General features: G+C 33.2%; 1 protein-coding gene, 1 long non-coding RNA gene and 1 pseudogene across 3 annotated transcripts; 1 reads left to right on the forward strand and 2 right to left on the reverse strand.

The window, feature by feature from the left end:
• Window positions 1-1195: 1195 nt before the first annotated feature.
• Window positions 1196-3024, reverse strand: LOC120080131 (uncharacterized). The gene is made up of 3 exons (XR_005482430.2): window positions 2828-3024; window positions 2525-2610; window positions 1196-2426 (listed from the first exon to the last, which is right to left on the reverse strand). It is a non-coding gene; the product is annotated as an uncharacterized LOC120080131 (long non-coding RNA).
• Window positions 3025-20028: 17004 nt separating this feature from the next.
• LOC120079455 (protein NETWORKED 4A-like) lies at window positions 20029-22886 on the forward strand. Of its 2 annotated transcripts, none has more exons than XM_039033645.2 (3): window positions 20029-20298; window positions 20875-20991; window positions 21218-22886. In XM_039033645.2, exons 2-3 carry the CDS (start codon window positions 20901-20903, stop codon window positions 22693-22695), a joined length of 1569 nt encoding a protein of 522 aa, XP_038889573.2. In that variant the 5' UTR covers window positions 20029-20298; window positions 20875-20900; the 3' UTR covers window positions 22696-22886. The 2 variants fall into 2 exon arrangements, with proteins under 2 accessions (XP_038889573.2, XP_038889574.2); XM_039033646.2 differs by having other exon boundaries at window positions 20099-20298; window positions 20821-20991.
• Window positions 22887-36643: 13757 nt separating this feature from the next.
• Window positions 36644-37216, reverse strand: LOC150035330 (secreted RxLR effector protein 161 pseudogene; annotated as a pseudogene).
• Window positions 37217-66869: the final 29653 nt, after the last annotated feature.

Consider the following 66869-nt stretch of genomic DNA (forward strand, 5'->3'; position numbering starts at 1 on the left):
ATAATTACCCGGCGTTTTCTTCGTAACCATGCGTTAGTGGGAAGTTCAATTTGATTTTCGTAACTGAAGAATAAAATAAAAATTATTTTCATTTGGAAATATACACACATATTAGCTTACGGAGTGTTTTGCAATCGATCGCATAGTAATTCGGAGCCTATACGATAGTGCATCATGTACTAAACGATCGCATACACCTGTGTGCGCTTTTCTAAACGATCGACCATAGTTTACTAAATGATCGCTTTAGCACTCGAGTTTTACTAAACGATCATATAGACAATCGCTTAGCTTTTCCTACACGATCGTGTACCTCGCCTAAACGATCAAGCATCCTGACTATACGATAGTTGTTGCATTCTCCCACTTGCTTGATCGATGTACACGATCTCTTTTCCTCCTCACCTCTACCAAATCCGAACAGAGTCCACCCTCTGGATTCTCACTCTGAGAATACTAAGGGCTCCAAGTGGTGGTGTCGTCCCTATTTCCTACTATTTGTGTGAAGCCGTTCGTGGTAGACGATCGAGATGTTGTTGGACGATTGCTTACTGGTCTAGCGAGAGCGAGAGGAGTTTGTTCGTGGAGAGAACGAGGTTTCAAGTGAAGAGAGTCTTCAACTGGTAAGTTCTTCGTTCTCTTGTAATTTATCTTGAAAGAATGCCATTAATTTAGTTGTTTAATGCATATTTGTATATGTGAATGTAAATGTGGAAATCCTATCACAATGAATTGGAAAAATCCGCTTCCACTCATAGGTACTCTTATATAAGAGTTCCTTCAAGCTCATGATTAAGATCGAGTTACCTAGGTCATCTAAGCAAAATAGTCAGTCTTAAATAATAAACAACGTTATAAAGTAAGAGTGACTTATTTCTTGGTCCGATCTTACGTAAATTTATTGCGTAGAACGCCCCCACTCCTCATGTCAATACATAAACAAATCAGGATCAATTCGTTTGTAGCACAATACAATAAATTGTAATAACTATATAGTGGGTTGCATCCGATAGTGTTTCCAGAATAAGGCACCCAATCTTATTCGTATACTATAGACCGTTTTGGCTATTTACTTGAACTTCATCCATCTTTATGTCTCCATATAAAGTTCAAGTATTCATATAATAGTTATAGATCTTAGTTTATTGGATTTAGTCTTTATAAGTGCAATTTACAAATTCAATAACAACTTTATTGAATAAATATTGAATAACATCTTTATTGATAACAAAAAATGTTTAACTTTACTAATTGCGAGTTTTAGGACATACAACCCAACACATATCAATGGTTCAGATGAGGTAGAGGATACATCAAGGGAAAAAGTTGAAAATGTTGAAGCTCAACCTAATTTGAGTCAATATTCTTTAGCTAGGGACAGACAGAGGAAAGTGATCATACCTCTAGCTAGATATACAGACACTAACTATATGAGTCTAGTGTTGAATGCCACTGTGGCCTATATTAATCAAGAACCATCCACCTTTGAAGAGGCAGTGAGTGGTTCTGATTCTAGACAGTGGATAGAAGTTATGAATGAAGAAATACACTTTAATGTGAATGACACATGGTCCCTAGCATCCCTACCAAAAGGATGCAAACACATTGCATCTAAGTGGATTTATAAATTGAAAGAAGGAATCACTAAAGACCAAAAGCCTAGATACAAAGTAAGGTTGGTTGTAAAAGGCTTCATTCAAAGACAAGGCATAGACTATTCTGAGATTTTTCTTTCCTGTGGTGAAATAAACTTCAGTAAGACTTCTTGTATCCTTAGTTACTCAACATGACCTTGACTTGGATGAGACCATTTATATGAAACAATTGAAAGGGTTTGAAGCTAAGAAGAAGGAAGACTTTTATTGTCTTTTAAAGAAGTCAATCTATAAGCTAAAATAATCTCCTAGATGCTGGTATAGGAGGTTCAATGATTACATAACAAGCTTGGGCTTTAAGAGGAGTTCTTATGACATGTATGCCTATTCAACTCAACATTCTACAGGGATAAAGTCTAGCTACTGCTGTATGTTGATGATATGCTCCTTGTAGGGAACTCTAAAGCTGATCTAGCTCATGTTAAATTTATTTTAAGTAAAGAATTTGACATGAACGACTAGGGTGAGCCAATATTGACATTACTAGATTTATAGTTAATTGGCTATGTAGACTCTGATTTTGTAGGAGACATAGACAATATGAGGTCTCTAACTGGTTATGCATTTCTATTTAAACCAAAACTAATAAGTTGGAGGGTTACTCTACAATCTACAGTGGCCCTATCAACTATAGAGGCTGAATACATAGCCTTAACAGAAGCAATCAAAGGGGCATTGTGGCTTAAAGGCTTGACAAAGGACTTTGGTATCATACAAATAGTAGTTAAAATCTACTGTGATAACCAAAATGCCATCCATCTTTCTTAGAACCTACAATACCACAGCAGAACAAAGGATATAGATGTCAAATACCACTTTGTAAGAGATAAAATAGAAGCAAGAGAAGTTGATCTTCTGAAGGTGTATACCTTGGTTAATGCTACTAACATGCTCACTAAACCAATGTCGAAGCTCAACCTCCAAAGGTGTTTTGAGCTAATAATCTACGATCTACCTGAAAAGGGGTTATCAGAAATCAGAAGGTCTTGAGGAATAGAAAAGTTGGATTCTAAGGTGGAGATTTGTAACTAATATGAATCCAATGATTATTTCTTTTAAATTTCTATTATACATCTTTGTGACTAACAACTTCCTAATATATAAAGGAGTTTTTAGAGTTCTTTAACAAAGAGAAAAAAAAAAGAGAGAGAGAGAGTTAGAGAGAAATTTACTCATATTTGTTTTTCAAGAAATCTATCCTTATGTGGATGTAGGCTAGTTCTTTGGCCGACCACATTAACTTTTGTGTTTTCCTTCTTATCTTTCATCTTATTTCACTACATGCTACAATATTGCCATTAGAGGAGCTTTAAATCTAGAGAAAATTCGTCTGAAGAAAACTAAGAGAGAGAGAAGATTTTTCCTTTTCTGTTTGAATGCCAAAGTCGATAGAGTTTTAAGTGAAAGAAAACCTTACACGTGTCTCTTCATCAGCTCAATAACGTGGTGCTTTCTCCTCCAAGTTTTCTACCAAATTTCTGTCTTGAACCAATTTTCTTTCGTGGGCTATTTCTTTCATTGGGGTTCCTTGTCTTTTTGGGTCTATGAAAGAAAATTAGTGTCATCAGCCCAACAATATCGTATTTGATCCTTGTTACTAAGTTTTCTATATTGTATTGATGCAAACTTTTCAAGAGTTTTTTTAGACAAACTTTGATATAGAACGTTGTTTTTCAAAAGTTGGGGTTATGAAAGTGTGCCTGGTTGAAATTGTGCTTCATGTTGTTTGGAGTTACAAGAGCATAAGACAGCATTGAGTTCAAATCTCGTTTTGGGCTATGACGTGGCCAAAGGAGGTGATTAATTTTGATGACCTTAATTTTGATTCTTTAACCATTTACCTGATGATGATATGGAACATTTCATCGTGTTATGGTATGGTTTTTATGGAATCGAAGAAATAAGTTAATTTTGCAAAAGGAGGATGAAGTACAACAATGGGGGAATTTTTGTTATAGTGGTAGTATTCAGACATGTGTGTTGGATTATTCTAAGAATTTTCGAGAATTACAAGAGTATTTTGGCATAATCCCACCCCTCGCCTTAACATTTATGCACTTGAAAATGCCCTCCTATTGGTCTTATCAAAATGAATATGGATGCGATTTTTAAGGAAAATTGGTACCGATGGCCTCTATTTAGGTGACATCTCGAAATTTGACTTCACTTTTCAATTTGCTCGATTATTGGCCTTGTGCTAATGTCATCACCTTGTGAATTTACCCATTTAACCATTCTTCCTTCTTCTTTCTCTCATGTGCAGATTTTTTTCTTTTTTCTTTTTTCATTTTTCTGCCTATCTTTTTCTTATTTTTTCTTTTTTGTTTTGTCCGGTGATTCTTCAATTTATGACGCTTTTTGTCTTTTAGCGATTTCCCTTTTTTTTCTTTTTTGGCGATTTTATGTTTATGTCTTTTTTTTCTTTTCTTTTTTTTTTTTTTTCATTTTTCCGATAAGATTTCCTTCCACCCTCTTTTGTTCAGTTGCCCTCCTTTTTCGGTGATTTCTTCTATTTATGTCGATGTCTGCTTCTTCTTCTTGAATAAAAGATGTAAGTTGGAGCGGGAATCAGAGCAAGAGGAAGAAACGAGAGTGGGACCAAGAAACGAGAGGAAGAAACGAGAGTGAGAATTCGAATGAAGGAAAAATTCAAAGGAAAAAACTACAAAATTGACAAGGAAGAAGCTAGATGAAGAAACGAAAGGAAGAAGCAAGAGGAAGAAGTGAGAGAAAGAAGTAAAAGGAATAATTCAAAAGAAAGAAAATATCAAGAAAAAAAAATAGAGAGCAATGTGAATTGGGGAATGAGGTGAAGGAACGAAAAGAATGAGAGGAAAGAGTGAGGAATCTGAGTTGTGTCTTGCCTCGTGTGCGTTTTAGGGTTAAAACGGTAGTTTCACACACTGTTGATGTAAGCAGAACACCAAGTTTCGATCCTATGTGAAAGTGAGATCAAATTTCAAGTGGGCCCTTAAATAGGGGTCATCTGTACAATTTTTCCCTTAAAAAAATGACAAATAAAATTCAATTTCAGTAGTGTTTTGAAATGATAAAAGAAAGATTCTGCTTACTCTTACTAGTTTTTGGGAACACTTGACTGATCTTGATGTGCGAGGCAATAGCAGTTTGAGAGGGTTTGTTCGTGGCAGCTGAAGCAAGTTTTCTTATTCTTGAGATGGAAACTAACTTCGTGTTCTATTACAAAAGAAGAAGGAAATTAATGAAATCTTAGAGGAGCTGATGGTCATTAGTGAAGTGAAGATGCAAGCTCACTGTTTACAGATTTGTGTTTTTTGCCAGTTTCAATTTCGAGTTAATCAATTAGCTCTTGAAGCTACTCAGTTGGCATTGCAGATAAAATCGTCATTGATTCAATTGGAAGAAGTTCCAGAAAAGTTTTGGAAAACCTATGCATGCGAACGACTAATGTCAGATGGGCTTATATCGTCCAATCAGATAGTGGCTCTTAAGGAATCAACTTTTTGTGTTTCTTTACTTTTTTTCTTTTCGATTATTTTATTGTTCTTCTTAAAATATATATATATATATATTTAACAAAAATAATAAACTAATTATTTGTGAATTAAAAAAATAAAAATATAACTAAGAATATTCATTATATGATATTTATGACATTTTAAGGATAGATGACTTTTTAAATGATAACCGAGAATATTTATAGGTGAGTCAGATTCAATCACAAGTTAAAGAATTTATAAACCAAATTCTAACCATTTTTATATCCATATAAGCATAATTCAACTAATATAAAATATGTACTATCAACCAAAAGGTCAAAGTGTAATGCATGAGTTTTTTATCCAAATGAGAGAGACCTTAAGGATATGAAAGTATGATTAAGAAGTCTTAAAAGAATTGATAGCTACTGCTTAAACAAAAAAGGTGCGCATTCTTTTTTTATGACTCAATCATCGAAATTCCAAATTAAGTATGTTTAGCTTAGATCAATCATTTGTCGAGTGACCTTTTGCGTTGGAAATAATTTTCTGTCTAAGAAGTAGTTTAAGACAAGTAATAATGACACTGACATATCGTGAAAAGCAGAGGAATGTTGAGAATCCAAATTCTTTATTTAGCTAAATTAATTGTATATAGATAAACTTCGACAATGCCGCATCAACATTTATCTATATACAAGTAACGGGACCGACTGGATTTTGTGAGATTACTTTTCGAAGGTAGTAAACATATTAGTGAAGGAAATCGGATTCCCAGGGAAGTGTGTGATCGCATTGCATATTGAAAAACGATTTTATAGAACATAAAAATAGTGAACCAAATTTCCCAAAATAGGATAAACATTCAAATAAGCCTAAGCATGCTCCTAGTTAGAAGAAAAATCACCCTTAAAGATTCCTCTATCTTTATGTTTTCCACTCCTTTGCAACCAAATAAACTTGAATCTCTCAACGCAGAAAGACACCATCACAAGAGCTTCCCCATTATGCTCCAGGAATCTAAGGAGCTAGATGTGTGGGCTCTAACACCTTGGAAGAGAGAATGAGAGGTAGAGGAATGTTCTTGAGATAAGTGAGAAAATAGAGAAAAAAAAGTTTTTCCCACTTTCCGTCATTTGTTACTTGATTAATTAACTATTAATTAATCAATTAACATGTAAATTATAACTATAGATTAAATCATATTTAGTATATAGTTAATTAAATATCACATATTTATACTAGCCTCCAATCTCTATCATTTGTTAATTAATTAATTAACCATTAATTAATTAATTAACATATAAATTAAACAACTCTATAATAAATCATACTTAATATAAGGTTAATTAATTAACATATAAATATCACATATTGATAGGTTTTTAAGAGAGATATCTTTTCTACGTTAGTCCCTCAAAATTGTGTTATTTTTTTGTTTTTATTGTTCATTTTGTGGGTAAAACAATCCCAGGAGTATTATGGAGTCATTTCAAGAAATTTGGGCTAAAAAGAATCAAGAAGAACCAAGAAATCATCAAAATTAAAGAGAATAAAAATAATTACAAAAATGCCATTAGATCTAGCGTCACGAGCCTCCCAAAAGTGTTGAGCAACGCTTGAAGATAGAATGCACCTATTTGCTGCAACACAGGGTAGCGTTGCAACGCTCCCAACAATGTTGTAATGCTCCGGAGATTGACGGAATTGTCCGCGCGCACCTTGTGCAACCGAGCATTAGTGCAGCGTCAAGACTCTCGCTCAACGCTTCTTGGCTTTGGTACAGATTAGCGTTGCAACTCTAGCCTTAGCGTTGCGAAGCTACACCTGCAACTATAAAACATTTTCTTTCATTTTAGGCAAAAAAGAGGCAGAATTTTCATGGAATCTGGATTTTCTCTCTTCATCAGTTCATCTCCTTGGTAATTTTTTTTCCAATTAGTTAGATTTTCATTTCTTTCTTTTATTGTAAACAATGTAATGGATTTCTTGATAGATTTGTCAATGGATTTGTGAAGTAATTTCTTCAATCTTGTTTCTAGTTTCAAGGATTCTTGCAATCTTCTTGAGTTTTCTGCTTTTCTTTACAATATGCATTCTAAATTTATGGATCTTTGAATCGGTTTTAAGTTCTAAAAGCATATTTAGGGATCTTTATCTTAAGCATATATAGCCAAGATTCTTAGTTTTGCTACAATCTTGCTTGGGTATGTTGCTTCAATGTATTCATGTATAAGAATGTCTAACTAAGGTCTACCAAGTGGCAATAGTTAATTTTGTATTTAATGGCTATTCCTAGAATATATTAATTGCTAGATTTGAAGATAATTTCAGTTAATTGAATATCTTGACGATTAATCGACACAATTAAATTCTCGAACTTAATGCATATGTTTTATATTCTATATGGACGCTATCAAACCCAATAGGATTAGAGGCATATAGGTTGATTAGAGTTATGCCTTTCCAACTTTAATCAATGTTTAGAATGCTTTTGTTCATTAGATTTTTGCTAGTTGTCCACCTTTGTAGAGACTAGCTTAGTCAGTTAAGCAAATAGTTGTGTCCATAATTAGTAGAAATCAATGATAGAATTTGCAAAGAATGTATAACTTGAACTAGAAATGAGATTGAACAATACTTGTTTGCATTTATCTTTTATTCTTTTATTTTTAGGTATATTTTTCTTTGTCTTTTTACCAACAACAACACCACCCCCCCCCCCCCCCCCCCCCCCACACACACACACACTAATTTTATCGCTTTCATAGTTGAATTTAGCTTAAGAAAAGATTAGAAATAAGTCTTCCTTGTGGATCGACCCCGTACTTGCTACTTATGCTGCTTGTTAGTATAAGATGTAGGTTTCGGTGATTTATAAATATTTTTGTTTCGATTAGAGTCGAATTAACAACATCGATTCGTGCATAAGCCCATATTTATATGCATTCATTTCTTTATGAATCCAATTCATGTAAATCTAATATTTGAATCTCATCTCTCAAATACTGTAATTCTATATGAATCCAATTCATATGGATTTAATATTTGAATCTCATTCAAATACATCTCTCTTATGTAGTTTGGATTTAGATCATATCTATAATTAACCATATTCTATAATGTATCAGAATATACTATATATTAATCATAGTAATATAAAATTTCTTTAAGTAATTTGAACAATTCAAATCATTGCTCATTACTATCCTTAGCGAGCTAACAGGGGGACCTTATGAACCGCTCCAATGATATGAGATTGATTAATTAAATTAATCAATATTCATTAACTATCGGTTATTGTGCTAAAGACTGATAGTTTCACTCTTCGCATTGCAGATATATTCCAATGTCTATGGATACTATTCAACAGTGAGTCAACCATTCACAAATTGCTCATAACTACAACTAGGTCAAAATATTATTTTACCTCTATAGTAATATCTAACTTCTTAAGTACCACTGATTCCTTTAATTAGCAAATAGTTTATAGTCCAACTATAAACTAACACCTCTCGAACAAGTGAAAGGTTGAAACCTTATTGTTCAAGACCTAGAATTAGCTATTAAGGGAGCAATTTATCTACTATCTCTACGATCGGGAAGTAGTGAATTCTTTCCTGTGTAGGTATGTTTCCAGCTTCCTACTCGAAAAAATCTCCAAAATGGTAGATTTATTGAATCGACTAACTTGACCACTCTCACCCATATAGATCAAAGGATTGCCTCATAGACAAGAGTTCACAAATCACTCAGGATTAAAATTAAATCACCTATGATCATCATTGTGAAATGTTGGTTTCTTCATGTAATGGGGTTATAAAGAGAAACCAATCATTTCGCAGTTCGATCTTGTTAGGGGTGGACAGCAAAACTGCTTAAACCGAATCGAACCGAACTGATTTATCAACAAAACTGAAAAATTTGATTTGATGCGGTTCGTTGGAATGTTAAAATCGAATTTAAACGGTTTGGTTCGGTTCCAAGTTTGAAAACCGGTTCCTAAACTAGACCAAATCGTTTTAATATATATATATATATATATATATATATATATATATATAAATTTTCATTTAGGGTTCGTGTCGCGCCACTCGTTTCAATTTCATCTCTGATTCTGTTAGAGTCTTTGTCTTCACTTCAGCTTCAACCTTCAGCCGCTCGTTCGACCTCAGGTTTCATCTTCCCTCAGTCCTCAACTGACCTCAGTTTTCACTCGACGTTCACGCAAAAACCATCAATCTCTTCGTCTTTATCTCTTCAGTCTTCACCTTCCTTCAGTAGTCAGTTCTCCCTTCGTCCCTCGACGTCGACGACGACGGTTCCGATTCCATCTCCCTCCGTTCAGGTTTCACATTTCAGCTTCCATCTCTGATCTCTTCACCTTCCATCAGATCAGTTCTCCTTCTCCCTGACGTCGACGATCTCGACAGAAGATTCCAAATTATATTCCACCCATTTTTTTCAGCATCAGGCATTCAGGTAAATTATATTCCACCCATTTTGTTCCAATTCCACCCATTTTTCTTTGAATAAAAAAAATGAATATGTGGTTATGGTAGAGGCAGACTGCCGAGGGAGGGAATGGTTCAATTTAATGGAATATTTGAATTTTGAGTTTAAGTAAATGATTTTCATAGAATTTTAATCTCATTTTCTTTGATGGTAATGAGTTTTCTCTCTATTTTCCCCTTTATAGGTACCAGCACAATGAGCTTGAGTTTAAGCAAGAGCAACGATTCCAATGATGATGTTGTTGTGATGCCATCACCACCAACACGAAAAGATGAAAGTGAGGAGATAGTTTCAAAGCATGCAAATGGAAGAAAGAGGAAAAATTCATCTATGGTATGAGATCAATTTACTAAATGCTCTAAATATAGTGATGATAATCCACATGCTAAATGTAACCATTGTGGTATGGTGTATGCATGTCATCCTAGAAGGAATGGAAATTCAACTATGAGAATGCATATTGAATACTACTGTAAAAAAAATCCTTATCAGATTAAGAAGTGTAAGTTTGATGTAACACAAAGTAAGTTGGTCGTTAAAAAGAATTAGAGTGTTAGAGATAGTTTACAATCACATTCATCCATTAGTTATAAGATGTTTACTATTGAGAGTGCTCAGAAACTACTTGCTGAGATGATTGTAATAGATGAGTTGCCATTTAAATTCGTGGAGAACCAAGGATTTAAGAGGTTTGTGAATGGGACTTTGATGTTAGTAGAACCTAATTTTGTTCTTCCTTCTCGAAAAACAATTGCTAAGGATATTTTAGGAAAATATGATAGCACGAAAGAGATGTTGAAAAATATTTTTGTGAAAGAAGGATATAGAGTGTCAATCACAATCGATACGTGGTCATCAATCCAAAATATGAACTATTTGGTTTTGACTGCACACTTTATTGATAAAGATTGAAAATTACATAAGAGAATTCTTAATTTCACCCAAATTGAGAATCATAGAGGGGAGACGATAGGAAGAGAGTTTGAGAAATGACTAAAACAGTGGGGTATTCCAATTAGATGGAATTCTACTTATTTGATGCTTGAGGCAGCTGTAAAATTTGAAAAGGCATTTGAGAGATTAGAAGACTAGGACACAGTCTACATGAATGAGGATGAAAAACCAACCACCAGGGATTGAGAAATTGCGAGAATATTTCCCAAATTCTTGTCAGTATTCTATGAAGTAACTGTTAGGCTTTCAGGGTCTTTGTATGTTACTTCCAATACAGTCTTCCATGAGATTAGTATTGTTCAAAATTGCATAAAAAAATATTCAAGTGCAACTAGTCCTAATGATGTGCTTTTGCAAGAAATGGCAACGAAAATGTAAGAAAAGTTTGATAAGTATTGGGGAAAAAAAGATAGAACAAATTTATTCTTGTATGTTGCCTTCGTTTTGGACCCTCGTTATAAGATGAAATTTCTTTTGTATTGCCTAAATCAATTATTTGATGTTGATGTGGCAAAAGCCATAGGAAGTAAGATAGAGGGTGTTTTGAGAGCATTGTTCAATGAATACAATTTGTCACTATCAGTTGCTAATAAGGGTCAATCTTCATGTACCACTAAAAGTTTTCCATTTAGAACTTCAAGTGCAAGTGCTTCAGAGATTTTCCGTTTTGATTTTGAAGATTTGGATGAAGATGATTCGCAAAGTGTGGATTCATAAGTTGATATTTACTTAATGAAGCCTCATGTTAAACGTGACGATAACTTTGATATCTTAGATTGGTGGAAGGGAGATTCTTTTAGATATAAGATTCTTAGCAAAATTGCACGAGATCTTTTAGCAGTTCCGGTATCCAAAGTTGCTTCTGAGTTCGCATTCAGCACTAGTGAGAGAGTAATTGATCCTTTTCGTACCTCATTATCACCAACCACTATTGAGGCACTTGTATGTGTACAAAACTGGTTACGTTCTGAACAAATTAGCATTGGTTTACGACAATACTTAGAGGAAATTGAAGATGAAGAGGAAGGTTCGTATATTCTAAACATATATATTCATATATTTATTATAGTAACTACTAACAAGTTTATAATTTGTTTGTTAATCTTCATAACGGGATTGAATGGAGCGACAAATGAAAAAAACAAGGAGAAGAAGAATAATGATTGACAAGCGAACAAATTTGTTTGTATTGATTGGACTTTTGGAATTCAGCACTAATGTTTGGCCTGTTATTTGCTTTTATGTGACTTAAACTTTAAAAGTACTTGTTTGAAATTTGTGTATTGTGTGCTTTGGAGAACTTTTTAGTTTTTAACTTTTTATTGTAGTCATTTGGATATGTTCTTATTGTGGATTGATATTTAAATTATGTTTAGAAAAATTTGTAAAATAAAAGAAGATAATATATAAATTTCAAAAAAAGGAAGAATAAAAATAAAAGGCAAGAGAAAGTGGAAGGAAGAAGGAAAATAAAAGGTAGAAGAAACAAAAAAAAAATGTTTAAAAATAGGAAAAAAAAGAAGAAGAAGAAATCGATTCACAGAACGGAGTTCGGTTCGGTTCGGTTTGAACCGCACAAACGATGCGATTCGGTTCTATATATAAATGAATTTGATTTGGTTCGGTTTGACCTTCAAATCGAACCGAACAGAACCAATTTCACCCCTAGGTCTTGTATAAATTTTTCATATAGGATACCCTCACTCACGTAACTCCACATGAACAATATGGCTCATATTGTCTGTAATATCTACAACTTATGTAACAATTACAAAGTGAGACCTATCCGCAATGTTACTAGGATAAGACACTCAACCTTATCTATTTACTATAGATCTTTTAGGTTATAACTTGGACAAGAACTATTTGGATATCTACCACATACTCTTCAAGTGACATCACATAACCTTAGATCTTGATTTATTGGATTGAATTAATGCATTTTTAATGTTAATAGAATACCTCTTATGTTATTAAATATATAATTTGTTTTTACAAACTATAAGATATATGAGATTTATGACACAAAATCCAACAATTAGTCATAATTTGAAGGGGGTCAAGGTGTTGGAGGAGAAAATAGAAGTGGAAGGCTTGACCAAAGTTTTTACATATGGAAGGAGAAAAATCCTTCGGTGGTGGTCGATTCTAATTTTTTGGAGGTAGTTAAATGTTGACCTGTCATGATTAATTTTTTTCGAAGTTGATCTTTTTGTGAGAGAGGTTTTCAGCAGTTTGCTAAGTCTGCAAATATTTGTAATTTTTGTAAGTCCCTATAGAAGAAAATAAAACGATTCACAATCTTGCTTATTTGGCATCCTCTTCTAAGTCTTCTTTAGTCTAGAAAGACATCTTTCCGGCTTCTATTCTTTCTCTTATCTATAATATATAAAAAAGTACGAATGAGGAAAAAACTATTTTTAGACAATTTTATCCATGTATGGTTTTCTAATACCTAAATTAACCGTTCAATATTATCTTTCTTCCATCCTCACTCTCTCCCTAAGATCCATGTCTCTTTCTCTCTCCACCACTCCAAGATTTTACTCACTCCAATTATTTCTCTCATTAACTATCTCCTCTCTCTTTGCCCCCACCAAATTCCACTCTTTTCTCTCTAGAATGTGGGCTCCAAAATAACTCCCCAACCTTAATTATTTTCTCTCCAATTACTTTTCTCATTAATAACTTTTCTACCACCCATTCACATTAACATTTCCCTTCTCTCTCTCATTAACTCTCCCTCCTCTCTCAACCCATAAAATTCAACAAGAGCGTAACTCAACTAGCATAGTACTTACACTATTGATTTCGAGATCTGAGGTTCAATTCTCTCACCCCACACTTTGTATCTTTCAAAAAAAAAAAAAAAAAAAAATTCCTCTCTCTAAATCCATTAGTATGAATATCTCATGAAATTCTTCCCTTCATACCCACATCTCCTCCTTTGCATTCTTAGGTGTGTATAAGTCACAACTAAAAACTAGGAGACAAAAAAATAAAAAAAATAAAAAATAATAATAGTCTAACAAAAGTAGTTTTGAAAACCTTCCATTTCAAAAGTGGTTAAAACAATCATCATTATTGGATTAAAGAGATGATCAAGAAGAATGATGGTGAAAGGCACGTGGAGCTAAAATAATTTCTTCAAATTGAAGGTTTGTTTTCTTCTTGCAAAATCGAGGTGTGTTTTGTTTGGATAAAACATTGATAAAATATAATTTTTATGTTTTATTATTATCATTTCATTTCTTTTATTATTTTCTTGGCATTTTATCTCTCTCTCAATGCTTCCTTCAAGATTTCACGTTTCTCTATCTTGAAATATTACATCTCAGTTCTTCTAAGTAAACAAAGTTTCAATCGGAAAATAATTATCATAAAAATTATAAAAATACAGTTCAATTAAGGTTTTTTTTCGTCTTATTCTTATAGATCTTCTTCATTGTTTTTATACATTTCTCTATTTTTTTTTTTTTTTTTTTTTTCTAAACTTCTCAGTTATTGTAGTAAATCCCTAACCATTTCAATTTTAAAAATAACATTTAGTAATCAAGTAAATCTACTTTTTAAAAAGTTATATAACATACAAACCATAACTTTGCTTTGATATGAAATATATATTGAAAAAGTTTAAACTTAAAAACAATCATTTTTTTTAGAAAAACAAAAATAAATCAGACTTAAATCTCTCTCATTCCAATTTTTATCAACAATTTAATTAAATCTAATAATTAACTCACTAACAAATCATTTCTTAATCCCCACATTCAAAACTATTTAATGTTCACACATATTAAAAATGTATAATTATCTTCTAAAATTATGTAATAATAATTATAATTAATCACATAATTTTAAAATATATTTAAAAGTTTAATTTCTAAAAGAAAAAATCACGTACAACAAATGTTAAAAAGGAAAAAAAGATACTAATTAAATAAAAATTGGATGAGAACTTCACACTCACGTACCCACGTTAACATAAACATATTTTTTTAAAAAAATAAGCATTTTAAAATTATAATTGCATCTTCAAACTATTAAAAGAATGCATTATCTTAACAACAAATATAATATATTTTCTTTTTTTTAAAAAAAAATAAAACCAATACCACTTAAATTTTAAAAACCCTTCTCATACTTATCGATTAAAAAGTATTAATGACCACCTTTTGTGTTCTTAAATACAATTGATCACGGATAAATGAAGAAAAAAGAAATAAAATGGTTGAATATGATTTTTTTTTTTTTTACATTTATTAGATAATCTTTATTGTTTAAAGTAGATACATAACAATATTAAAACCTTTTTTTTTTTTTTTTTTTAACTAAAAACATACATATTAGAAAAAGTTCTTTATACACTAACGTTAATTAAAAATTATTTATGAGCATTATTTCAAGGGCTTAATACATTTATACTCACTGATGAATAAATGAAAAATAAAATGGTATGGTGTGAACAATTTTTTATTTTATTTATTTTAAAGAAATTGATGATACTTCATGAAATGTAATATAGGTTTTGATATAAAAGTTAAGATATGGATACGATACGGTACGACAATACGTCAATTTCTAAAAAATTAAGATATGAATACGTTGAAGACATGTTATTATATGTGTGTATATATGTTAATCCCCAATTAATAGTTATAATACTTAATTTAAGTTAGATTAAAATATATTCAAGAATAGAGTGAAAACTTGAAAAAAATCCAATAACGTTGAGTGGTGGTTTCACGACTAGAGTTGATGGTAGGGAAGAAGTAGAAGGTGAAGATTGGAGAATGAAGTTGAGGATGAAGAGGGTGTAAATCATGATTTCGATAGTGAGAGAGAGGAGAAGAATGAAAATTTAATCCGTTTTGGGTTTTTTCTTTTAACTTTTTATGTTTTTATCATTTTTAATTTATTTTATTTTGGATTGCTCGATTTAAGTGGATTTTTATGTTTGTGAGTAATTTTAAGATGGTTAAAATCACTTTTGTCATTTTCAAAATCATCGTGAAACATGTTTAATTCTTCAAAACTAATTCTGATGATATGAAAATTACATTTAAAAGTGTAAAATTGAAAACTAAATTAATTTTTAGTAATTAAAAGTGTGTTTTCGAATGATTTTAAAAATGAAAAGAAGTGATTTTGATGATTTTAAAATCATTCTGAAACACGCACTTAAATAAAATAGGTTGTGGGTTGAGTTTTTTAAGTGGTTGGGCTTAAATTTGAAAAAAAAAAATGACCCAATGTATCCTCTTCGTGTATCTGGAAGTAGATATGCGTATCAGAAAATTAAAAAAAATAAGATATTTCATATCATGTTTATCTGGACGTATGCATATCTGATACCGATTTTCTACACAATTAAAAGTATATGTATTTTCTAATATAAAAGTTTCGTAACTCTTAACTTCCCATAACTATTAAAAAATATTTCTTTTTCATGTATGGGATCACAAATACGTATGTTTTCATGATTTTAAGGTATTTCTTAGTGGTATTATTACTTTTAAATTTTTTTTATAATTGTTGTTTTTTAAAAAATAGCAAAGACTGATAACTAAAAAGGATAATGTAGCTTTCTTTATTGCAAATATGTCAATAAAAAATCAGGTGCAATGCACGTGTGGAAAACTAGTTATTGTAAAATAGTGAATGGGTTTTGGTGCTTGTTGTGGTCTTGTTTCTCAGTAAAAAAAAATTATATATAAAAAGTATTGAAATTCGATCATGTTTAAAAACAATGGTGTCCAACCGAAAACTTTCTACTAGTATTTAATACTTCTTATTACAGTATATATTTATATTAAAATTTATATACTATTCATTGATTATTATTATGATCATTATCGTCATCTATCATCATCATTTTGAAACACTATATCATTTAATAAAATATCAAAAAAAAAACTTGAGTGTTAGTTAGAGGACACCTATCTTTGTGCCACACACAAATTATTCAATTAAAAATTGTTATATGGTAAAATACTTTTTTTTAAAAAATATTTTCTTATAGTAGATAATAAATGAGGAATATATGACATAGTTTATACCTAATTATTGTCTATAAAATATTTGTTTAACATTGGATCCACGGAATACATAAAGGTTATCAATTTTCCTTTTCCTTAAACTAAAGATTGTCAAAAGTTAATTGTAAAATTGAGGAAACTTTAATATTGAAAATTCGTTGGCGCGGAGAACAAAGTAGACGGTCCATTTTTTTTAAAAAAAAAAAAGAAAAAAAGAAAAAAGAAAAAGAAAAAGACGGTCCAATCCAAATCAGTAGAGTGGGCCCAGTTCTCCAGAATAGGTAAATAATTGAGAATTAGTGGGCCAAATCCCTCTTTTTTTCAAAACTTCCCCCATCTTCCCGCCTACTTTTATTCATGTTTACTATTTCTCTCCTTTTCAAACTTTAATAAATTCTCTGTTTATATTACAACTTGTTTGGTCTATAATTTTTTAAGTTTGCATTTATAACCACTCTTTTCTTTTTTATTACAATGTAAAATAAAACAAGTCAGAGGGAATTATGTCAAAACAAAAGGCTAAATTCATCCATGAAGGAAGATCTTCAAGTCAAATATTTGAATGACAAAGCCTTCGAGCATGGATAGCTAATTCATGAACAACAAAGTTGCCACAACGATTAATCAAAAGAACTCGTGAATCGAATGGAATCAACGAATGCCTGAATCTCATTTGCTTATCTATATCTCCCAATCAAGAGGTTCCATAAGATTTGTGAATTAATTTCAACTTAAAAGGGGGAGATGCCAGCTTCAATAGCTCTAAAAAAGATTGCCAAACATGACTACAATCTTAGCAAGTTCAACCAACCCCGTCAAAAGGAAAGAACCTCCCGACTGCTAGCATAATATCACCCTTTGAGTCACGAATAATAACTCCAATCTCTACTTCACTATTAAGGACAACCGCATTAGAATTCACTGTAAAAGAGCCATAAGAGGGAGGCAGACCAACGGCTAACCTCCACAATCAAGAGATTCAATTAAATTCAAGGGCTATCAAATAGGGTCAAAAGTGGAAGGGATATATTGATCGAAAACAAAAAGTTCCATTGATGCAAAATTGAATAAGTGATGAGTGAGATTATGATATCCAATGGGTTTAAAACCTCATAGGCCTCGCGAAAAGAGAGAAAAGACATTAGAGTAGCGCATATCGAAAAGGGGCAGACTAGGAACCCAAAGAGACTAGATATGTTTACTTCTTTTACAATACCAAAGCATGTGAATGTTGGACTCAAGAACACGGGGGACATACTCTACAATCAATGATGGAACGACTAGCTAAAACATTGCAAGTTGGGAGAGAATTGAGACAAGCACGCCATAGAAAAAGCTTCGTTTTTTTATGGATGGATAGAATCCACAAAGACTGTCAAAACTTTTCCATGTCCAAGCTGGTGGAAGAAGAAAAATCCAAAGACAAAGCCAACTTGTACCCACTTTGACTAAGTAGATTCCTTTTTTTATCATAGTGTCAGAGAAGACATTTGGACGAGGGAGAAAACAAAGAGGAATACTCCTGATGATCTCAACATCTCACAACTCAAAAAGAAGAGTCTGATTCCAACGCCCATCATAAATAAGAGCATCCACTGAAGCCACAAAAAGGGAGTGTGGTAACGAGACAAGTGTTTAAACTTTGAAAAAAACTTGTTCAATGTTATGTTCCATAGGTGTCTAAAATATTACTATTTTCATTTTAAAAAAATTGTCACAGATCTTTAAATAACTATAAAAATATTGATTTAAAGACTGCAATGAACCATATCTTAAATCCTCTAAAACTTGATTGTATGATTTTGAAACATTGTAATAAAATTGATTTATTGCTCAAACTTCAACGATCCAGAACCTAGAGACTACTTTTTATCCAAATAAATATCAATCCAAACACAATTCAAATGCATAAAAACATTTGTTAATGTCAATTCATGCATATCTTGGTGGTTAAAATCCTACCCTTCCATAATTATGTTGACAAATAGTATAAGCCACCTATTAACTGCTATAAGATTGATTGTTTAATATTTTTATATTAAATTATTGAACCATAATAATAATAAGATTAAAAAAACCCTTCCTAAATTTCTACCAATAACAATCTAATCTTTAAACACTAGTTTGGTATCAGTTTAACCTTTACACTTGCAATTTTGTAGTAAAAATTTGAACTAGTATGCAACAATTTAGTCATGTACTCAAAATTTAATATTTTCCTCTTTAACAACATAGGGACGGGAAAAGTAAATCTCTAACTTCGAAAATGTTAGTAAACTTTATGTCAGTTGAGTTGCAACAAACTTTATAAGAGCAATTTGCAAATTGAAAAAAACCAATCGGCCCTCAAATTTTTAATTGTAAGAATTGAGCTCTCAAACTCATACAAATATTAAAATTGGACTTTCAAACTTATACGAGAGTTAAAAGTGGACTTTCAAATTTATGTGATTTTAGAAATTGTAATAATTGTATAAGTTTAAGTGTTTAGTTTTTATCATTTGGGAGTAAAAGTCGTATAATTATAATAAGTTTGAGGGTCAAATTTTAACATTGATATAAGTTTGATAATTTAATTTTTAGCATTAAAAGTTTGAGTATATAATTACAACTATCACCATACTTTAGGAATAGTTTTTGCAATTTTTTCAATTTGTGATTCAACAAAATAAATGCAGGTTAAAATACTATTTTGGTTCATATACTTTAAAATTTATTTAATTTTAGTCTATATATTTTTAATAAATCTTACATTTACTCCAAAATGCTAGTTTATTGTTGAATTTTAAAATAACTTTTTTGCTATAAATTTCCTTTTTATTATAAATTTAGAAACTATATTCACATATTATATTTCTTTACATGAAAAATTATTATAATTATTATTTAACAAATTTCTAAAAAAATTAATTTTGAGGGACTAAGGCCCAGTTTGAATTGACAAAAAAATGTTTTTTTTTAAAAAAATCAATTTTTATTTAAACACTCTTGATAAAAATTAGTTAAAATACACTTGAAAAACTATTTCGAGTAGTTGCCGAACACTTCAATTTATTCTAAAATGATTAATTTTTTAAATTAAACACTTGAAAATATATTCTGAATTCATCTTAAATTTAAGATTTATTGAAAGTATGAAAACTAAAATTAGACAATTGAAAGTACAAGAATTTATATTGAACAAACTTCAAAGTATGTGCTACAATGAGCATAGTTCAACTGAAATATACTTTGTAATATTAATCTTGAAGTTAAAGGTTCGATGCTCCCATTCACGTATTATCAAAAAAGTAAAAGAAGAAAAAAATAAAATAAAATGGTAGTTTAACCATGAATATATATATATATAAATAAATAAATAGAGGTGAAAATGAAGAGAGAGGGAAAAGGGCGGCAAGATTAGAAAGAAGCCAGAATTTGAAAAATGGAATCTTAGTAGTTATCGTTATTTCCACTATTTTGATCATTAAAAGTGTCATTTAGTTCCCTGTCTTCCTCTTACGCTCTCTGTTTACTGTTCTTACTCTTTCAAAACTTTTCTCATTGTCCTCTACGTTTCTTCGCTCTCAATCCGCCCCCACTTTTTCCCCCAATCAATCACTCTCGCTTTTCAACTTTCTCTCCTCCCATTGAATTCCAGATCTCTCTGCGTTCTTCATCGACTTCCAAGTTCATCAGGTACTCCCTCATCTCCTTTCATTTTACCATTTTGCTCCACGGATTGGTTCGTCTTGTGTGTTGTTTTAGAGTAGATGCTTCTGCAATTGTTTTAAGCTGCAAATATTTCTTTTCGCTTGGATCTTCTTGATAAAATTCATTTCAGATGTGTGGTTTTGTTCATGTGCTTTCTTTTTTTTATAATTTGTTCCAAGGATTGGTTCGTCTTTTATATTGTTTTGGAGTAGATGCTTCTGTAATTGTTTTGAGCTGCAAAGATTTCGTTTGGTTTGGATCTTGTTGATGAAATTCATTTCAGATGCGTGCTTTTGTTGATGGATTCTGCATATTTCATTCTACTGTCTCCTCTGCTTTCTTTTCTATAATTTGTTCCAAGGATTGTTCGCCTTGTGTGTTATTTTGGAGTAGATGCTTCGGTGATTGATTGCCTTAAGCTGCGAACATTTCTTTTAGTTTGGATCAGCTTGATGAAATTCATTTCAGATTCTAGCTGTATTTGATTAATTTGTACTATATATCTAGGAAGAAATTGTTCGAGGTTCTTCTTCGAACTCTGACTTGAAGGCTTTCCTGCAGATTTTTGGATCGGTGCTTGTGTTCGTATGGAAAGTCCGGAATTGAAGAAGCTGAAACCATTTTGGCCTGAGGCTGACATTCAGAACAGATTTAAATGGCTATCAAATAGTCTTGAAGGTAAGTAGTCTTTGTGATTGTGTTTTCTGGTTTCTTGTTCAAGCCTAACGTAATAAGGCTTCATTCATTAGTGGTAGTAAGTCTTATTAGCTCAAAACGCTTTCTATAATACAGAACCCTCTTCTATTACTTTTGTCGTTATCACGAAGATTGATTTGTGCTCTAAGTTAGGTCACGCATAACTTCGGAAATTACAAAATTAATCGGAGAGTCTTTTCTCTTACAGATATGAATCGGAGTGTTGAACAGATGCTGAAGACGATCAAAGAAAATAGTGATAATTTCCCGAAGAGTGCTGATATGGATTCTCAAGTTGAGGAGTTCTCCCGCTTGTATCAATCATTAGTTGAAAATGTGTTATCGCCGGAGCTACAATTGCAGGTGCCGGTTTATTCTGATTGTGGATCTCCTCAAGGCACTCCAGAATTAAGTTCGGACCAAAAACAGGGTTTCAATTTGACAAGCAATAGAGGGTTGGATATCTCTTTTGATTCAGGTGGTGGTAGCTCCAGTCTTTCTCTGAAGGATGGAACTGAATCTTCTCCTTCTTCATCGGACTCTGAGTCAGAATCTTTTAACTCATCTGTCGACAATAACTATGTGGTTTCACGTTCTGAAAGAGATAGCCAGGGGTTGAAGAAAAAACTTCTTGGGATAGAAACTGAGCTTCCAAACAGTAAAAGGGGATTTTGGGTTGGTGAAGAAGACAATCACAAGGTAAATTATGATGAATTACATGATAAAATCGCCAAGATTGAGGAAGAGCTAAAAGTTTCGAATGCAAAGCTTCAGTCATCTGAAAATGAGGTAAGTAGATTAAAGAGTGAGCTTGAGAAGAATGAAACAGCAATTTGGCTATCAGAAGGATTGCAGGCCCAGCTTGAGTTAGCTGAAAAAGACAAGCAAGAAATGGAGGCTGATCTTCAAGTGAAAAAGAGGCAAATAGAACAATTGGAAACTCGGGCTTTACAATCTGATTCAAAGATTGAGAGATTGATTCAAGAGTTAGAAACGAGCAAAGAAATGCTCAAAAGTTCAAGTGACAAGGTCACAAGGCTTACGCATGAACTCGAGATTACAAAATCTGATCACCATCTACAAGTCAAGGAATTAGAAACTGCTTTTCAAGTTTCACAGGAACGATTTCATGCCGAGAAAGAACAGATGCAGACCGACATTCTCAGACAAGTTGAAGCTGAGAAAACTGAAACGAAAGCTCTCCACAACTCTCACTTGACAGTTTTGCAAGGAGAGATTAGTCAGTTGAAGGAAGAACTTTATGTAAAAAGCCAAGGTTTGGCAGCTTTGAATCAAAACCACGACGAACTAAAACTAAAATATGATATGCTAATGGCTGAGAAAGACGAAGCAAGTGCAATGGTTAATTCACTTTTAGCTGATAAAGAATCCAGAGAATCTCATGTCCATGAATTGGAAGGTGACCTGCAACATCTACAAGTAGAGAAGACGAACTTGATTGAAGGATCTGAAAGGAAGAACAAACAAATTGATGATTTGAAATTGAGACTCTTAGAGTTGGAAGAAGAAGTGAACAAGCAAAAGACTATGATAGAGGATGGGGCTGAAGGGAAAAGGGAGGCCATAAGGCAGCTTTGTTTCTCTTTGGAGCATTACAGGAGTGGCTATCAAGAGCTTCGTGAAGCATTCATTGGGCACAAACCACGTCCGGTACTCTCTGCATAGCTCTATTGCTTGTAAAATCTGTTAAGCTTATTGCCATGTCTGTTTTTGTGCACTTTTATAAGTATTCTCAACGACATTGTTTGGGAGTGATTTTGAAATTATTAAAATCTCTTTTTTAAAATTGTTAGGAATGTTTTACTATGTATTTACCATAGTTATTTACTCAATATTTACCTGTTTGTCTTCCTTCATTTTCTCTTTCGTGTTTGTTATTTTGTTATCCTTTTCTTTGGTTACATGTAGATGCCATATCAATATGGTCTGCTTCCTGAGCACATCATGCATACTATGTTGAATTGAAACCGTAGATTTACGGTCACGGGACCAAGCTAGGGAAGATGCAAAACTTTATTTTGCATGGTAAAATTGTCTAGCCTTACTTCGCATCTTGGACATGGCTTGTTCCAATGTTTACAGACGCAACCCAATTCGCCTATATTTTTCATTAGCCCAGACGGTGAACCACCAAACCAAACTGACTAAACCTTCGGTTAAGTGGTTCAAATCATATTGGTTTTGAATTCATAATGGTTTGGTTCTATTTACTGTATTTCTCTATATATATGGTTGTTTGGGGGAGATGCAAAATTTTATTTTACATGGTAGAATTATCCACCTTCACTTCAAAGCTCAATGAATGCCATTTGTTTCAATGTTTCAAGGTGCAACCCAATTCACTTATATTTGCCATTAGCCAAACGGCAAACTGTTAAACCCAATTGACTGAATCGTTGATTAAACGATTTCAGATTATTTGATTTGGTTCGGTTTTCTATATTTCTCAATATAATATGGTTATTTGATTTTGGTTTGACATCCAAACTGAATGGATTACACTCGTACCTAGAAGGATGTTATGTGTAGTATTATATCATTATATCATATAGTGGAATTGAATGTGACAAACCAAACTCGTTACTGATTAATTCTTTGATATTGTACCAAAAGATTTACAAAGGAACTTATACACCAGAGCTAGAGTACAAAAGGGAAAGAGTTAAGACTAATTGTAGCCCTAATTGGCTAAATTACATATTTGGGGAATAAATTATGATGGCAACATCTATAAATAATAATAATAATAAAAAAAGACATGATTTATTTGGTGGGACTCCTATCATAACTTGGAGTTTAGGTCTCACATGAGAAACCTGCTTACAATTCTAAAGGTCTATTTGGTTTATGAAAATAAGAGGTGGGAATGAAAAATGATATTTTATCACCATATTTATTACAAGTTTTCAACTTTAAGAATGAGAATATCTTATTTCAAGGACATTTCATATTCTCATTTATGGAGGTTTTTTTATAACCACTCAAATATGTAGTCTTTTCCATTTCTCATAGTTTTTCTCTCTTTCTTACTTTTTATCTTTTCATTTCATTTGTTTTACTTCTTTCTTGATATTGTTTAATTTATTTAATTTTTATAAATATGTTTAAATTAAATTTGTAATTGCCATATATAATTAATTTTATTAATAATAATGCTAATTAAATAATTTATTCTATTATTATGAATTAATATGAAAACCATAATCTCTTTAAAAAAATATGAATAACTATAATTATATTCTCTTAAATCTCCTTTTATTGATAATATATGTTGACATCATAAATTATTTATTAAAATTATTATCTATTCCTTAAAAATATATTAATGATAAAATAAGTTTTTTTTTTTTTTTTTTTTTTTTTTTCAATTAAGCAATTTTGTATACTTGTACTTCTAGTTTAATCTATAATTATAGTTCTTTTTTTCCTTTAAAATTAAAACATTGTTTGATATTTAAAATCAATTAGTTTATATCAACTTCTTTTGTGTATATATAAGACTTATAATTGACATTAAATATTTAGCTAATTAACTCTTCAATTAACAAAACTACATAAAAAAATAGATATTTAATTAATTACCAATATTTTTAAATAGAAAATTGATAATATAAATATGCAATAAAAAAGTTTAATTGATAATAAGTATATTAAACGGGAGAATGAGTGGGTAAATTTAATCAAAATTTAATGGCCTAAAATTGATTTAATAACTTAATATGTAATAAAAATATTAACAAACAAAAATTAATTATAGAAACTAATTTTGATTAATTTTACTTTATAATTGCATAAAAAAAATATTAACACATTCCTAGACATTCTATTCTCATTCCCACACATAACTAAACTCAATCAAGACATTTTATTCCTAAACATCATATTCTCAGACATTATTTATTATTAGATATCTATAAAATCTTAAACCAAACTCTCCTAAAAACAAGAAAGCCCAAACTAGTTTTGGGGATGAGCTAATTGTTTTACATTGACCAGGATTAGAGTTTGTAAGCAATCAAACAAAAAATCTTTCATCTTTTTACCTATAGCACTGTTTTAGGCAAATTGTTTTGATGACTCGTTTTAGTGTATCTCGATCAAAATCGATACTAAGACAAAAATAAAGACTTTTAATGCTTCTTTTGATAGCGCATTTGAATTATCAACTTTCTAGATTTTCTTGGTGGAATCTCGATTAGAACGATGAAAAAAACAAAGTGAAAATTTTGGTTAGTCGTTTTTGCATTTCGTGTGATCAATTTTCTTTTGGGAAGAGTGATGGCTTTTTTTTTTTTTTTGTCCCTTATTTGGTTTCTAGTCAATTTATAAAAAAAATTCACATTTACCTTCTGGCGAAAAAAAAAAAAGAAAAAAAGAAACTCCTAAAAAATCTCTAAAAAAAAAGTATCAAAATCTCACCTAGAAAATCAAAACATGAAATCTTGTAAACTCACATTTACCTTTTTGGCCAAAATAAAATTAAAAAAAAACCCTCCTCAAATCTCTTTTTTTTAAAAAAAACCTTTCAAATCTCACCTAGAAAATCAAAACAATAAAATCTTATAAACTTATATTCTATAATTCTTATGTTGGTCTTTTATCTTGGTCTTCATGGTCCTTATGCTGGCTGAGATTTTCACCAAGCATAAAATTTATAGTTGAAATGTACCATTTTTAAAAATTTTGTTTTGGTCTCGTATGAAACCCGACTGAGATAGCACCAAGATTGCTATTAAAACAATTGGCCAAAAAAAGTATTATTAGTGAAAAATGAAAACTTTTTAATGCTATTTGTGACAATTAGCCCAAGATTATTGTTGATGTCAAAATCTAGACAGGAAAAACATACTCGACCTGAAGAGTTTTGAATACCCGTAGCGGAAGCATGTGAATGCAATTGAGTCCCAATCTATATTTTATAGAGCCAAATAAAGTAGAGGACAGAAAAATGGTAAACAAAATTCATCAAGCATACTTTTACAACTCTGATTTACAAAGGGGAAAAAAAAAAGGAATCGAGAACTCACCCTTGAAGATATACGTTTTTTCGATTTCCTCTCCCAAATCACAGCACGGTCATGAACAGACGATTTCCTCTCGTTATTCTCTAGACACTGGGAAGAGAGCGGAGAGGATTGAGAGGATGAAGATGAACAAAACTGTACACTCCTACAATTTCTCTGTGCTTCATATATTGAGAGATTAAAAAGGGAGAGGGTGGTTATAAAAATAACTCCCTCTCCATTATTTGAACTTCAAAATTAAATCATATTTCATAAATTTGAATTTTGAATATATATAATAACCATCTTATTATATATTAATAAAACTATATGTTATATCATATATAACATATAATCTATAGTCTATATTATATTATATATAATATAATATATAGTTTATTAATCTCTCATATAACCTATGGTATTAGTATGAATCACATTCATATTAATTTTAATCTATATTTTTTATATGAATCAATGTTTATATAATTAATATTTGAATCATATTCATATAATTAATATTTGAGTCATATTCAAATATTTATTTCTCTTATCAAAATTTTATATTGTATAGTATCATATACATTATATTAATGATATCTAATATAATTAATTCCCTTTAATTAAGTTAAACAATTCAAATTAATCCAAAATTAATTCAATTATCAATAATCCTAATTGAGCTAACGAGACCTATAGATTGAAGCCCCAATGATACTTGATTAATTAATTAAACTCTTTAATTAAATTAATCAACCTTCCTTAATTGCAAGTTACTCCACTAAAGATTGATACACTACAAGAAATCTGACTTCTCCCGATGTCATATTTCGTTGAAAAAGTGTGAAAAATTCGTCGGGAGATCCTCTCCCGACGAGTTTCTCCCGACCAAACTCCCGACGACCATTTATTCGTCGGGAGAGGCTCTCCCGACCCACTTTAAAATGGCGTCGGGAGTTATGGGGGAACTCCGGACGCACATATAGGGCATTGGGAGTTCCCCCATAACTCTCGACGCCGTTTTAAAGTGCGTCGGGAGATCCCGAACTTTCGACGGTTGTTCTATGCGTCGGGAGATACTATATACGTGGGGAGTATTAAAATTTAATATATAGTTTGTAATTTTTTAAAATTTGATCTAAAAACCTATAAAACATATTAAACCAAATAAAGATTCACATAATTAAAAAACGAAAATGAAGTCCATATTATAACAAGTAAATAAAAAATTACAATATCCAAACGAAGTCGATACTAGAATTTCATAAACATTCATATTACAAATACATAAAAGAAATAAAATCAAAACAACATCTAGAACACGTCTCGAACACAACATCTTCAAAAATTGTGCCAGCTCATCTCCGAACAACATTCTACAATAAAACAAAAACATTGAAATGTTATATTGATAAACATCCACAACACGTTCAAACTTCAATACGGGTGGTAATGAAACTCTACCCCACCTTCCACAACAAACATGTAACCTCTCGAACATCAAAAACACACAAAACGCCTCAAGAATGACCAACACACATAAAACTCAAATTTGTCCCCAAAATGGTTTATCTCAACCCCCTCCCCCCCAACACATTAAACTTCGTAAACATTCATAAATACACAAATAGCCAAGTTCAAGGACAAGACGGGTGTAATGAAACTCTACCCACCCCCCACGACAAACATGGAACCTCCAGAACATAAAAAAACACATAAAACGAGTAAACAATGACCAAAACACATAAAACTTAAATTCGTCCCCAAAATGGTTTATCTCAACCCCTCCCCCCACCCCCACCACAACAACACATTAAACTTCGTAAACATTCATAAATACACAAGATAGCCAAGTTCAAGGACAAGACGGACGTAATGAAACTTTACCTACCCCACACGACAAATATAGAACTTCCCAAACATAAAAAACACACAAAACGAGTAAACAATGACCAACACACATAAAACTCAAATTCGTCCCCAAAATGGTTTATCTCAACCCCCCACCACAACACATTAAACTTCGTAAACACTCATAAATACACAAGATAGCCAAGTTCAAGGACAAGACGGGTGTAATGAAACTCTACCCACCCCCCACGACAAACATGGAACCTCCCGAACATAAAAAACATACAAAACGAATAAACAATGACCAACACACATAAAACTCAAATTTGTCCCCAAAATGGTTTAACCCAATCTCAACCCCCCTCCCCCCCTCCTCACAACACATTAAAATTCGTAAACATTCATAAATACACAAAATAGCCAAGTTCAAGGACAAAACGGGTGTAATGAAACTCTACCCACCCCCACGACAAACATGGAACCTCCCGAACATCAAAAACATACAAAACGAGTAAACAATGACCAACACACATATAACTCAAATTTATCCCCAAAATGGTTTAACCCAATCTCAACTCCTCCCCCCCAACACATTAAACTTCGTAAACATTCATAAATACAAGAAGATAGCCAACAAAAAACACATCAAAATCCAGTTGTTTGGCTACCATAACTGTAGGATAGCCAACAATTCTTTAATTATCATAAAGCTACTTAAGACATAACTACTTTGCTACCATAACTGCAGGATAGCAACATATTAGACAACTAAATAATGTAGTAATCATACCTAATTTGATGGGTCTCCTCTATGTAATCGTATCATGTCTTCAATCATTTTTTTCATTTCTTCCATTTGTCTTGCATAATCCTCTTGCATTTTTTTCCTGAACGTCTTCAAGTTCTTTAATCCTCAACTAAGACTGTTAGAAATTGGCTCTCAATTCCTCCATTCCCGCCTCCATTCCTTGAGTAGATGATGAGCTTGATGAGATGTTACTTCTTCTTGACTTAGGCTTAGGGCCCCAACCTAGGCCTTTTGAATATCTGGGTCGTCTACCCAAAACCGTCTCACAGATTTCATCCCCTGTTAGTGGTTGAGAACCTTCTAGAGTGGGGCTGGATTGTAATTCCAACATTTGATGCTAGACATAATAATTAAATGGGTAAGAACGAGCGACCAAATTTAAAAGTGAAAAAAAACACGATAGTAAAGCAAAAAATATTACATGTGCATTTTCAGCTGCCTCGTTCACAAACTTGCCACCTGTAGAGTGTGTTTCCTTAAATAGGTCAACACGTCCTATTTCTCGACCCTCCTTTGCCTGAATTTGCAGGAATGACTTCGATCCACCTACGTGGTCGAACGGTAATTTCTCTTTATTCTTCCTGTTCGTCATAGACATTTCCTACATTTGAAAAAAAAATATGTCAATAGTGTGATGTATTAGTAAATGCAGCAAATGATACACGCCATACATTTCCTACCTTTACGTCGTTGGGAGTTCCCCAGGAACTCCCGACGGGCCTTTACGTCGTCGGGAGAGACGGTTTTTCCCCACGACCTAACTCCCGACACTCTAGAACTTCTTGTAGTGATAGTTGTACTCTTCACATTATAGATATATTTTTGTATCCATTGGATATAACCAATCAACAATGCGTTGACCCTTCACACATTGCTCGTAAGTATAGCTAGGTCAAATTACCGTTTTACACTTGTAATTACATCTAACTCCTTAAGTACTATTGATCCCTCTAATGAACAATTAGTCATAGTCCCATTACAACTAGACCCTTCTCTGGCCAGTGAGAGAGTGAGGGGCCCTCATTGTTCAAGACCCTGAATCAACTTTTAAGGAAGCAATTCATCTTGTGTAGTTGAGTTCTTAGCTCCCCATTTAGACGAATCCCCGAAATTGTAGGTTTATTGAGTTGACGAATATGACCACTCTCACCCATACAAATCAAAGGATCACCTTCATAGGTAAGAGTTAGCAACTCACTCAGGATTAAGGTCAAGTCACCTACGGTCATCTAGTGAAATGTAAGTCTCTTCTAGCAATGATGTTATAAAAAGAGACTAATCATTTCGTGGTCTGGTCTTATACAAACTCTTTGTATAGGATATCTCTGTTCACATGTCTCCACATAAATGATCAGAATCAGATCATTTGTAACACTTTACAACAATTAAAACAATTACAAAGCGGGTCATATCTATAGTGTCACTAAGAAAAGGTACCCAACCTTATCCATCTATTACAGGTTGTTCAGGTTATTACTTAAACATGATCTACCTATATGTCTCCACATACATGTTTAAGTTACATAAAATAACCTAGGTTCTTAGTTTATTGGATTGAGTTAGTGCACATAAAATAACAACTATTTTATTAATAACAATTTGTTTACAAATATTTACAAACTACGAGAATACAAAAGATTTAGGACACCATTTTCAACATGGCCTTCACATGATGACAACGGTAAATTTGTAATTTGAGGAAGACAGAACCTGCAAAACGACTTCGATGCCAAAATCAAAGATGAAGAACTATAGAATGGAGACGAAGTTAGAAGTTTAAGTTCTAGATTAAGTTCAAATTACCTCATATGAAATTATAATAATGTATTTAAATTGAGAAGGACCTGAAGTATTTACATTTCCTCCTAGGATGAGATGGATATTTCCTTTACCCTACATAAATTAGGTTTAATTCTGATTGGATCAATGATTAGTTGATACCTGAATTTATTTGGTCTTAGATCCACTTTATCTTGTATTTATCTTTTTTGACATTTTCCTAATTTTTGAAAAATAATTTTTTCTAAATCAACCCAAATGGACTCTTATCCGTTGAGATCTTGTACCACATATCTTTTAGCTTATCATGTAGTATTTCTTGACACTCTTATTTGCTCCCATATGGCATCACGAGTTTAATGTTCACATGGAAGTTGTCAACTTACCTCAATATTTGTTTTGCGCCAAATATTTGCTCAAGATACCATATTAAGCTCACCTTCTTGAGTTGCTGCAAGTTTTTAGACACCATGGTGAGAAATATCACATAGATTAGCTTTGTTTATTTATTTTTTCCCTCATTTTGGTTTGGAAAATTTTGTTCATATGTATGATTTTTTTTTGGATGGTAATATACGTGTGCTATCTTCTTCGATCTTAACTTACGTGCGTCTTTGATTGCATTTCTATTAATATATTTTGTTTAATTTAAATCAATATATATATATATATATATATATCCTATTTAAATCAACATATATATAGAAGTGGAAGATAGCCTAAGGATTTGATCTTATGGCTTTTGTTTAGACCATATATTCTTTAATATATTCAAGGAGTTAAAGACTTGAGGTACACTGTTCTTTAATATTTGGTTCTCACGATTGCTTTTTGAAAACATTGTTTGTTTTTAAGAACCATTCATTAAGTTACTAAGTAGAGATGTCCATGGGCGTGGTGGGGATGGAGAAGCCCTCTTCGTCCCCTATTCCATTTCCCATCCTCGTGAACTTTTTTACGGGGAACGGGACAGAAATTTCCCGTGGAGATTTCATGGGGATCAGATTCCCCGCGGAAAGATTTTTCGTCATCATTTTTTTCTAACAATTTTTTAATTTCAATTAAATATATTTTAATAACTCCTTGAACATATCCAATATAACTTTTATTTAAATAAAATATTATCAATTTTGGTAATAAAAACAATAATACACATTCAATTTAAAAAGATATAATTAAAATGCTAAATTCTTATAATTTTTATGAATTAAAATTTAACAATTAAAACACTCTATCTTAAATATTACAATATATAAGGAATTAAAGTAATAAAGTCTTAAACTTAAATAATTAAAACTTTCATAATTATCCTAATAAAATCTACAATATTAATATATATATATATATATATATATATATATATATTATAAATTTATAATTTATATATAAAAGTTGGGGCGGGACGGGGACGGGGTGGGGGAATATATTCCCCGTCTCCGGCCCCAACTTGCAAATGGGAAAAAAAAATTCCCTACTCCCTCTCCTATTTTTCGTGTATTTGGGGATTTCCCGTTCTGCAAGGCCTCGACCCATGAATTTTTTGGACATCTCTATTACTAAGTATAAGAATTATCATGCGCATTCCTAAAGACAATATTTTAATTTCTTTTAGAATTAAATCAAAATGATTAAGCTTATTCAAACTAAAATGTAAGTGTATCGTATTTAATCATAAGATATGTTCTAACACGCATTGAATTTAGCAATTAGTTCATCTTTTTTTCAACCAAAACCAAAACCAATAGATGAAAATGAGAGATCTTTGAGTGAAGAAATAAAATACGAGTTTAAGATTCTACCTTAATATTTTCACGAGGTTCCATCTCTAACATTTTCTAATAGTTTCAAGAGCTTCCACAATAACTTGAAGAGAAACATAACCGATTTGGTTTCGCTTCTCTCCTTGTTATTATGGGAGCTCTTAAAAAAGATATTAGAAAATGTGTCATCACTATCTTTTCTTGATTTATCATTAAACTATATTAGGATTATGAGAATGGAGATAAAAGTGGAGATGTGAATGAGAAGAAATGGTAGAGATACCGAAAAATCGGGTTGATTGACCAAACTGAAGTCGATCAGTCAAAGAAGAATAGGGATCGGTCGGTGTCAGTTTGGAAAAATTTCAAATATAAAAATTTAAAAAAAAAATTTTAAGAATAAAATCGACCAAGATCCACTGACTTTTCTTCTTCAACGGTCGAGGTCGGTTTGAATATTTACTAAAGCGACCATAGTCGATTTGGTATCAATTTGGTCGAAAAACTGGCTTCGACTGATCGTATTTACTCCTAAGAAATGGTATATGAAAGCCTTTGTTTGAAGGTTTGGAAAATGAGTTGTGGAAATAAGTAATTCCCATGCTTTTTTATAGCCGCATATAAGGGTATTTTAGACCCTTCATAAAGTAATTTTTTTTTTTTTTTTTTTTTTTTTTTTTTTTAATTTTTATTTTTATTGATTTATTGATTGATTTATTATTATTATTATTTTTAAATCCCTTATCTTTCTCCCTTTTCTTATTTTTTTACATCTTAGTTTGGTTTTGATATAGTATTATGAGTTAGTTTAAATTAATTTAAAATTTAAAATGTTTACTTGAAACTTATGATCAAAATATAATACAAAATTTAGTTGATAATAAATTATTAAATTAAGACCCGCCAATTGTAAAAAATAAAAAATAATGGATTGATTAAATGAAATAAATACTTAATTATTTTTTATTCATAAGTGTATATATACTAAATTAATACAATGAATTATGTTATTCAAAATATTGATTAGTCAATTAACATCAATTAGCTAACTATAATGTTTTAAATTAATGTATTTTAAGGATTATCTTTTAATGATAATTCTAAATTATTCAATTAAAATTATACATCTGTTACATATGATAATTAGTTAAATTGTACATAATCTCTATTAATTAGATTACATAATTAATTAAAATATACTTATTTATTCAATTATTGATACATTAAATAATGTACAACAGTTAAATAAAATTTAAGCATCAATATCATTAACCAAAAATAAATATCATTTATCACTATAAACTATCATAACATTCCAATTAGAATCTTACATAGTTGTCTATGATTCTAAGCACTATTTCCAGAATAAAAAGAATAAGAAATCTTATTCTTAAGAATATATATTACTCATGGCGTCACATGAAACATTATATCAATTCACCTTTGAGCACTTACTTGAGGTATATTTATTTTTGAAATATTGAAGAATAAATTGAAGAATAAATTTTTTATGGGAATGTATTCTCTTTATTCTATCCCGGACTGATCGTTAAGAATACAAGGAATTTGTGAAAATAAAAAGACAAACAATATTAAATATGAATTGTTCGTACATTATTATAAAAACTTCATCTTCTCTTTTGAAACTCATGCTCAGGAGTGGATCTATTAACGAGCTAAGGGGGCACGTATCCCCTTAAGAAGTATATAGTGTTATTTTAATATATAATTATCCTATTTCACTTATAATTTAATGAAGGAGGGTTTTTTGTTATTCCTTTTTTTTTTTTCATGTTTATATATATTTGTAGGTTATTTTAATTTTCAACTTGTTTTTTTAAAAAAATCTATAAGTTCTACTTCTTTAGAAATTATTATTATTATTATTTTAAATGTTCAGTATCAAGTTTGAGAGTCGTGAGTAATAAATTTGCTAAATTTTCAATTTTTGAATATAATAACTCCTTTAAAATGTATAATAAATTTATAAATTTTTAATTTTATATATAATAGAGGTCTCAAAACTATTAAAAATGTTTTAAAAATAATCATTTTATTGAATAATTTTTTTTGTCAACCGTGAATTTTCAATTTTATAATTAATAGATACATTATAATTTAATGTATGATATAATATTTAATTTTTAGTATTTCAAAAATGTAATAGACCTATTAGAAGTAAATTTGGTGTTTTAGAAATCTATTAGATACAAAAATCAAGAATTTATGAACCAATTAGACATTTTTCAAAGTTCAAGAACTATGCATAAACACAAATATGAAAGTCCAAGAGCTAAACTTCTAATTTTGTATAAATTTATGCTCCTATCGTGAAATTCCGGATACCCCACTGTCCATGCTAATTACTTTAACAAATATTTTTACAATTTTGTTTTCATTTCAGTGAATCAAATTTGATTTCTTTTCTTTGATTTTCAAAGAATTGGAATTATTTAGAAGAAAATAACAATAAAAGAATATATATCAATAGTTGATAAAGAAAGAATTGAGTTTATTCCGTCATTAAAAAGGAAGATTAGTTTGAAAATATGTGCTTTGGTGCAACTAGTCCTAATTTTCGTTTGAAGGGTCATTAAATTAAAAGATAAACCATGTGTTAATAAATTACTATATATATATAATAAGAAATTGATGAGATCACATTAGAGAAATAGAACATTAGATTAGAGCCACTTTAGGTTGAAATTTGGGAGCTAGTTTTTGGAGATTACTCTATAGCTATTGACGATCAAATCTAATTTATTTATTTACTTATTTTTTTATAGTTTGTATTGAAATTAATATGGTATGAGAGACATTCATATCCATTTTTCTTAAAAAAAAAAAAAAAAAAAAAAAAGAGAGGAGAGAACCGTTGTGGATAAATTGAACATAAAGGCAAAAACTGCCATGCTTATGCTTGTGTCATTGAAACTTTAAGGGTGAGAATTTATAATATATACTTCGCAAAATTTGAGAAGAAGAATGATCTTTCATAACACAATTATGCTAGTTAAAAACATTCCAACACGATAATTTGTTTTTTTTAAAGACCATTTTGAATCTTTGAGCTTGTTTAAGAGTAACAATTTTTCCCTTTTTCAGAAAAAAGAAGAAAAAAAGTAACAATTTATCCCTTTACTTTAAATACGGTAATAATTTAGGTCTCATTTGATAACCATTTAGTTTTTTAAAATTTAAGTACATAAACACCTTTTTCATCTCTAAATTTCTAGCTTGATTGTCAATTTTTTCCTAATATCTTCAAAAACAAAGTCAAAATTTGAAAACGTAAAAAAATTAGTTTTTAGAAATTAGTTTATGTTTTTCTAATTTGGTTAAAAATTCAACTCTTGTACATAAGAAAGAGACAAACCATCATAAGAAAATAAGAATTCAACTCTTGTACATAAGAAAGAATTCAACTCCTGTACATAAGAAAGAGACAAATCATTGTAAGAAAATAAGAAGAAAGACCCTTATTTTTTTAAAAAAAAAAAAGAGAGTTAGGTTTTGGATTTCTTAGTTCGCTATTTGAAGAAATTGGTGTGTAAAAGAAGTGGCCGTGGTAGGACAAGTGTAGAATGTAAAGGAGAAAGAATTTTGATCTGAGGATTTTATGCACAGATGGGGGGTGGGTAAAAAGTAATGATTAGGTGCAGTCTTACTCTCCATTTCCCTATACAATTTTTTAATCATTTTAAAAAAATTTCATGTGACACGTTTTAATTGGATGCAGTCTGACTGCACATAAGTATTTTTTGTGGGTAAATGCTTGAGAAATCCACATGGAAAAGGGAGTATGAGTTGCTTTAGACTTTATGTGTTTTTTCATTGCAATTTAGGTTGAGTCGTGAACCACTGTCTCGATCTAAAATGAAAGGAGTTTGCACACATACGTGTGGGATGAAAATATTTGGCCTTAAAATTTCTTAACTATAAGATATGCATGGACATTTTTGCTTCTAAATTTGACATATTTTTTTTGCTTCAAGGGTTAGAGAGTTTATATAGTGCACTACTCTAAATCCTAGGATCATAATAATAAATAATTACAAATAAATAAATATGCTAAATACGAAGCCAATAAACAAATTCAACATTCCAACAAATCTCCACCTTGACTTGAATTCTCTTTCAGATAACAAATGTACTAGATACAACATAAACAAGATTGCCAGGTGTACCTAGACTTCTCCTTCATTCCTCAAAGTGTCCCACAAAGGGACTAACAATTCAAAACATTCAGCAAGTCCAAACAACGTTGGTACTTGCCTTGTAGAACCAGTTTGGCGAACATATCAGCAGAGTTATTAGCAGTACCAATTTTCATCACTTTAACTCTCAACTCACCTCTTAAGAAGTGATATTTTACATCGATGTACTTAGTTCTCTCATAATGAACTTGATCCTTAACTAGGCATTTCACTTAATCTATCACAATATACAATAGCTTGGTTATGATGCAAACCAAGATCACCAACTAACCTTCTTAACCATATTCCCTCTTTAGTAGCTTCTGTCAAGGCCATGTACTCTGCTTCAATAGTAGATAGAGTAACTATAAGCTGTAAGTTTGCCTTCCAACTAACAACAAAATCGCCTAAAGTGAACACATAGCCAATCATAGACCTTCTACTGTCAACATCTCCAGCATAGTCAAAATCAGAATAACCAATCACCAAAGACTTTATGTCATTCCCATAAACGAAAACATCATCAGATGTACCTCTAAGATAACGAAAAATCCTTTTAACAACTTGACAATGCTCCTTCCCAGGTTGACCCATGAACCCGTTGACAATACTAACAGCATGAGCAAGGTCAGACCTAGTACAGACCATAGTATAAATCAAATTTCTCACTGCACTAACATAAGGAACTCGAGACATATACTCCTTCTCAGCTTCAGACTGTGGTGAAAGCCCAGATGAAAAATGGGCATTTGCAATACTGGGAGTATTTATAGGCTTAGCTGATGACATACCAAACCTAGACAATATAGTTTTTATGTGACAAGAAGAGCTTATTTTTATCTCTTTCTCTATAGATCTCCATACCCAAAATTTTCTGAGCAGCACCTAAATCCTTCACATCGAACTCAGCACTGAGAAGTTTCTTCAATTTCTAAATGTCATACTTGGACTTTGCAGCTATGAGCATATCATCTATATATAAAAGTAGATAAATTATTGAACCATCATCAACTTTGTTGTGATATACACAATAATCATACAGACTCCTATTATAGCCAAGTCTAATCATATAGCTATCAAATCGTTTATATCATTGCCTTGGAGACTGCTTTAGCCCATACAAAGATTTCTTCAGCTTGCAAACATAATATTCTTTATCTAGACACTGGAACCCATCTGGTTGGGTCATTAAATCTCTTCCTCCAACTCTACTTGTAAGAAAGCCGTCTTCACATGTAGTTTCTTAAATTCCAAATTCTGATGTGCTACTATAGCTAGTAACACCCTGATAGAAATATGTTTGACTACTGGTGAGAAGATCTCCTTATAATAAAATCCTTCTCTTTGTGTGAACTCTCTAGCAACAACTTGAGCTTTATATTTAATACCCTCTGAAAGTGATATTCCCTCCTTTTTCATGAAGACCCATTTACAAGTGACAAATTTTCTTTTCTTAGGCCGTTTAACTAATTCTCAAGTCTGGTTTTTGTCAAGAGATTACATCTCATCCCCTATAGCACAAGCTATTGAGCAGATGCACTACATGACATAACTTATCTATAGGTGGATGGCTCATGAGGATCCACCTCTTCAGCAACTTGTAGCGCAAAAGTAACCATATCTTTAAAACCATACCTCACAGGAGGTCCAACACTGACTCTTCTAGCTCTATCACAAGCTATATCAATTGATCTACTCGTGAACTAGAATTCTTAGGAAAAACAACTTCTGATGTTCAGGCACATGAGTTTTTAGTTGCATATCAATTTCTATAGTAAGGTGTTGATCTTCTCCACCTTGTTATTGTCATTCATTAACAATTGATGTGAATTGCATCTTCACTTGTTTATAACCATTAATACTTTCTTCCACTTTAGTAGACATCACAAAAGAATTCACTGTTGAGTTAAGCATGGAATTTTCATCAAATATGACATTCCTACTAAGTATAACTTTATTCTCAGAAGGTGACCAAACTCTATATCCCTTAACTCCATCCCTAAAACCTAAAAATATACCTTTTTTAGCTATCAGTTCTAATTTACCTTCTTAACATGATAGTAGACAGTACAACAAAAAACTCTTAATAAAGAATAATCTGCAAGCTTACCAGACCACACCTTGTAAGGTGTTTTAATCAATACCTGTGTGAGGTCCAGGATTGATCAGATAACATGTTGTATTTACTATTTCTGCCCAAAATCATCTAGCCAACCCTACATTAGAGAGCATGTATCTTTCTCTCTCCAACAATATTTGATTCATACATTCTGCAACCCCATTCTGCTGTGTAGTATCTTTTGTAGTATGATGGCGAATAATCCCCTCAGCTTTATAGAACTCATTAAACTCATATCCATAGAATTCCAAACCATTATTAGTTTGCAGCCTTTTAATCTTCTTCCCAGTTTGATTTCAATCAATATCTTCCGCTGCTTGAAATTCTTGAAGGCTTCACTTTTATGTTTTATCATAAAAACCCAAATCATTCTTAAGTAATCATCAATTATAGATATAAAATACCTACTACCTCCAATAGATTCAACTTTGGAAGGTCCTTAACAATCTAAGTGAATATAATCAAGTGTCCCTTTTGTACGATGAACACCTATTGAAAACTTACTGTGATGAAACTTCCCAAACACACAATGCTTACATAATTCAAAATCTTGCACCTTGTGCGCACATAGAAGATCCATTTTTGATAGAATTTACATCCCCTTGTTACTCATATGTCATAACTTAGTCATATTATCCTTATGAACGACAAACGATGCAATAAAAACATAACCTGTTATTGCGGAACTTGATAGGAAATACAGTGTTCCGCGTTTTATGTATTTTAGAACTACCTTAGAACCCTTGTAGACATACTTGTTCTACCTTTATCTTTAAAACTGTAACCCTTACTATCGAGTACACTAAAGGATATCAAACTCTTTGTCATTAATGGAACATTTCTAACCTCATTTGAAGTGTAAAAGACACCATTATGTGTTTGTATCTTGACTGAAGCCGATTCTAACTATTTTGCACACAACATGTTTAGCCATGCTAACATTCCATCCGTCTATTTGTTGATACGTTGAGAACCACTCTCTATCTAGGCACATATGATAAGATGCCCCAAAATCAAGAACCCACACATCATCAGAATGTGAATATTCATTCACAACTAAAGCTAGATCTCTTTCAAAATTGATCTCAACTTGTGCAACAGAGATGAACACTTCATTTTTGTCGCTCTTTTCCTTCTTTTCCTGAAACCTTTTTATCTTAGGATATTCGATTTTCTAATGACCATTTTCTTTACAATAGTGACAAACATTATTTGACTTAGAACCCTTTGACTTCAAAGACTTATTATTCTAGTTCGACTTTTGCTTATCAGAATTCTTATGTCCCTTGCTCCTTGTAGCAGCTAACCTAGATGCCTAACTTTCTGTATTCTAACGATCCTCTCTCATAAGCAATGTGGACTTTGTATCTTCTAAGGTCAGAGTTTTTTCTCTCTCCAATTTATGAGTCAACGAAAGTCTCATACAGCGGGGGCAAAAACGTCAAAAAAATTAGAGCAGCATCCTCTGAAGGAAATCAGACACGAGGATTTCCATGAGCAGCAGAAGAATCTTTCCAAATTTCAATCGTACATGAACATTAAAATTACAATCATAAATGGAAACATACAGTTATGCATAATACAGAAATTACAGCATGCTTTACTATAGATCAAGGACAAGAATCAACATACCTTTGTAGACTCATCTTCAAGTTCCTTGATCACGAACGCTCGATCATAGCAACACAGCAACACTCGAACATTCGTCCAACACGACCGCTACACTGCATGAACATCACACACTCAAACTGAGTGATCGTCAAGGTCATGAACACCGTAAACGCTGCGAACGGCCTCCACAAAACCTCGACATTGTCGAATGGAGTAAGACACCACAAAGAAGATTATCTCGGTATTCTCGGTGTGAAAATCAAGACAGTAGGCTCTGCGTGGACTTGGTTTAAGGTAGAAAACGAAGGAACCACAATCGTGTAAACGATTGAGCAAGTGGGAGATGGAACAACCTTGTTGGGATTGGTGTCCTGATTCTCCTAGAGTCTCGTTGTTTTGAAAAAATACAAATTGTTCAATGAATAAAATAAGTGTTATTTAATTCTGGCATTTACTCATATCCAATAAACAAAGATCCTTGGTTATCTTATGTGAACTTAAGCATATATATGTGATATACAAGTGGATCATACCTTAAGTGATAACCGAAATAGGTCTGTAATATAAGGACTAAGGTGGGATACCTGATCCTTGTGACACTACGGATACGACCCGTTTTGTAGAAGTTTGCAAGTGTTGTAAACTACTACAGATGGTAGATCTTGACCAGTCATGTAGAGACATGCGAGCGGGGGTGCCCTATACAAAGAGTTTGTATAAGATCGAACCACGAGATAACTAGACTATGTATATAACACCATTGATACTGGAGACTTACATCTCACCTAAACGACCATAGGTGACACGACCTCAATCTTGAGTGTTTTGGGAACTCTTGCCTTTGAGGGTGGTCTTTTGATGAGTATGAGTGAGGGTGGCCAGATTTCCAAATCAACATGCCTACTTTTTTGGAGACTTGTCTGATTTGGGAGCTGGGAACTCAATTACACAAGATAGAATTCACTCCTTCCCCGAAGCAGGGGTAAGTAGATAGATTGCTCCCTTAAGGTGATTTCGAGGCTTGAACATAGTGGCCAAAACTTCTCTTTGGAAGAGAGGACTCAGTCATAGTAGGATTATAACTTATGTTCATTAAAAGATTCAGTGGTACTTAAGGGGTTAGATGTAACTATAGGGGCATAATGGTTATTGGTCGAGTTATACTTATGAGTGATCTGTGAAGGATTGTCGCACTATTGATTGGTTAAGATGGACACATAATATATCTATAGTAAGGAGAGTTCAGTTGTCGGTCTTTAGTAGAGTGTCTGGCAGTTAACGGATGGTGGATCCCGTGACTAAAGAGTTTGGTCAGTTATTCACATACCGTTGGAGCTTCGAGCTATAGGTCCATAAGGTCCCCTTGGTAGCTTAATGGATTCAAGTTGAGGATCAGTTCTTGGTGTTGATTTGAAATGTTGAAATTGACAAGAAGTAATTCGATTATATATGATATGATCGGTGTTGTGTATGACATACATCTAATGGAGGATTAATGTAAACGAGATTGCCCCTATAGTTAGATCCTGAACATTTCAAATCAACACCAAGAACTGATCCTCAACTTGAATCCATTGAGCTACCAATGAGACCTTATGGACCTGTAGCTCGAAGCTCCAACAGTACGTGAATAACTGACCAAACTCTTTAATCACGGGATCCACCATCCATTAACTGCCAGACACTCCACTAAAGACCGACAGCTGAACTCTCCTTACTATAAATATATTATGTGTCCATCTTAACCAATCAATAGTGCGACAATTCTTCACAGATCACTCATAAGTATAACTCGACCAATAACCGTTATGCCCCTGTAGTTACATCTAACTCCTTAAATACCACTGAATCTTCTAATGAACATAAGTTATAGTCCTATTATGACTGAGTCTCTCTTTCAAAGAGAAGCTTTGACCACTATGTTCAAGCCCCGAAATTAGCCCTTAAGGGAGCAATCTATCTACTTACCCCTGCTTCAGGGAAGGAGTGAATTCCGTCTTGTGTAATTGAGTTTCCAGCTCCCAAATCAGACAAGTCTCCAAAAAGGTAGGCATGTTGAGTTGGCAATCTGGCCACTCTCACTCATACTCATTAAAGAACTGCCCTCAAAGGCAGGAGTTCCCAAAACACTCAAGATTGAGGTCGTGTCACCTATGGTCGTTTAGGTGAGATGTAAGTCTCTAGTATCAACGACGTTATATACATAGTCTAGTCATTTCGTGGTCCGATCTTATACAAACTCTTTGTATAGGACACCCCCGCTCGCATGTCTCCACATGAATGGTCAGGTTCTATCATCTGTAGTAGTTTACAACACTTGCAAATTTCTACAAAACATGCTGTATCTGTAGTGTCACCAGGATCAGGTATCCCACCTTAATCCTTATATTACAGACCTATTTCAGTTATCACTTAAGGCATGATCCACTTGTATATCCCATATACATGTTTTGCTTAAGTTTACATAAGATAACCATGAAGCTTTGTTTATTGGATACAAGTAAATGCCATAATGAAATAATAGTTATTTTATTCATAAAACAATGTGTATAATTACAAACAACGAGACTCCGGGAGAATTAGAACACCAATCCCAACATCTTCATCATCAACCTTATTCTCTACCTTACGCAAATGTAATATGATTTTATTTAATTGATCAAGATGGTCTCGTAGAGATGTACCTTCCTACAAATATAGATGATACAGACGTTCTTTAGAAACAACTTCTTAGTTAAAGATTTCGTCATGTAAAGACTTTCTAACTTCAACCAAAGATTAGCGACAGTTTCTTCATCTATGACCTCAATGATGACATCATCAACTAAATATAGCATGATCGTCAAATGAGCATTCTCCTTAAGATCTTCCATTCTTCGTCATCTATGATAGCCTTCTTTGACTTACCAGTCAATGACACCCATAGCCCCTGTTGCTTTAGTAGGGATCACATTTTGATCTATCATAAATCGTAACTGTTCCTCCCGATGAATTTGTCAATTTTTATGTTCATGCCAGACATCTTCAATTTTCGAACAAATGTAGAATTTCGAAAAACCCTAACAAGGCTTTGATACCAGTTTGTTACGAAAACAAAAGATTAAAGAATATAAAAGAACGTAAATAAATCGACATACAGATATATATGTTTCTCTAATGGTATGTTATTAGAGAAAATGTTTTTTAATACACGATGCCTCTAGGGTTAAAGAGTTTATATAGCGCACTACTCTAAACCCTTGATTGTTCGAAGTGCCAACCAATGAATTCAAGGTATTTCAATAGAACCTAAGGCATAAAGAGAGAAAAATGAGCCCAAAAGTCGTGCAAGAGAGATATTACTATGCTAAAAACTTGAGAGAGTAGTCTACATGATAGCGATTCAATGCTTTGAAGTTGAACAATATGCAATGTCGCTCGTGTTGCGAGGCATTGAGGGTTACATTGTGTAACGGTTCGGCACTGTTGACAATTCTAACCTTTTATGTGTGCTTTCATTAGGTGATTTAGGAGGGGGTAAATCAACGAGGTTAATGATGTCTGAGAGAGAGGAAAAGCGAAATTTCTATAGAGAATGAAGACCTGTGATCATGATGAAGGATTCTCGAGAGTTTGAGCTCGAGATGCAGTTCTATTTTGGGACAAAGATCATCGGCTAATTCCTCTAAACTTTCCTCTTGTCTGCTTTTTCTTTGGCCATTCATGTTGTATTGCTAAATTTGGATTTAGATATCATGATTGGTTGAACCTTTTAATTCTTGGGTTCAATTGAGTTATATACTGATGTTGATGTAATCTTATGTATCTTGGATTTGATTTCCTATCGAATACTTTTTGGCTATATATGTATTAATGTTATTGACATTTGATCTTCTTTATTTGATGTATGATTCATTATCTTGCTCTAACAAGAAGGTTTTAGATTAGATCTTGCATGCTATACTGTCATTCGCGTATACAAACATAATAAGAGAATGATAGATATTGATGGCGAAGGGTCGTAGTGCATTGCTAATCCATTAGGTTCAAAGTGATCAAGTAATTAGTAATTATATGAGAGAAACTTAAAGGTTGACCTTAAGAGAGGCAACTGAGGCAAAAAAACTTAGAGATCTAGATAACTGATATTAGTCAATTCAAGATTCACATAGGTTGAACTCGAAGGTCCAATAACAAAATTAATATACTAGTACCCTAGAATGTCTTCCTTATGCATTATCTTATCCGATTGTTTTTCTTAAATTAATTTAAAATCCATCAAAGCTGGATCCCAGGATAAAATGAGATTAGTTTTCATGATATCTAGAAGGATTAATACCCGATTATCAGAGGACGATACTCGGTCCTAGATCGTGTTAAATTTTAATATAATTTATGAGGCATGTGCTTGCACGCATTACTTTTCCTTGATTGCTTTTATAAAAATCAAGTTTTATTTAATCCTTTTAAGTATATTAATCGAGGTGACCAATTTGGTCCCCTCATATTACGACCTTAGATTTTTTTGTTGACACAAAATTCAACTTTACCATTTCAGCTTTTCTCATGTCATAGTATTGACCAAAACTAAAGTTGTCTTGATGATTTAAATAATTTTTTGATATATTAAGAGACATTAGCCTTTTTTTTCTCTTAATTTAAATGGTTATCAAACAAAGACTTAGACTTAGTTTAAAGTTCTTGTGACTTTTAAAATAAAATTGGCAACTGTGCTTCTAAAAAACCAATTGTGAAATAAAGTAAATTAGTGTCTTCTAAATTTTAGCTTAAACCTGAAAATGTACATTATAGTGTTAGGTAAATACATACAAAATCCTATCGTTTTAGATATAATAACTAAAATAATTCAATAATTATTTTTTTATAATTTATAATTTTAAATCATTGTTTAAAATAATATATTTTGTTTATTATAAATTAATTTTTAAACAATAAGGGAAACAACTTTCTATAAAAAAGAAAAAAAAGAAAAAAAATATTATACTTTTTTAAAAAATTGATGCATTCAACTTAGAAGATAGATTTGATTAGGTGAGAAAGAGATAGATATATAAAATAAATCTTATTTATAAAAAATAAAATTGAAATTAAATATTAACTAAAAACTCTATATGATTTTAGGAGAATCTAATCGTTGATACTACTTTTAAAATATGCGTGAAATGAGCGTGATTTTACAAGTGATTTTAACTAATTTATTCTATTTTACCAAACATAAAAATGGTTACCATATTTTTTATAATCACTTCTATCTCTCTCAAAAGAAATCCTAAACGCACCCTTAATAGAGTGTCAAGAACATACCACGTGTTCAAAAGATATGATGTCAAAGGTATTGGATGCCTCGTCCTTAATGTTCACTATATCACCAAAATCATTTTAATTAATACCTTTGATCCATAGTTCGAAGATACTCACTTACTCTTCAAGATTTGAGGAGTTCGATATCTATAGTTGTGGTTGAACTTTAAAATATTGATATTGCGAATCTAACTTGGTATAATAATATCTTTGATAGAAATCATCAATTTGGAGATAACTTTTGGATAATCAATTAATTTATTCTACTATCTTAATTGAACAATACATTTTGTGACATAATCAAACTTACTTTTTGTGACATGTTCAATATTAAACTATATTTTATTATCTTTTATGGAATAATAAGAAGTGCTTTAATTAAATTATATTAAATTCTTTATTACATAGTTTTTTTTTTTTTTTTTTTTTTTTTACAACAGGTTGAATAAGAAAATTTTAAACTTTAACTTCAGGTAAAGAAGTACATATTAATTATTATTGAGTTATGATCATTTTGATTGTTCATATTTACTATTAATTCTTTACTCTTCTGAGATAATAAATACGTACTTGAACATATTGTTTTTGATACAACAAGTGGATATGAAAATTTGAACAATCAAACTCAAATAAAAAGTACATGTTGATTACCTATGTGTTAAAGTCACTTTGTTGATTATTTATTTACCCTTTTGAGATTAACTTTTTTGCGCTATCCGAATATTATGATCTTAAATGTTTTTTTGACACAAAATTCAACTTTGCCATATGAGCCCTTATCATACCTTAGCATTGACCAAAACCAATGTTGTTTTGATAATCTAAATATTCTTTTTTCGTTTCTTAAGAGACATTATTCATCTTTTTATTATTATTATTATTATTATGATTATGAAACAAGGACATAGTGATTTGTAGAATATAAATGTTAATAGAATTCCAAATTTGATAGAACTAAAATAAATAAATAAAAAAAAGAAACGAAAAGCATATAGCACAAATTGAAAAGATGTGATCTCAAGGATATTGGATGCTCCGTCCCTAATTTGTAAAAAAGCACGAAAAGACATTTTATTTAGTACCTTTGATATTTATAATTATAGTCGAATTTAAAATGAGAGCTAATAGAAAGCCCCATTTGGAGATAGCTTTGAATAAACCCATTAATTTATTTTATAATATGGATCATTGTTCTACCATGTTAATTGAACAATATCTTTTGTGACATGTTTTTATTAGATTGTATGTCCTGAAATTCATGGTTTGTAAACATTAAACATATTTTATTTATAATAAAGATGTTTATTCAGTAAAATTGTTATTGAATATGTGAAATGCACTTTTTTAAATTTTAAATCCAATAAACCAAGAACCCTTGACTATATCATGAATGCTTGAACTTTATATGTAGACATAAAAGTGGATCAAGTTCGAGTAATAACTAAAACGGTCTATAACTACTAATCATGAACTTTACAAACAACCTGGCCGTACTGAACATTTCAGTACTGGTAGGTTGTTTCAGCTGTTGCTGTAGGCAGGTTGAAATTATTTGTTGACAAGAAACGTTATCTGTTATTGGATAATGTTTTCGTAGTTTCTCATATTAAGAGGAACTTAATCTCGATTTCTTGTCACATTGAACAAGGGTATACCGTCTCATTTTCTGAGAATAAAGTGTTTATTTTCAAGAATGGAATGGAGATTGGTTTTGATTCAATGGAAAGTAACTTATATTTACTTAGGCCGTTAGTCATAAAAGCCTTGTTTAATATTGAAATGTTCAGTACAACCACAACAGATAAAAGACCAAAGGTTTCTCCTAAGGAAAACGCCCATCTTTGGCATCTAAGCTTAGGTCACACAACCTCAATAGGATTTAGAAGTTGGTGAAAAGTGGATTTCTAAAGAGTTTAGAAGAAAACTCCTTGCCAGTATGTGAATCATGCCTTAAAGGCAAGATGACCAAATAACCTTTTACTAGAAAAAGGTTATAGAGCTAAAGAAGCCTTGGAGCTTGTATATTCTGAACCTTGTGGTCCGATTAATGTTTAGGCTCGAGGTGGGTATGAATATTTCATCTATTTCATAGATGATTATTCAAGGTACGAGTATTTCTACCTAATGCAACGTAAGTCAGAAGCCATTGACATGTTCAAAGAGTATAAGGCTAAAGTTGAAAACTTGTTAGGTAAGAAGATGAAAACACTACGATCTGATCGTGATGGAGAGTATATGGACCTCTAATTTCAGAATTATATAATAGAACATGGGATGCATCCCAACTCTCGGCCCCAGGTACACCTCAGTAAAATGGTGTATCAGAAAGGAGAAACAGAACCTTGTTGGACATGATTCGGTCTATGATGAGTTATGCTCATCTTTTAGACTCGTTTTGGGGTATTGCAGTGGAGATTGCATGCTATATCCTGAACAACGTTCCCTCGAAAAGTGTTTCTGAAACACCTTTTGAGTTATGGAGAGGCCGTAAAGGTACTTTACACCACTTCAGGATTTAGGGCTGTTTGGCATATGTGCTTTTGACTAACCCGAAGAAGCTGGAATCGTGTTCGAAAGTTTTCCACTTTGTAGGCTATCCGAAGGAAACGAGAAGTGGATACTTCTATGATTCGAGTGAGAATAAAGTGTTTGTTTCTACAAATGCTATCTTCTTGGAAGAAAACCAAATAGGGATCACAAACCACGAAGTAAGCTCATTTTATGTGAGATTTCTAGTGAGACTGAGACTACTGAGGGTTCAACAAGAATTGTTGAATAGGTCGACAGATCAACAAGAGTTATTGAAGTTTGTACATCTAGTCAACCAGCTCAAGAGTTGAGACTGCCTTGACATAGTGAGAGGGTTATGAATCCACTGGATCACTACATGGGTTTGACTGAAGCCTAAAACATCATTTCGAATGATGGGGTCGGGGATCCATTGTCTTTTAAGAAAGCAATGGAGGATATGGCAAGGATGAGTGGATTAAAGCCATGAACCAGGAAATGAAGTCTATATACTTCAATAACGCCTGGGAGCTTGTTGATCTGCTTGATGAGGTAAAACCTATTGGGTGTAAGTAGATTTATAAGCGAAAGAAAGGTGTAGATGGAAAGGTGCAAACCTTTAAGGTTTGACTCGTGGCAAAGGGTTATACCCAGGTTAAAGAAGTTGACTATGAGGAAACTTTCTCACTTGTTGTCATGCTTAAGTCTATCAGGATACTTCTATCCATAGCCATATTTTATAATTATGAGACATGGAAAATGGACATCAAGACTGCCTTTGTTAATGGTAATCTTGAGGAGACCATCTATATGACTCAACCAGAGGAGTTCATAGTTTCAGATCAAGAGCAAAAAGTTTGCAAGCTTAATAGGCCGATTTATGGGTTGAAGCAAGCATCTAAATCATGGAACATTAGATTTGACACTGCAGTCAAGTCGTTTGGCTTTGATCAGAATGTTGATGAGTCTTATGTTTACACGGAGAACATCAAAAGCTCAGTAGCTTTCCTGGTACTGTATGTGGATGATATCCTACTCATTGAGAATGATTAGGGTATCTGACTGACATTAAGAAATAGCTAGCTACCTAGTTTTAAATGAAAGATTTGGGTGAGGAATAATACGTTCTAGGGATTCAGATCATTCAGGATCGTAAGAACAAGAGGTTAGCCTTGTCTCGGGCATCGTACATCAATCAAATGTTGATCAGGTTTTGCAGGTTTCCAAGAGGGGTTTGTTACCCTTCAAGCATGGAATCGTTTTTTCTAAGAATCAATGTCCTAAGACACCTCAAGAAGTTGAGGAGATGAGACGGATTCCCTATGCTTTAGATATAGGAAGCTTAATGTATGCAATGTTGTGTACCAGACCCGACATTTGTTATGCAATAGGGATTGTCAGTCAGTATTATTCTAATCCAGAACTTGATCACTGAACGACGGCCAAGACAATTCTCAAGTATCTTCGAAAAAGGGGGGACTACATGCTCGTGTATGGATATAAGGATCTGATCCTTACAGGACACTTTGACTCTGACTTTCAGACTGATAGAGATTGTCGAAAATCAACATCGAGGTCAGTGTTCATTAAGCAAGGAGAAGAATTAAGCAAGGATGCATCACGGACTCCACTATGGAAGCCGAATATGTAGCAGCTTGTGAAGCAGCTAAGGAGGCTGTTTGGCTGAGGAAATTCCTTACAAATTTAGAAGTTGTTTCAAATATGGATTTGCCTATCACTCTTTGTTGTGATAGCTACGGGGTTGTGGCAAATTCGAAGGAACCTCGAAGTCATCTTGAGGCAAGCATATAGACGAAAATACTACTTGATCAGGGAGATTGTGCATCGCGGTGATGTGATAGTCACGAAGATCGCGATGGAGCACAACGTTGTTGATCCCTTTACAAAGGTTCTCACGACTAAAGTGTTCGAGAGTCACTTGGAGAGTCTAGGTCTGTGGGACATGCGACATCTTGTTTAGGGCAGGTGGGAAATGCTACTGGGTATGCCCTAGTTTATTATATATTGTATATGTTTTTTCTTGTAGTGTACATTAGTCTCCCGAGGTATTAGGACAAGTGGCAGATTGTTGGGATTGGTGTCCTAATTCTCCCGGAGTTACATTGTTTGTAATTATACACATTGTTTATGAATATCCAATAAACAAAGTTCCATGGTTATCTTATGTAGACTTAAGCGTGTATACGAGATATACAAGTGGATCATACCTTAAGTGATAACCTAAATAGGTATGTAGTATAAGGATTAAGGTTGGATACCTGATCCTGGTGACACTACGGATACGGCTTGCTTTATAGGGGTTTGCAAGTATTGTAAACTACTACAGATGGTAGATCCTGACCATTCATATGGAGACATGCGAGCGAGGATGTCCTATACAAAGAGTTTGTATAAGACCGGACCACGAGATGACTAGACTCTGTATGTAACGTCGTTGATACTGAAGACTTACATCTCACCTAAATAACCATAGGTGACATGACCTCAATTCTGAGTCTTTTTTAAACTCCTGCCTTTGAGGGCGATCCTTTGATTAGTATGGGTGAGGCTGGTCAGGTTGCCAACTCAACAAGTATACCTTTTTGGGGACTTGTCTGATTTGGGAGCTGGGAACTCAATTACAGAAGACGAAATTCACTCCGTCCCCGAAGCAGGGGTAAGTAGATAGATTGCTCCCTTAAGGGCTGATTCTGGGGCTTGAACATAGTGGCCACAACTTGAGAGGACTCAGTAATAGTAGAACTATGACTTATGTTCATTAGAGGGATCAGTGATACTTAAAAAGTTAAATGTAACTACAGGGGCATAATAGTTATTAGACTGGGCTGTATTTACAATCGATCTGTGAAGGGTTTTTGCACTGTTGATTGGTTAAGATAGACACATAATATATCTGTAGTAAGAAGAGTTCAACCGTCGATCTTTAGTGGAGTGTCTGGCAGTTAACGGATGATGGATCCCGTGACTAAAGAGTTTAATCAGTTATTCACGTACCGTTAGAGCTTCGAGCTACAGATCCATAATGTCCCATTGGTTGCTCAATGGATTCAAGTTAAGGATCAGTTCTTGGTGTTGATTTGAAATGTACAAATTGACAAGAGGTAATTCGATTATATATGATATGATCGGTATGATGTATGTGATACATCTAATGGAGGGTTGATGTAAATGAGATTTAAATTAATTGCCATGGAATAGAAAATGAGCTATGGTTTGTATGTTTCATGAGATGAAATATTAAAACTATAGGTTATAAATATAGTATGATAAGTTGGTTATCATTTATATTTATAATAATATTAATTATTGGATAATTATATCTTTTTCTCTAATAATCAACTGAGTGGGATGTTATTGGTGGCTTCATGGTAACCATGAAATAAAAGGAAAAATGTTTTCTTAATTTTATTAAAATTTGCAAAACGTTGATTTGAGTTTTTACTCTAAAAAATTACTCACGGGATAGTTGTCAAGTAAATCAGATTTACTAAACGACAGCTTGAAGAGACTAGACGATTGTGGAGTGTTCCTACACGATAGATACTTAGCTAGACGATGAGCTAAACGATCACATAACTTTTGTTAAATGATTGGACATCGATCTATAGGGTAGGCTTTATCTCTCACTTGCTCAATCATTTACACGATTGTTCTCCTCTGGTCTCATCGTCTAACCAAGTCCACACAGAGCCTACATTCTACATTCTCATTGAGAATACCAAGGTAACCTTGTTGGTGGTGTCATACTCAACTTGAAATAGTCGAGGTTCTATGGAAGCCGTTCGTGGTGTTCAGGGTGTTCGTAACCTTGGTGATCGCTTTGTTCGAGTTCGCTGTGATCGTATAGTGTAGCAGTCGTGTTATACGAGCGTTCGAGTGTTGCAATATTGCTGATTGTTCGAGCGTTCGTGATCGAGGGATCTTGAAGATGAGTCTTCAAAGGTATGTTAATTTCTTCCCTTGATCGTATAATAAAGCATGCTGTAATTTCTGTTTTGCACATCGTCTATTGTTTCCGTTTGTGATTGTAATTGTAATGTTCATATACAATTGAAATTTGGAAAGATTCTTTCGCTGCTCATGGAAAACCTCATGTTCGATTTCCTTCAATTTATGGTTGGACAATAAATAAATTATTAATCAAAAGATCAGTTGTACTTAAGGAAAAGAGGTAATTACAAGGGTAAAATAGAAATTTGACCCGACTGTATTTATGACAACTCGTGAAAGATCAACTTGCTTATATTAATTATATCCATTGACACAACTTGTTCGACAGTGCGTAAGAGTTTAACAACGGGTTTATAGTGATTGTCATGATGAATAAAGCTTAATTAATTAATCATGGATCATTGGAGCGTATAACCTGTAGGTTTATAAAGTCCTCTTGCTAACTCACCACAGACCAACAATGATAAAATATGTTGGAAAGAAAATTTGAAACGTTCAAATTTATAAGAAAAAATATTAATTGTATTGGATACAATATTGAATGAGGATATAATATTAATCCCATTTAATATAGTTATAATTTAAATCTTATTCAAATAGAGTATATTTGATTTTGAATAAAATTGAATTAAATAAATTATTTAATTTGAAAAAGATTCGAATTAAATAGATAATGAGAGAATTAATAAATATGTAAATCCTTTTAATATGAGATATTAAAATAGATAATTATAATTATTTTTTAATATGAGATATTAATAGATAATCATAATTAAATAAGGATTATCTTAATAGGATCAGAAGTAACCTAGATGAGTCCTATATAAAGGGTCCTAAGGAGCCTTCATGGACACACACTACGACACAATATCTACAATCATTTTGCAAAGATTTTCTTAAGAAAAACTTCTCCTAGTTTTAGAGAAGGGTTCTCTAAAATTCTCATTTTCTATTCACTACAAGAAATCTTACCTTTTGTGACAAAAAGAATTCATCGCTAAAGTTATTATTTCGTTGAAAAAATATTTTGGCGACTAATTTATGTCGTCGCATGCATTCGTTGCTAAACGCCAGTTGGTGAATGTTTTTTCCAACTTTTTGAAAGAAAATTTTGCATCATGCAATGATATTGACAAAACATCGCATCAGGCGATGATACTGACAAAACATCGCAATCTGCGACGTCTACGAGTGTGTTGCTCTAGATGCGATGTTTATTAAAAAGTTACAACATGCAACGTTTACTAAGTTTCTATGTTCGTTGCATTTTTTACTGTGTATGTTCTCGATGTAATAATCTTGCAAAGTTTCAGTTACTTTGAAAATTTTAATAATATTTAAAAAAAATATTGCGGTGTAACTCAATTGTACTATATATTAAAAATGTTTATAAAATTCACCATGTCCACTCCAACAAAAAATACTTTTTCAACAAAGTTTAAGTTTGCTACCAACAACTTCATAACTAGTGATCTTTAAAAAAAAAAAAAAAAAAAAAAATCCAAAATGTAGTCATCTACAAAAATTGAATATTTGTCACCAACAAGCTCCGGTTTAGTCCTACACACATAATTAGATACATACCAAATTATGTTCAAACACAATTCACATATGTCTAACAATATAAAAAATTCAATATCAAACTTAAACAAATTCACCGTCTACATATAATGATTATTCATGTTATATTTATTAATCATATATTGGTCTAAAACATAATTATTACAAACTTAATTCACATAATTTCAAACCCAAGTATCACAGAAAACTCATCATGACACAATAAACATAAATTCTCATTCACTCCCCCTTCTCCCTGAAAGGATTGAATCTGAAGTGTTGTGAATGCCTTGCATCACGCAATTCGATTTTTACATAAATAAATTCAGTATACTAAAATATAATATAAACATATAATATAGCATGCTTTAGGGAAAAAGATCAGAACCATTCTTACCTTTGTAGATTCACAAGCTTCAGGAATAATCCTCTTTAAGTTCCAATGAATGGCTCCTCCAACGATATTAATTACGAATAATTTCTTGAACAATCTCAAATACTACCACGAGAGTAACCTCGTTATTTGTAGGATTCCAATAGAGGGATAGGTGGTATCTAACTATTGGGAGAGAGAGAGGAGAAAAAAGTTTTGGAGAGTAGAGAGGATTCTCTTTGTGGCTTAGGAAAAATTTTGCACAATAATACTTGTGTGTTGTATATTATCAGTGTCTCCCAAAGGGGCCATAAGAAGATCTTTAAATAGATAAGAGTCAAACCCTTTTTCTAATCCTTTTTCTATTCTCTTCCACAATTAATTAATTAAATAACACTTTTGTAATTAATTAGCCCAATTAATTAGATAGCACTTATTTAATTTAATTTACACATCAATTAAATAACTATTTATACATTAATCTAATTTAATGTGTATATATATATATATATATATATATATATATTTAACTATCACAAACATCGTATGTATATATGCAATACCTCTCTATTAATTAATTCTTTTGAATCTAATTCTCTTGAATTAATTAATTGAATCTTATTCAAATATTACTTTCCAATTTAATTTGAATTATAGATTAATGTATACCACTAACAGCAAGTTACTCCTTCACGAGTGTTTGTAACTCCAACTGGGTCAAATTACGGTTTTACCCTTGGGTTACCCCTGACTCCTTAAGTACCTGTGCTCCTCTAATGAACAACCTGTTTATGGTCAACCAATAAATAGAAAACCTTATTAGGAAAATAAGAGGGTAGAGCCCTTTATTCAAGTCCCGGAGATGCCATTTAAGGGAATATTCATCTACTTATCCTTAAGACGGGAAAAAGTGAATTCCACCTTGTATTATTATATTCCCAGCTTCCCTCTCGGTCTTGTCCCCAAAATGGTAGGCATATTGAGTCGGCGAACTGACCACGCTCATCCATACAAATCAAAGGACAATCCCTCGTGAATAATAGTTCATAATATACTCAGGATTAGAACTAGGTTGCCTAGGTCATCCTATTGAAATAGGAACCTAACTAGTTAACGATGTTACATCTAGCGGTTACTATTTCGCGGTCTGATCTTATGCAAACTATTGCATAAGATCCCCCCATTCATATGTCAACTACACGAATACGTTGGATTATTGCATTTGTATCAAATACAAAGTGGGTCATATCCATAGTGTTACTAGGATAAGGTACCCAGTCTTATCCCTATACTATAGACCGTTCAGGCTGTATCTTAAACGTTGATCTTGAAGGATCTCATACTGAGAGTTTCATGAACGCGTTTGGATCACTCCGATCTCACAGTGATCGAAATACAACAAGATATATTCAACATACAATTATGCAATCAAAACTTAATTAATGGTATGCTATGAACAACAAAAACACAAAGGGACAGAGTTCCATACTAGTTGAAGACAATCTTCAATATTCGGAACTCCAATGCAATGGAAATCCCTCCACACGATATACTAGCGCCAAGTAGTAGCGTCACAAAAGCAGCACGAATGAACTAACGAACGCCGAGGGATGACACCACCACCTAAAGAACCCTGGGTATTCTCGGAGTAAAAACCCAAAGGGTGGGTTTTGGTGAATGTGGTAGAGGAAGAAGGAACACGAATTATGTAGGCGATAAGCAAGTGAGAGGGAAGAAAATGCTATCGCATAGCAGAAATGTTTATCGTTCAGGAGGAACTACACGATCCTGTAAGATTTACTGAACGTTCGTTTAGGAAAAGGTACACGATCGTTTAGTTAAATTGGCATACTATACGATCGTTTAGAGAAGCTATCTGATCGTGTAGGTGAGAGTGTGCGATCGCTTAGTACGAGGAGGACGATTGTTTAGGCGGAGAAGCAACTATCGTATAGACTCTCGAGCGATCGTTTTCTTTCACCAACGCGCGCTTCACAAAATCTTTTTTTGGGCGAATGACGGACGGTGTAAAAATGAAAACTATTTTCATTTTAATTCATCGGTTACATTAACCGATTCTCCCCACTAACCCACATCCGAATGTGAAATTTGGATTAATTATTATATAATTAATCAATTAATAAATAAATAAATATAATCATATTATATTTTTAACCTATAGTTTGATATCACATATCTATTATAGTATTTTCTCCTCTACTTGATATAACTCATATTTATATCTAATTTCCTCCAAAATAATGATCTCATACATTTAGCCAATTATATCATATATAATTAACTAGTCCAATTTATATTATATATAATCGAACTTCCTCTTGTCAATTTGAACATTTCAAATTAACCCAAATACTGGTTCTCGACTTTATCCAAGCTACCCAGGGGACCTAATAGACTTGTGGCTCGAAGCTCCAATGGTACGTGAATAGCTGACTAAACTCTTTAGCCACGAGATCCACCATTCGTTAACTGTCAGGCATTCCACTAAAGACCAATATCTGAACTTTTCTCACCACAGATATATTTTTGTGTCCATCGGATATAACCAATCATGAGTACGATGACCCTTCACAGATGCTCGTAAGTACAGTTGGGCCAAATTATCGTTATGCTCCTGTAGTTACATCTCACTCCTTAAGTACGACTGATTCCTTTAATGAACAATACAATATAGTCCAAGTATGTGTAAACACTTATCGAGCCAAGATAAGATGTATGGCGCCACATCGTTCAAGCCCCAGAATCAGCCCTTAAGGGAGCTATCTATCTACTTACCCCTACCTCGGGGAAGGAGTGAATTCCATCTTGTATAGCTGAGTTCCTAGCTCCCAAATCAGACGAATCCCCAAAATGGTAGGTTTGAATCGGCGACCTGGCCACTCGCACCCATACAAATCAATTGACCGCCCTTAATGGCAGGAGTTCCCAACTCACTCAGGATTGATGTCAGTTACCTATGGTCATCCTAGTGAAGTGAAGTCTCTGTCATGAACGGTGTTATATAACGAGACGTTAACACTTCGTGGTTAGGTCTTATACAAACTCTTTGTATAGGACGCCCTGCTCGCATGTCCCAACACGAATGATCAGGATCAGACCATCGATGACAAGTCACAACACTTGTGACCATTCCACAAAGCGTGTCGTGTCCGTAGCGTTACGAGGATAAGGTTTCCCTCCTATATCCATATACTACAAACCATTTTGGTTATCACTCAAGACATGATCCACTTGTATATCACCACATACATGCTTGAGTCACATACAGATAACCAGGGATTTTATGTTTATTGGTTTGTGGTAGAGCAAATAAAACAAGTAAATGAGTAAAATACAAGATGTGAAGTAAATATCATATATTAATGATAACTTGTAGAAATACAAGTTATTTATACTGTTTTATTTAGATATTGCAGCTAAAAGGAAGAAAAGTTGCGTTGATAGTATAGAAATTGGCTAAGAAATGCGAGAATTATAAATTATCGTCAATAAACCCACTGACACCATTACGATGGTAGAAAAGAATGTTTCAGTTCTTTTTTGCAGGAAATCAAGTCACCGCATGCGTTCATGGCTCAAAGATAAACTGAACAACACATCTATGTCGCATTGTGCTCGTCAATCAATAATGAAGAGACGATCAACGCAATGACAGCGCATGCAACAATCGATCAAGAGCTTTGCGATCAACATAATTTCAACCGCATGCGGTAATAAAAAAACAACACCGCATGTGGGCAAACGATCGAAGATGTAAAGTGCAACGCAATTGCGGAGGATTCTGACGCGTGTACAGCTTTCAATTGTGCATTTCTGACAGGATTGATTGCGTAACAGAAGGAATATTCACTCCACCATTTCTGGAACTGCCTTAACAATAAAGTGGGGACCACACTGCAAATAGTCTAAGCTTCGCCTATAAATAGCTTCTGCAATTCCATTGAAAAATATACTCGATTCGGTAGAATTGATACTTGTATATACTCGATACAAGAAGACGTGTATATACTGATTTGAGCGCCTGATCAGAGTAAATCCGGGATAATTAAGAGACAAGGCCGAGAGGTCAATCTTCGGGCAAAGAATCCTTTCAATCCCCGCCGTCGAAGCTCTATACTATGGTCACTTCTACTAGATGAGCAAACTTGAGAGAGAAGCTCTTCTCTTCATCCATTCCACACATCGGCAAGTAAAACCTCTGTTCAGATCTGTGTCAAGACGTTGACACTCTTCTATATTTGTTTCTACCTCGTTTTCATCACTTGTACTCATCTTCTTTACTCTATCATTCATACCATGTATCAGACGCTTAATCTTAGTATTAATTGTTATGATCATTTCCATTATCATTTCTCTGTCTATTTCCGTTCATCCATGATTCACTTTCTCTATGATGTTTTCTTAATTCATTGGGTAATTAATAAGAATTAAGCAAGTAAATTTATTTGTGTTAAGGAAATAATTATGTTTAGCTAAAGCATGCTAGACGATATCTTCACCTATGAGAGTAGAAGTGAAGATGCCATTCTGCCTATCGAGAGAGGGTTAGAAGAATGCGTTAACTAAAGCGAGAAGTACTTACAGAGATGAAAGCAACCTTGCGTTCATCACGTTCATCCCTGTTTCACCATAGAGATATGGGAACGCGGCCGATCACCGAGAGGTGTACGCCAAGGGAAAGCGGAACCTTAGTTACATCTTCAACGCAGTTAACAAACTTGTGATGTTTTTAATAATTATTCTTTCTATTTTTGATTCGTGCATAAAGACTTGCCATCGCATACCACGATCCTTTGTATAACTTCACAGTCAGTCTCGAACTCAGTATCATGTATCATGAATCTTGTATCTTGTATAATAATAGTTTAGGACTTTACTTTTATCGCACTTTTATTTTATCAATGCAATTTATGTTTATCATAATTTAAATTCATGTACAAACCAAATCTTTTATTAATTGTAAAATCAGTCGCATATATCACGAAAGTAACACATTAACGAAAACAGTCCCTATGTTCGACCTTGGATTACCCTGAGAAACTTGCGTTGGAACTATACTTGGTTTTAGGGCAAGGAAACTTATGACAACGCATTATTCCATATCATACTACAAGCATATAGTTGACAATGCATATATTTAGAAGTAGTAATGCATAATACAACATCCACATTCCATTTCCATCTTTACGTCATCAAGTTTATGGCAACATGAGCTTTATGTTCAATCATCCATATTCATATTTGTTCGTATGCTGTAAGTAAAATACACATTGTAGCATTACAATTAACAACACAAGCGTTCGTACAAACTGTTTACAAACTACAAGACACGAGACTTTAGGGCATCAACCCCAACAGATCCCTGTATGTCTCCATATATAGTTCAAGACTCATAGACAGCCTAGGATTAATTTATTGGACTTAGGGTTATTAAGACAAAAATAGACAAATAACATAAACAATAACATTTATTGAATTAACATCTATAACTTTTTATTGATGACTGTCAATTAATAACGTTTACTATCTACGAGTCTTAGGGCATAAAACCTAAAACACTCCCATTTGAACTAAAACTCTAGTCAATGGGATGTACATGATATCAGAATGCAAAAGGCGGGGTTGTTGTAAATAAATATAATAAACTAGGCCATCCATATACTTATTACACATCTTCCACTTGCCTTAGACTCTTTAGATGATCCTTGAATACTTTAGCCGAGAAAGCCTTCGTAAATGGATCAACAATATTGTGCAATGAGGCAATCTTTGTGACGATCACATTTTCTCTTTGCACAATCTCCCATATTAGGTGATACTTCTTCTCAATATGCTTTCCTTGTTTGTGACTGCGAGGTTATTTAGAGTTGGTTATTGTCCCACTAATGTCAAGTATAAGTTGATAAGCAAATCCATATTTGGAACCACATTCAAATCGCTTAGGAACTTCTCAAGCAAAACTGCTTCCTTTGTTGCTTCACAAGCAGCTACATACTCAGCTTCCATAGTGAAATCTACAATGCATCCTTACTTGATGCTACATCATACTATAGCTCCCCCATCTAGGGTAAACATTGATTTTGACGTGGATTTCCTAGAATCCTTGTCAGTTTGGAAATCAGAGTCGGTGTATCCCATGAGGATCAAATTCTTAACTCCATACACTAACTTGTAGTCCTTCGTTCTCCTAAGATACTTGTAGATGTTCTTAACCACTGACCAGTGGTCTAACCTTGGATTAGACTGGTACCTACTAACAATTCCCATTGCATAACAAATGTCTGACTTAGTGCAAAGCATAATATCCATTAAGCTGCCCACAGTTTAGGTATAGGTAATACGTCTCATATCCTCAATTTCTTGAGGTGTCTTAAGATACTGTTCCTTAGAGAAGTGAACCCCGTGCCTGAAAGATAATAATCCCTTCTTGGAGTTTTGCATCGAATATCGAGTCAACATTTTGTCGACATTAGTTGCTTGAGATAGAGCTAGTGTTCTATTCTTGCGATCCCTGAGAATTTGAATCCCAAGTAAATTTATGCCTTTCTCAAATCTTTCATTTGGAATTGAGCTACCAACCATTTCTTAATGTTAGTAAGGTACCCTACATCATTCCCAATGAGTAGAATATCGTCCATATAAAGTACTAGAAAAGCTACTTTATCGTTGATGATTTTCTTGTAAATACACGGTTCATCTACATTTTAATCAAAACCAAAATATTTGATCATTGTATCAAATTTAATGTTCCAAGATCTGGATGCCTATTTCAATCTATAAATAGATCGATTTAGCTTGAAAACTTTTTGCTCCTAACCTCGAGCTATGAACCCCTTGGATTACGACATAAAGATTCTCTCTTCAAGATTGCCATTTAGAGAAGAAGTCATGACATTCATTTGTCATATCTTATAGTCATAATATATGGCTATAGATAAGAGAATTCTTATAGACTTAAGCCTAGGAATAGAAGAAAAAGTTTCCTCATAGTCAACCCCTTCCCTCTGGGTATAACTCTTTGCTACAAGTCTAACTTTGAAGGTTTGTACCTTTCTAGCTACATCTCTATTTCTTTTATAGATCCATTTGCACAATATGGGTTTTACCCCTTCAGGTGGATCTATAAGATCCCATGCTGAATCGGAGTACATAGACTTCATTTCTAGGTCCATGGCTTTGACCCATTGGTTCTTGTATACGCCATTCATTTCCTGTTTATAGGACAATGGATCCTTACACCATCATTTGGTATGAAAACCTGAGTTTGAGTTAAACCCAAGTAACAGTCAGGCTGTATCACAAACCTCCCACTGTGTCGAGGTACTCTTAACGATTGAGAAGGACGAGATTAACTTCAAGTGTTAGCTGCTTCATTAATTCTTGATGAAGGACCAACTGCATCAACAACCCTTGTTGATTCTTCAGTAGCTTCATGAAATACAATTTTGTGTCATGGTTTATGATCTCTTATATAGTCTTCCTCCAAAAAGGTAGCGTTTGTCGATACAAGGGTCATAAAACAGACCACCTTTCGTTTCCTCAGGGTAACTAACAAATTAGCATAATCTTGAAGAGGTCTCAACTTCTTAGGATTTGTCATTAATGTTGGGGTTGATGCCTTAAAGTCTCGTGTCCTGTAGTTTGTAAACAGTTTGTACGAACGCTTGTGTTGTTAATATATGATATTTACTTCACATCTTGTATTTTTTGCTTTGTAATTGTGTTATTGTCTTTACCACAAACCAATAAACATAAAATTATGTCCCTGGTTATCTGTATGTGACTTAAGCATGGACTGGTTAATTATATATGATATAATTGGCTAAATGTATGAGATACATTATTTTGGAGGAAATTAGATATAAATATGATTTATATAAAGTAGATGAGAAAATACTATAGTAGATATGTGATATCAAACTATAGGTTAAAAATATAATATGATTTATTTATTAATTATATGATAATTAATCCAAATTTCACGTTCGGACGTGGGTTAGTGGGAGCGTAGGTTAATGTAACCGATGAATTAAAATGAAAAAGGTTTTCATTTTTGATCGCCCGAAGAGAATTTGAAAGCGCGTGTTGGTGAAAGTAAACGATTGCTTGAGAGACTATATGATAGCTCTTCTTCACCTAAACGATTGTCCACCTCACACTAAACGATCGCACGCTTTTCCTACATGATTGGATAGCTTCTCTAAATGATCGTATAGGGTGTCGGTTTTACTAAACGATCGTGTACCTTTTCCTGATCGTTCAGTAAATCCTACACGATCGTGTAGCTCGTCCTAAACGATAAGCACTTCTGCTATGCGATAGCGTCGTTTTCCCTCCCACTTACTTATCGCCTACACGATTCGTGTTTCCTCTTCCTCTACCAAATTCACCAAAGCCCACCCTTTGGGTTTTCACTCCGAGAATACCTGAGGCAATTTAGTGGTGGTCTCGTCTCCGTTGCGGTCGTGGGTTTGCGTTGTTTGTTCTGCTGCAGTCGTCGCTTCCACTGGGCATTGGTAGATCACTTGGAGGCTTCCGCTGGGTTGAAGTTCCGAAGATTGCAGATTGTTGGTATGGAACTCTGTCCCTTTGTTAATTTGTTGTTCGTAGCATGCCGTTAATTAGAGATTATTTGCATAACTGTATGTGTTGAATGTATAATATTGTATTTCGATCACAGTGAGATTGGAGCGATCCGAACACGCTCATGGAACTCTTAGATATGAGATTCTTCAATTGGTATCAGAGCTAGGTTCTAATACTCTGATTTCATCTGTTGCAACAAAATGAGATTTGTATTCATGGTGGGTGCATTTCTACACTGTTTAAATGTTAAATTTGTTGTGGATGTACGGGATTAATGGATGTTTTTGGGATGTTTAGCCAAGGTTTGATTTAAATCCTTTTACATTTTCGATTGTTTGTAAAGGCCCCTGAGTTTTTGGGCATTAATAATCGTTATCGAGTATGTATTCAAAGTTTGTTTGAATTTGAGTCATTCGTCGAAGAAGCAGATCTGTGCAAGCGTTGCATAAGAATGGTACATGATTTGGGTAAGTGTTGCAGTTCTTCAAGGAAGGAGGCGATCTAGGGTTGATTGCATCTTGCAGAAGATGTTTTACGCGATCGCCGCCGATCGCATCGTAAAGACGAAGGAGTACGCGATCGCTGTTGAACGCATCAGTTAAATGATGAGGTATGTGATCAAGAGTTGATCATATCGCGTTATGACGATCGGGTACGCGATCGCTGAGTATCGTTTAATGCGCGCGTACGCTAGACGATCGTTTAGGTCAGCAAGCTTCATTTCTTAGTAACTGACTAAACGATTGCTTAGTAATGCACGGTAAATCATTTACCTATCGTCGCGCTACACGATTGCATAGACGATCAGGCTTCACAGCCTCATCGTCGTCTACGCGATCGTTTACTAAGACTTTTATCGTCTAGTGTGTGCTGAACGACCGTCTACCTACTGGAGTTTTCTACACGATGAAGACCTTCTGACGGTTCAAGACCCGATTACCTGTGAACCTGTTTGCTCGATGAAAAATGTAATAGATAGAGTTTTTCATTCCGATTTTTGTAAAGGCTCATCCCGGTCCATTAATCCTTTATTTATTACATGTGATGTATATTTTTTTTTCTATATGTCATATGGTATACACATATCGTAAATCCCACCTTAGGTTATGCAATGGTCATGTATCATCTCTTTATTGTAATTGTTATAATTTAGAGAAGCATGATTTAATTATGTAAGAGCATGCACATGCATCATATAATATAAGAGTTTTATTTATGCATGCATAAAAAACATTAACATACATCATCTTTATATTATAATTGTTATAGTATAAGGATGAATGATAGCATGTTGGCTTGGTTGTTACACGTAATATAAAAGTTATATATAGTAATGACCACACATTGCATGAAGCATGACACATAAGTTATTTAATAAATGTTATAAATGCCTCATTGTGCACAATGGTTTTAGTTGTTTCTTTTTAAAAGTTAAAGAGAAATTAGAACTTAAAGAAATAAGAAAGACATGCATGCTCACTTAGGTTTAATTCATGGTTTTAAAGTGTTTAAAACTTGGATCACATAGACATAAGATCACGGTTCTAATACGATTAGCAACCCTAAGGCTTTAATCTTTTAATCAGTTCAATAGGATTAAATTGGCTAATAAAAGGTTAAAGTGTAGCAAATCTATCTATAAGAGACCTTTTGTCTAGATAAGTTCTGTCTAGGCTGAGGTATTTAAGTTGACGGAAACGTAACACCCCTACCTGGGAATTTACCTAGAAAGATGAATTAGATAGATTTGATGCATGCATGCAAGTTAAGAACAGTCCATTAAAGTGTTTAAATGTGACTACTTGAACTTGTTCATATTTCATAGACAAACGTTGTTTATGAGCAGAGTTTAAAAAGACGACTTAGACTAAAATCAGTAGTCGGATTGTCTAAGTTAATGAACCCCTAGGTAGAACATTCAGTGGGAGGTACCTGGGGCATAAGATGCTTCACTTAAACCTTTCACGTTTCTCCTAAATAGTGCACACTGTGAGATCTATCCTCGACCTCGTGGCACCTTTGGCGTGTCCCCCCAACGGATGGTGTTTGGGTAGGTCGATATCAAGGTGGATGGAGAGAGTGTTTATAGTAAGTGAGAGTGGGAAGTGCGACAACATATCCCTCGATCTTCCTCGTTAGGTTGAATAACATTACCGCGCATCGCCTCGAGGCACCCTTGGAATGTCTTCTTAAGGGATGGCAGTTTTGCACGTTTCTTTATTTGATCTTCTGTAAGAGGATAAGATAACTTAGTCTCTTATCCTAATCAGCTTCTTCTCTACAGTGGGCTAATTAGGACGAGACTCTGGCACCGAAAGTAAGGGGTTACGCTTACGCGAAATAATTAAAGGTTAACTATTCTGAACTGAAAAATGGTAGCTGTTAGGTTTAGTTTCAAGAGTTGGTTCTACCTAATGGTTGAGAAGTTCTCATCCCAGCGAAGGGGAAACTGATCAGCCCACAGATGACACTTGTCCTACCTCACTAGGGCATCATTACAAAATAGAAATCTATAACTGAGGGTACTTGAAACTGTTTTGCAAAATGGATTGGTTTCAAAGTGGTTTAGCAAATGTTAATAAAGTTTTGTTCGTATTTTCAACAACATTTTCAAAATGGCAACAGCCACTTATCGTTGTTAAGCGCCGAAAAACTTACTGGCGATAATTTCGTAACATGGAAACATATGATTACGGCAATCTTGATCATGGAAGATCTCATGTTCGCTCTCACGGAGGCTTGTCCTCCTCTTCCAACTCCTAATATAGCTCGAAATGTTCGGGAGACATACGAGCGATGGACAAGGGCGAATGAGAAGGCCTGAGCCTACATCTTGGCAAGTCTTTCTGAAGTCTTGGCCAAGAAATAAGAGCCTATGGTCTTAACGCGTGAGATTATAGAGTCCCTGCGGGGGATGTTTGGACAACTGTCTGAACAACTTATGCATGAGGCTCTTAAATACATATTCAACTCCAAAATGGAAGAAGGCACCTCTGTTTACTAACATGTGCTAAACATGATGGTCCACTTTAATGTGGCGGAGTTGAATGGGTCTACCATCGATGAGGACAGCCAGGTTAGCATAATCCTACATTCTTTGTCGGAGAGCTTCTTGCATTTTGTTAACAATGTGATTCTTAACAAAGTGAAATACAACCTTACAACTCTCCTCAATGAGTTGCAGACATACCAATCTTTACTGAAAAGTAAGGAGAAGCAGAAGGGTAAGTAAAATATTGCTTCATCCTCTAGAACATACCATGGAGGTTCGACCTTAGGAATGAAGTCTGCACCTTCTGCTTCTAACTCTGAAAAGGGGAAGAAGAAGAATGGTAGTAAGAGAAAAGAGAAGGCACTTGCTAACCCACCGCCTGTCACCCTAAGGAGGCGTCCACAAGTTGATAAGGGAAAGTGTTTCCACTGCAACCAAGATGGACACTGGAAGAAGAACTATCCTCGGTATCTGAAAGAGAAGAAAGCAGCTAAGGCTGAGGCCAACACAGATAAAGGTAAATATGATTTATTTGTGCTTGAAACTTGTTTAGTGGAGAATGATGATTCTGCCTGGATAATTGATTCGGGCGCCACTAATCATGTTTGTTCTTCTTTTCAGGGGATTAAATCTTGGTGAAAGCTGGAGCTTGGTGAGATGAAGATGCGAGTAGGCACCGGGCACGTCGTCTCAGCTGTGGCAGTGGGAGGACTCTAGTTAGCTTTACAGAATAGGTTTCTTATTTTAACTGATGTATATATAGTTCCTGAAATAAAGAGGAACCTTATTTCTGTAAAGTGTTTATTGCAATGTAAATATATAATCTCTTTTAATATGGATAAAGCGTTTATTCATAAAGATAGTGTTTTTATTTGCATAGCAAATCTGGAATCGAATTTATATGTGCTAAGGTCGTTAGCCATTAATTCCCTCCATAATACTGTTCAGAACTGCCGTAACTCAATCAAAACGTCGATGAATTTCTCCAAAAGAAAATGCCCAAATTTGGCATCTACGTTTAGGGCACATCAATCTCAATGTGATTGAGAGATTGGTGAAGAATGGACTTTTAAGTGAGTTAGAAGAAAATTCTTTACCTGTGTGCAAGTCTTGCCTTGAGGGTAAGATGACTAAACAACCTTTTACTAGAAAAGGTTATAGAGCCAAGGAGCCTCTTGAGTTAGTACATTCTGACCTTTGTGGTCCTATGAATGTGCGAGCTCGAGGTAGCTGAGTTTTTTTTTTATCAATTTCACTTATGATTACTCAAGGTACGGGTATGTTTATCTTATGCAACGGAAGTCTGAATCCTTTGAAAAATTCAAAGAGTTCAAGACTGAAGTTGAAAACGCATTGGATAGACGGATTAAAACACTTCGATTAGATCGAGGTGGAGAGT

The sequence above is a fragment of the Benincasa hispida genome, chromosome 6, assembly GCF_027475165.1.
Source record: "Benincasa hispida cultivar pf3 chromosome 6, pf3_genome.v1.1, whole genome shotgun sequence".
Classification (NCBI taxonomy): Eukaryota; Viridiplantae; Streptophyta; class Magnoliopsida; order Cucurbitales; family Cucurbitaceae; genus Benincasa; species Benincasa hispida.

Bases quoted from the DNA above. Each gene is read 5' to 3' on its own strand.
- LOC120079455 (XM_039033645.2), top strand. From the start codon at position 20,901: ATGGAAAGTCCGGAATTGAAGAAGCTGAAACCATTTTGGCCTGAGGCT. The intron at 20,992-21,217 runs GTAAGTAGTCTT...TTTCTCTTACAG, and splicing joins GCTATCAAATAGTCTTGAAG to ATATGAATCGGAGTGTTGAA.